This window comes from Aphis gossypii, unplaced genomic scaffold, assembly GCF_020184175.1.
Source record: "Aphis gossypii isolate Hap1 unplaced genomic scaffold, ASM2018417v2 Contig00205, whole genome shotgun sequence".
NCBI classification, from domain to species: Eukaryota; Metazoa; Arthropoda; class Insecta; order Hemiptera; family Aphididae; genus Aphis; species Aphis gossypii.
Window position 1 is genome coordinate 212462 of NW_026083026.1, and position 71063 is coordinate 283524.

Here is a 71063-nt window from a genome sequence, read left to right on the forward strand (position 1 = left end):
AGAAATATAGTTCTTGAATAGTTAGATGATGTTTACAGCAACTAACAGCTTTTTTGTTTTGTACTAATATACCTACATTGTTTCATCCTCATTGTAACATAATATTTTAAGAATTTGGAAGTTTCCAAAACTTTAATAAAGGCGCCTTTATTGTTAAATAAACCAGCAGTAGTTTGTAAACTTGCAAGAAGGATGTAGGTTGATCATTTGGACCAATAGGTTGGCATATTGTACCGTAAGATTGCTACAATTGAAGTATAAACATTAATAATATGAATTTATATTAACTATTCAAAAGTTATTTTACCTCCAAAGAATTTTGGTTCATCTTGTTTTATTGACATATTTAAAACCACACGTTTGCAATAAATAATTTGTTGAATCCATAGCGACACATAACCCATATAACATTGATTTCCCAATCATTGAGCCAAAAAATGGTTTTCTCTAAAACATAATTAACAAGATACCTATAGTGAGATATAACAATGTGATGTTAGGAAGCAACAAGTAAAATTATTGTTTATTAATATAGTTGAACAAACTTATCTTTATTACTGCTTCAGATGCCCTCGCTGGATATATGCGGTATTTGCGATTCATAACATCAGATAATGAAATAAAAATATTTGAGAATTTTTCAGTTTCTTCACTGTTTGAATTCTTCAACGCATTGATGTTTTCTGTAAAATCTATAAAAAGTAATACATTTATTTTAAATAACATTATGTGTAGTAAGTTGATCTTAAGGTTATTATATAAAATATTATTTATTTCTTAACTTCTTCAACAGTTTCATGGGGAAAATGGTAAGCACTGCGTATCCCAGCAATAAAATGTTAACACGCAACATATCAAACACCAACCTCAGTATCACAGTCATTCACAGATATGATAAAATATCTAATTAACATAATTATTTGTTTTGTTACATTTACATAATATTAACAACTGTTAAAATAATTCATTAATAATTATTCACTTTACATAAACTGAAGCTATTTCAGTTAGAACACATAGGTACATAATTTAGGTAATAAAAATAGAGATTAATTATTAATCTTATTTTCAGTGTCTTCCACAGTTAATAATTCATGAATTATTAATAAGAAAAAGTTTTAAGTTATTTGATATGCTTTATAAATATTTGACTTAACAACATTGCACATTCTTCCAGCCATAACTGCCATGTAATTTTCAGACATATTTAATTTTCCTAAACAGAATAACTGTATAGTTATTAAAATATTCATCAAAATATGTGTAACTGTTTAATAAAAAAGACAAAGTTATGGTTAAGTTAAGTATTGCAATTTGCAAGATGTGTCATCAAAATAGCTATCATCAACCAATGACTATCACAATAAGATCCATGGTTTTTACTGCATTCAATATATTTGGAAGATTTTTGTAAGCAGCAGCATTCAGTATTTTCAAATCTGTAATTATAGAAAATTAGAATATTTTAAACATTGTCAATCTGCAGAATTCTGTTCAAGTAATGGTAACCAAAAGCACTGGTATTTAATTTGGATAGTGGCAACAGAAAAACTAAGTGATCAGTGATAGTTTTAAAATAATACATCATGATCTTTATTAATCAATATAAAATAATAATAATATTAATTTATTTATTTCCCAACTATAGTTTAACAATTTATAAGATAAACAAAATTAAATTGCAGTTGTTAGACACTTCTAAGCCATTGGCTGTGTTCATAAAAATATTAAAAGTCTAAACAATATAATAACAACAATAATTAATATATATAATAATGTTGGTTAATACATATTAAAGAATATAAGTAAAAAGATAATGAGCAACAGAGCATGAAAAATAGTTTTTGATTTAAAATAATAGAATAACAATATATTTAATGTTTAATGTAGTTGGATAAACTTATGCTAAGCTAATTATATTAATAATAATAGTTTTTTTAAGATGATGAAAATTATAAAAGCTATGAGGGTTAATTTTAAATTTAATAACACCTAATGGAAATTGGAAGTGTGTTATTTGTAACATGTAAAGTATTATATTATTTACATTGTAAAAATAAGGAAATTATTTACTTTATAAGTATAATGATATACCTATATTAAGCTGTTAATGTACAAAATACAAATAAATAATTATGTTGAAATTGTTTTACAAAAACGTGGTATTTGAGTCTATAATTACGTAAATGTATTACTTCCTAGTCGAAAAACTTATTAATTAGGAGTGCACATGCTATTAAGAAATATTTAATATCTAATAAACAATAATTCATCTAAGAACATATTATTAAGGTAAAAATTAAAAAATATAAGTTTTACTTACGTTAAGATGAACCAAATACCAACTTCCTTATAAAAGCGACAAATGTAAAATGATCGTTAAAGTTACTATAGACGGTTATTTGCTATTTGAAATTTTAACGGACGAATAAATAATGTATCCGGTGCTGGGGACCAGGCTGAGGAATTCTAATACTTGTTGCGTGCCAGTATCAGATTTGAATCCAAATGGTTAATTTGAATGAAAGTTAAACTTAATAACGTAATATGTTTTATTGCATATAAACAAAATACATGTAACAAATAAAATAAGTGGCTGAGTGACGTGAAAGTGCTCAGTTGTTGATAGCTTTGGTACATCTGCCGTTGCTGGTCTTCGGGCTCCCTTATATATTGTGGTGCGTCTCTTGTTTACGTCGTGTTGTCGCCTTCTGGGTAAAACCAGGTGTCCTTGTTGTTGTTGTTGCAAATTCGGACACGAATTTGAGAATGTGCAATAACATCTCAAATGCATCATTAGTGTACTGTAATTATTGGTGCGCTTACTATCCCGACACGTGTCATGGTCATAGTAGCATCCGCATTACCTTTGACACGAGGCATGGTCATACTAACTTAGCCTTGTAATCTCGTAGATATCTTATAGATATCTCGTCGTAGTCCATAACATACTCAAAAATCGTAGTGGAACTGTTTACAATGTCGAATGGTTGGTAATAATTTGAATTTTGTATTTTGAGGTGTCGTATACGCCGATTACTCGGACGTATACCAAAATAAAGTTAAACACAAAATAAAGCATAAGAACTTTATTTAAACACGACGTCCGGTGGTGATCGAGTCACACGATCACCACCACTGACTCCCCTTTGCTGTCTTAGCCATCTCTCTTATATATTACACTTACAATCGAATTACTATCGATTGTTTTACATTTTTCTATTACTACGTTAAATTTACAGTTAATAGACACTATGATTATTATGTAATTGTTATTTTAACCCGATTAATAAATTATTAAACAAATGTATTTTTATTTCTTATTATTATATCTTGCTTACTATGCTAACTGTAATATAAAGTTTACTGACACTGAATTGCACAATTGTTATTTTAACCTATTTGTGTGAATAATTAAGTATTGCTTAACTTATTGAATTTTGCTGTTTTACTTATTATCTATAGTTTTTCTGAACTTATTTCTTACCTACTAACATCTCTTATAAAATAATCATACATATAATACAACAGTCCCCGAAATTACAAAAAATATGACCTCATATTTTACACCTGTGCCCCGTATATGGAAAAGTTTAAATTGAATAGCCGCATTTATGTCTGTTGGTCAGGCTGTTTAATTATTGATGACTACTGACTACTGACTATGGAATTATGTAGTTGTGTTGTCTGAAATATGTTGACGTAGAATATGCTTGTTCTTTGTTTATTGTTTTTGTATTTGCTGATGTGTTTTTGATGGTTTAGTAGCTGTTTTGCGATCTTTCAAATCGCCCGGAAATTATAACTGTGGCGATATAATACGAGTTTTATGGTATGTTGTGTTTGTTTTGTTGTTTTTCTTCTTCTTATTTTTGTTTTTCTTTATTATGTATATTTATTAGTTGGCACTGTACAACTGAGTATTGCCGTGGAGTGGCCGGCTGGTTTTGAGCGACCGCCGTACCATGTGGTTGTTTCTGCCCTGGAGGCGAACAGGAAGAGCAGTGAACATAGTTTTCGAGTAATATGTTTTTGGTAGGTGTACATTTTGATTTCGAGGAACATGCCGGCAATGGTTGTTGGTTGTGTTATTGTGGACAAAAATATTATACAAGTGTAAAAAAATAAGTCTTTTTGGTCAGAGGGGGAATTACAAGTTTTTCTTATATTATAGCTTTAAAATTTAAACAAGGCTGGATACTTTTACACACCTATAAGTTTTGTTTTTCTTTAGGTAAATATATGTTAATCACGATAAAATTTAATTTTAATTTAATTTCTGTTCATATCCCAAAATTTTTTTTTTTTTTAAATAGTAGTAATAATTAAAAAAAAATCAATACATAAATAACTATACTAATAATAAAATAATAATAATAAAAACATAATAAAAAAAAAAGAAGGTATATATTCATATATGACGTATATAATTACTAATCTTGCTGCGCTGTCTGAAACACACACTGTAGAATCTAGACGAAATCGCGTATGATCAACACACACACAAATGCTGGGTTGAAAAATCCGCTTCGTGTATATCGCATACACACAACTGGAGAAATCCAGCAATAATTTGCGTGTAATCCGCACACTCACACATAACTGGAGAAATCCAAAAATAAAATTCGCGTGTACTCAACACACACATACACATTTTTGTTATCTCGAAAAATCGTGTATAACACACACACACACACACACTGTGGTCTCTCGAAAAAATCGTGTATAATCAATACATACACAAATTCTGAGTTGAAAAATCCGCTTCGTGTATATCGCATACACACAACTGGAGAAATCCAGCAATAATTTGCGTGTAATCTGCACACACACACATAACTGGAGAAATCCAAAAATAAAATTCGCGTGTACTCAACACACACATACACATTCTCTGTTCTCTCAAAAAATCGTGTATAACACACACACACACACAAATACACACTTACTGTGGTACCTCGAAAAAATCGTGTATAATCAACACACACACAACTGAAAAAAATTCGCGTGTACTCAACGCACACAACTGTAGAAATCCAAAAAAAATTTCGCGTGTACATAATACTCAACACACACACTGATCTCTCGAAAAATCGTGTATAATCAAAACACACACACACACAAAAGAAAGCCGTAGATTAACGAGCCACGAGTTGGGCTCCACTTTGTCGTATACGCCGATTACTCGGACGTATACCAAAATAAAGTTAAACACAAAATAACGCAAAAGAACTTTATTTAAACACGACGTCCGGTGGTGATCGAGTCACACGATCACCACCACTGACTCCCCTTTGCTGTCTTAGCCATCTCACTTATATATTACACTTACAATCGAATTACTATCGATTGTTCTACATTTTTCTATTACTACGTTAAATTTACAGTTAATAGACACTATGATTATTATGTAATTGTTATTTTAACCCGATTAATAAATTATTAAACAAATGTATTTACATTTCTTATTATTATATCTTGCTTACTATGCTAACTGTAATATAAAGTTTACTGACACTGAATTGCACAATTGTTATTTTAACCTATTTGTGTGAATAATTAAGTATTGCTTAACTTATTGAATTTTACTGTTTTACTTATTATCTATAGTTTTTCTGAACTTATTTCTTACGTACTAACATCTCTTATAAAATATTCATACATATAATACAACAGAGGTTAGTGTTCGAACTCTGAATAATCTAAAATTCCTTATCACTGGGCCGAACTCTTATCACGGGGCCGAACTGTACCCATCCCCAGGGGATAACACCAGTGCTACGACTATATATTACTATGACATTATATTACTCCGAACAAAAATTTTTATTGTCAACCACAACACTGCTCCGATATCAATTACTTCGAATATAAACTATAATGATATTATATTATATTACTCCGACATTTTTGCATTTTACTGATAAAGATAACCGCATGTCTACATGATGATTGATAAGTAAAAACCATGATAAATTGATAAATAATATTAATAATATTATACCTCATTTATATTCAGCCTATTTTCGTGGCAGTGAGCAGGGAAGTGGGCAGCATGAGCGTGTAAACGCGTTACTCACGCAAACCATGCTCCTCGCATTGCCGCTGCTCGACGCTCCCGTCAAGAGCGGTAAATTGAGCAGCAGGTTAATCAGCGTATTTAACCTGCTCATATTAACAATGTTAACACTCACTTCGACACTGCCACTGAAGTACTTTGGAAATTAAATACGGCAGCGCGAGGAGCAGCGGCAATGGCTGATTGTAATTTGTAAATGAGGTAATATAGATAATATCTATGGGATGGGTTATATAATTTATAAGTTATATATTTAATATAAGTGTATAGACATTATTATAACATTGAATAGATTTTATTAAAGTATAATCCACGCTCCACGGTGTAAAGTAGATCTTCTCAGTGTTCAGAACTTCAGAGTTTGTAAATGAAAAACAGAAGCACTTTGCACACTACACGGTGTCACAGCTAGTATAATATTAAAATTTATATTTGATGTCTTTTTTCATAAAAATGTAGAAAACATGTGATTTACTTATAATTAGTGATGTTACGAACCCTGTTTTTTAAGGTCGAACCGAACCCGAACCAAACTCTTCTTTAAATTAACGAACTCGAACAGATCCGAACATACATATTTTTAATCGAACTCGAACCGAATCAAATTTTTCAAATATTTTATCGAACTCGAACCGAACATTAAAAATGTCCAAAGATTAAATGTATTGTTCATTTATTGTTTACTATTTAGTATTTACTATAAACTAATGATTATCTTATAAAATATAAAGTTATTAAATAAACATTAAATAATGAAAAGTATAAACAATGGGAATTACAATTTATTTTTATAAATATTAAATATTCAAGTATACTCATGATTTAGGTTTAGGAAAAAAAAAATAATAAATTATTTATTTATTTTATAAATTAATAATTAACTATTAAGTATTAACTTCTTCTTGCTAGTTGCTACTATTTCTTATTATATTTTATTTACATTTTGTATCAAATTTTAAATTATATAATTACTAGCAGACCCGGCGAACTCCGTTTCGCCACCAGATTCGTTTTATGTAACATTTCGTTTGGTGATTAAAAGATAAAGAAAAAAAATTTTTTTTGTTATATATTTGAAAAGGAAAATATTTATTTCATTTCACAACAGTAATAAATTCATTTCAATTACCTACTAAAATGAAGTGTTATTTAATTGTTTCATTGTAGTGCTCTTTGGTAAACCACATTTTTTGTTTTTTGGTCTGACGTTAACACAAACAAAGCGGATGGTTTCCCAACTCGTGAACACGCAACGTATAACTGTCCATGTGAAAATCAATGATTTTCCAAATTTATCCCGCAAACACTAAGCGATTGGCTTGCGACTTATTAATTGTCATTGCGAACGCAAGGCGAACTGGGAATTGCAATCGTTTGAAGTCAAACGGAAGATCAGTCGGAATCATTGGTATTCGAGGAATACATACATTTTCACCTGCGTACTTTCCGTTAATAATGGTTGCCTCAATTAAATTCGGCATAAGTCTCTTTACCGAAAGTCGAGTACCGTTGCAAAGTCGCGGTGGATTCAAATTACGCAGTATCAAAATAACTGTACCAACTTTCAGTTGCAAGTTATGTGGTGGAAATCCTGGTATCTCCAGAGAGTTCAAAAACTCCGTTGGATAATTTACTACATCATCGGGATTTGTTATTGAATCAACGGATTTGTATGTCACCAAATCGCCAGCAATTTTTGATTGAATGGTGAAATTCAGTGCGTGGACATCATTATTCTTTGCTGCAAGAATTGCTCGTTGACTTAACCAAGCATAATTCTTATAATTCTCACTAATGTTTGGGAAAACATTTTCAATAAGAACTAATTGAGTGTCTACAAATCGGCAAAAGTCGTTGGTAAGAGTAATTAATCCAGATGTCGCATCAACTGGGACTTTTCCATTTCCAAGATCTAACAATTGTTTGGAAAATTGTGCAGCACTTTGATCATTTTGAAGTTGAACTCTCATATTAGTGGTTAGCGATAATGTTTTTACGTTATTCCATAAAGGTGATGCCTTTAGGCAAGCATTCAATTCATCTGCAGGCGTTCCACGGGGAACTACTGGCAACGTCTGCCTGAAATCGCCTGCCAACAATATCATCAAGCCGCCAAAGATGTTGTTATTTCTCCGAAGATCCTTCAGTGTGAAGTTAAGTGCTTCAAGTGATTTCTTATGTGTCATTGTGCACTCATCCCAAACAATGAGCTTGCATTGCATTAACAATTTTCCCATTGCACTGGATCGGGAAATATTGCACGTTGGAGTATCAATTGTGTTTAAATTGAGTGGCAACTTAAGCGCAGAATGTGCAGTACGACCGCCATCTAGAAGAGTCGCCGCAATTCCAGATGATGCTAACGCCAAAGCTATGTCACATCTTGATCGAATAGTGGCCAAAATCAATGAAATGACAAATGTTTTCCCTGTTCCTCCAGGTGCATCCAGGAAGAATAGACCACCAGTATTATTGTCCACCGCTTGCATTAATGTTTTGTATACTTGTTTGTACAAACGATGTGTCTCGTTTACACGATGCATGATATTGCTTCTTCGCTGAACGACAATGTCTCGTGATTTAGTTGGATCGCCAACAATAATTGCAGCAACATCATTAACGGTGGGTGCATTGAATCTTCGCACATGTTCACCTGTTGGAGTACAATCCGCTCTTATGACAAATTTGTGCGTATCCGATGGCATTCGTTCCAATGCTGTTTTGAACATATTAACCACAGCATTATTAGCGTGAAAAAATGCTTGCAACTGTTCAATAATTCGTCTCTTTAACTGTTGTGCTCCCTGTATATTGCACCGCACGTTCAGCTGATCCACCATCGACGAAATGAAATATATTTGCAGAAATTGATGCGGTTCATCTGGTGTTGGCACCATTGAACCATGCAAATGATATATTTGACCTTGTATCTGTAATTGCAAATAATCATTAAAATTTGTTCATGAATACATTGTAAATCGTGTGACTGTGTAGTGTGTGGTGTATATGAAGTTGTTATGTGTTGCAATTATGTGTTGGTTATGTGTGTTGTATCTTTTACCTTGCAAGTCGGCATGAAGCCGCCTTCTCGAATGATATTAGCTCCAAAGGAAGTCATGCGAAAGCAGTTATTGTATTCAAGGATGTGTTGAAGAAAATGGCTGGAATCGGGATCACTTCCATCAAACAATGTTTTCAGTGGCTGTGGTGGTGTAAGTAATGGATCCAGTTTGACTTTTCCACTTGCGCAGCACAATCCAACCGTTTCTCTTTTGAACTTTACCGCATTGCAATATCGGCATATAGTCGTCATTCGTCCAATATCCAAATTTTCATCATCACTGTAGTTCGCAGTGGGATCATATGGAATGCCAAGCGATTGTATGATGCCAATGATCTTCGTGTGCTCACGCGATGTCTCAATCGGTCATTTTCTCTTATTATATTTTGTCTTTCTTCTCTTAAGTTCCTTGAATAGACTTGTTGCTGGCTTGCATGTCTTGTGCGGCGGCCGATGTTCGCACGTCGTTCTCTAGGCATTTTGGACTATGGACAGAGTGTTGAATTTAACTTCAAATGCACGATCCACATAATTTACACTGAGCTTAAATGAAATTAACTGAGCAGAGAATAATGACTATCTGTCACACACTTTATATATACACACATATATTGTGTTGAAGATAGATAGATTATTGTGAACTAAAAAAAAATCACTCAACAAATTTCAAATTTCCAAACTAAAATAACTATAGAAACCATAGATTATATTGATTGTACATCGAGCTGATGTTTAGATGTCTACCATAGAGTAAATAAAGACAATGGTATCGAGTTCAAATCCCAGACATCAATGAATAGATTTTGTACTTTTTCTACTTATTCGGTTGACTTTTTAAAAATTTTCTTTCGTAAAAACCTTCTCCAGACAATAACAAATACTCCTAAAAAATAATTAGCGAAATCGGTTCAGCTGTTCTCAATTGATGAATTTTTATATTTTTGTCTCCATTTTTATGTATAAAAATTTTTAATTCTTTTTTTACTATGACAACGATTTAAGTTTGTATGTCTATTTGCATGCATTTTTAAAAACATTTTAAATAAATGATTTATTTTGTTTAAATGGTTGCCATTGACTACCAAAAATAATTTAGTTGATTATTTGCTGGATAGATGGCGCTTCTTAAAGTATTATAGTACATGCTATGTATAATAGATGGCGCTGTATGTGAAAAACGATTTCCCCACTTTTCTGTTGAATTTTTCCTGAATTTTCCAGAATTTTCTTTGCTATAAACCTCACGGAGCCCAAGACCTTTCCAACGAATGCAAAACCGTGGAAATCGGTTCGTGCGTTCTGGAGTTATAGCGTCAGGGAGGAAAACCGGACTTATTTGTATATAATAGATTATTATTATTTATTGCGTGTTGTGACCAGCGGCGCGCGGCGCGGCATACCCCCATACCGCGCGTTTCACCGAGCCCACCGTGATACAACTTCACTACGCTAGGCGGTGCAGGGGGGTCTGGTAATGAAAAACCCTGGATACAAAAATAGATTGTTTGGTTGTTTTCAATTTTAATATCTGTGGCTTATTATTAATATCTTATCTAATATTAATATATATGATAAATTGTTATGTAATACCTAACTAATATTACTGGCTGCAGGCGCTGCAGCCAATATTTTCAACGGTCTGGTTTTTTTTCTATCTTTATTCTTTAGTCTTTACTGAACAGTGAGCATTTGTATTTTGTACTATCGTCTATCGTACCGTTTATACCGTCCTTAGTTAATACTTCTTATTATAGATTTATTGTAATTTTACTATATACTGATTACTGACTATGGCCAAGAGGATTAATGCATTTGAGCGGTTAATGAGATCCAGTGAATCTAATGATGTTCTAGGTAGTAATGATAATAATTTTCAAATTGATGATCCAGACCCACAGACAACTGAATTTATAAATGAACAACATGAAGAAAGTCTGATGACAACAAAAGAAGTAGAGGAAGACCATACAACGAATCAAAGGTTGATTTATAGTTTAAATTTTTTTAACAAAATAAGCAATAACCAATCTATGTGTAATACTTGTAAAAAAGTATTAAAAAGCCCTTCATCAACAACAACCACTCTAGTAAGGCATCTTAAAATCCACACTAAAAAATATTCTGAATATCAAGCATGTAATGAGAAAAAAAAATGAAAAAAGAAGCATTGAAGAGAAAAATTGAAGACACTACACAGAAACAAAACAAAATTCAAGATTCATTCAACTCAAAATCATATTTATCACAAAACAGTGCAAGAGCTAAATTAATTACCCAAAATATAAGTGAAATGATTGCGTTAGATTACCAACCATACTCGATCGTTGAAGACCGTGGATTTAAGAACTTAATGTACACATTAGAGAGCAAGTATAAATTACCAACAAGACAATATTTAGCTTCTACTGCAATTTCTCATCTGTATTCAAAAAAATTATCTCTACTCAAAGAAGAAATTAACACTGAATTGAATAGTATGCAATCTATATCATTTACTTTTGATATATGGACAAGTGGTGCTCAACAACCATATATATCACTAACAACACATTATTTAACAAAACAATTTGAGCTTCGTAACAAAACACTAGGATGTTCATACTTTCCAGGAGAACATGATGGAAAAAGTATTTTTTTTAAAATTAAATCTATGGTTAGTGAATGGAACATTGATATTTTAAGTTTAAATATACCTATTTATATGGTCACAGACAATGCAAGAAATATAAGTTGTGCATTAAATAATTATAATTCCAATGGTAACTTACATCACTATTTTTGTGCAGCCCACACATTACAATTGGCCATCCAAGATGCTTTAAAAGAAAATAATATGGGAAGTTTATTGAAAAAGTGTCGTTCAATTGTAACTCATTATAACCACAGTAACAAATCTTGGGAACGTTTACAACAAATTCAAATTCGATTAAATCTTCCAAACCATAAGCTTATACAAATGGTTGAAACTCGTTGGAACAGTGTGTTTTTAATGTTGGAGCGCATAATAGAACAAAAAGAAGCAATTGTTTTGGATTTGCAAAATTGGGTAAAAGACATTGATATTACAGTAGGAGAGTGGAAACTTATCAATGGATATGTTGAAATATTAAAGCCTGTTCTTGAAGCAACAAAGGAATTTAGTCAAGAAGATATACCAACATTTTCAATGGTAAATCCAATAATATATACCATAGAAACAAAATTAAACAATTTTATTGTAAAAAATAGCAATACAACAGGATTAGGATTTGCTAGAAGCTTGAAAAAATCTATATCTAATAGATTTCAAGCATGCAAAAATGACCCAGCATACTTACTAGCAACAGCAATTGATCCTAGATTTAAAACTATACTTATGGAATCGTGTGAAGTAGAAAATGTAAAACGTTTGCTTACAACAGAAGTTGAGAGTCTTAAATTGACAAGTGATACAGAACTAGAAACAACTGAACAAAATATACAACCCATAACAGTACCTGTTCCAACAAATACACTATGGGATATTCTTCAAGATTCTTCCACGGTTTTGCATTCGTTGGAAAGGTCTTGGGCTCCGTGAGGTTTATAGCAAAGAAAATTCTGGAAAATTCAGGAAAAATTCAACAGAAAAGTGGGGAAATCGTTTTTCACATACAGCGCCATCTATTATACATAGCATGTACTATAATACTTTAAGAAGCGCCATCTATCCAGCAAATAATCAACTAAATTATTTTTGGTAGTCAATGGCAACCATTTAAACAAAAATAATCATTATTTAAAATGTTTTTAAAAATGCATGCAAATAGACATACAAACTTAAATCGTTGTCATAGTAAAAAAAGAAATTAAAAATTTTTATACATAAAAATGGAGACAAAAATATATAAAAATTCATCAATTGAGAACAGCTGAACCGATTTCGCTAATTATTTTTTAGGAGTATTTGTTATTGTCTGGAGAAGGTTTTTACGAAAGAAAATTTTTAAAAAGTCAACCGAATAAGTAGAAAAAGTACAAAATCTATTCATTGATGTCTGGGATTTGAACTCGATACCATTGTCTTTATTTACTCTATGGTAGACATCTAAACATCAGCTCGATGTACAATCAATATAATCTATGGTTTCTATAGTTATTTTAGTTTGGAAATTTGAAATTTGTTGAGTGATTTTTTTTTTAGTTCACAATAATCTATCTATCTTCAACACAATATATGTGTGTATATATAAAGTGTGTGACAGATAGTCATTATTCTCTGCTCAGTTAATTTCATTTAAGCTCAGTGTAAATTATGTGGATCGTGCATTTGAAGTTAAATTCAACACTCTGTCCATAGTCCAAAATGCTAGAGAACGACGTGCGAACATCGGCCGCCGCACAAGACATGCAAGCCAGCAACAAGTCTATTCAAGGAACTTAAGAGAAGAAAGACAAAATATAATAAGAGAAAATGACCGATTGAGACATCGCGTGAGCACACGAAGATCATTGGCATCATACAATCGCTTGGCATTCCAATATGATCCCACTGCGAACTACAGTGATGATGAAAATTTGGATATTGGACGAATGACGACTATATGCCGATATTGCAATGCGGTAAAGTTCAAAAGAGAAACGGTTGGATTGTGCTGCGCAAGTGGAAAAGTCAAACTGGATCCATTACTTACACCACCACAGCCACTGAAAACATTGTTTGATGGAAGTGATCCCGATTCCAGCCATTTTCTTCAACACATCCTTGAATACAATAACTGCTTTCGCATGACTTCCTTTGGAGCTAATATCATTCGAGAAGGCGGCTTCATGCCGACTTGCAAGGTAAAAGATACAACACACATAACCAACACATAATTGCAACACATAACAACTTCATATACACCACACACTACACCATCACACGATTTACAATGTATTCATGAACAAATTTTAATGATTATTTGCAATTACAGATACAAGGTCAAATATATCATTTGCATGGTTCAATGGTGCCAACACCAGATGAACCGCATCAATTTCTGCAAATATATTTCATTTCGTCGATGGTGGATCAGCTGAACGTGCGGTGCAATATACAGGGAGCACAACAGTTAAAGAGACGAATTATTGAACAGTTGCAAGCATTTTTTCACGCTAATAATGCTGTGGTTAATATGTTCAAAACAGCATTGGAACGAATGCCATCGGATACGCACAAATTTGTCATAAGAGCGGATTGTACTCCAACAGGTGAACATGTGCGAAGATTCAATGCACCCACCGTTAATGATGTTGCTGCAATTATTGTTGGCGATCCAACTAAATCACGAGACATTGTCGTTCAGCGAAGAAGCAATATCATGCATCGTGTAAACGAGACACATCGTTTGTACAAACAAGTATACAAAACATTAATGCAAGCGGTGGACAATAATACTGGTGGTCTATTCTTCCTGGATGCACCTGGAGGAACAGGGAAAACATTTGTCATTTCATTGATTTTGGCCACTATTCGATCAAGATGTGACATAGCTTTGGCGTTAGCATCATCTGGAATTGCGGCGACTCTTCTAGATGGCGGTCGTACTGCACATTCTGCGCTTAAGTTGCCACTCAATTTAAACACAATTGATACTCCAACGTGCAATATTTCCCGATCCAGTGCAATGGGAAAATTGTTAATGCAATGCAAGCTCATTGTTTGGGATGAGTGCACAATGACACATAAGAAATCACTTGAAGCACTTAACTTCACACTGAAGGATCTTCGGAGAAATAACAACATCTTTGGCGGCTTGATGATATTGTTGGCAGGCGATTTCAGGCAGACGTTGCCAGTAGTTCCCCGTGGAACGCCTGCAGATGAATTGAATGCTTGCCTAAAGGCATCACCTTTATGGAATAACGTAAAAACATTATCGCTAACCACTAATATGAGAGTTCAACTTCAAAATGATCAAAGTGCTGCACAATTTTCCAAACAATTGTTAGATCTTGGAAATGGAAAAGTCCCAGTTGATGCGACATCTGGATTAATTACTCTTACCAACGACTTTTGCCGATTTGTAGACACTCAATTAGTTCTTATTGAAAATGTTTTCCCAAACATTAGTGAGAATTATAAGAATTATGCTTGGTTAAGTCAACGAGCAATTCTTGCAGCAAAGAATAATGATGTCCACGCACTGAATTTCACCATTCAATCAAAAATTGCTGGCGATTTGGTGACATACAAATCCGTTGATTCAATAACAAATCCCGATGATGTAGTAAATTATCCAACGGAGTTTTTGAACTCTCTGGAGATACCAGGATTTCCACCACATAACTTGCAACTGAAAGTTGGTACAGTTATTTTGATACTGCGTAATTTGAATCCACCGCGACTTTGCAACGGTACTCGACTTTCGGTAAAGAGACTTATGCCGAATTTAATTGAGGCAACCATTATTAACGGAAAGTACGCAGGTGAAAATGTATGTATTCCTCGAATACCAATGATTCCGACTGATCTTCCGTTTGACTTCAAACGATTGCAATTCCCAGTTCGCCTTGCGTTCGCAATGACAATTAATAAGTCGCAAGGCCAATCGCTTAGTGTTTGCGGGATAAATTTGGAAAATCATTGATTTTCACATGGACAGTTATACGTTGCGTGTTCACGAGTTGGGAAACCATCCGCTTTGTTGTGTTAACGTCAGACCAAAAAACAAAAAATGTGGTTTACCAAAGAGCACTACAATGAAACAATTAAATAACACTTCATTTTAGTAGGTAATTGAAATGAATTTATTACTGTTGTGAAATGAAATAAATATTTTCCTTTTCAAATATATAACAAAAAAAATTTTTTTTCTTTATCTTTTAATCACCAAACGAAATGTTACATAAAACGAATCTGGTGGCGAAACGGAGTTCGCCGGGTCTGCTAGTTATTAATAATAATGTTGGATCGTCCGATCGCCGACTTGTTTTTAAATTCTTTGGATCGATTTTCGAACCGAACTATTAGGTATTTGGTTCGGTTCGAATATTTGCAATATTTAGTTCGATTTTCGAACCGAGCCGAACACCCCGAGTTCGGTTCGGTTCGGTTTGAAAATCGAACAGTTCGTAACATCACTACTTATAATATTATCTTAATTTAGACCATGGATAAATTAGAAATTTGATATTTTAATATGTTAAATATTTGTTATGACTATTAGGCAATCTCAGTGTCATTTTTTTTCCTCAATATGACAAGGTAATAATTATAATATTTTCTTAGATACACTCTTTGTAATCATTTAAAGCTCTTCCATCTTGTATTACTAAAAATAATTTGAAACAAACAATTGCCGCTGGATCCACAAAACTTTTAATTTATATCAGATATTCTTTGATCCCAATCACATCTCATAATTTGAAATTCATTAAGCTATTTGTTATTAATATAATTTGTTGACTCCAGTTTCTATAAAAAAAGTTTTAGTAAATTTGTTTTGTGTAATTGAATTATTCTTTTCACATTAATCTAAGACCACTTTGTCTTTGGTTGAAAAGTTATAAACAATTTTATATCCATTCATTCTATTCAGATGATGATGGAATCCATAACACATACTAATTGTGATTCGAATAAAAGCTATCTACACCTAAATTGGAAAACTGGCATTTTATTTTTTGAAGATATTTTAGATATTACCTCAAAAACAGGATGTACTATGTTTTTAATTCAATTATATCAATGATACATTATAGATGACATTTTCAAGAGATATTGGTTTTGAAATATTAACTTGTTTTTTTATTTTTGTATATAAATTACCATTTTTGCCATATTTTGAAAAATAAAGAGCTTATAAATATAATAGATGATTTATATCTAAATTTAAATTGGTATAAGTAGATATTATATGCATAGGCACAAATTTGTAGCCCCTTCCCCCAAAACCTAGGACATACAATTTTAATATGCTATTTTGCAATGGTCTTCATGTTTTTAATATATTCAGCCCCCCAAGTCAAAAGTTCAAATTGCACCTATGATTATATGAGTAAGCTTATTAACAATTTTCAACAACAAAACAAGAAGTATAAATATTTTGTCTTACAGTCGTTTGAGCCAATCTCTATGATAGGTAGATGAATTAATATTATGTGGTGATCTTATCTCTTGGAATACGTTTTTTGTAACAATTTATTTTAAAACATATTATCTGCTATTGATGGAAGTTTGGTAGAATTTCTCCTGAATAATAATTAATAAGAAAATATAAAAATGATATATTTATGTCAGCTATCTTAGCATTTTAGTATACAATAAATAACTAAACAAATCAAGAAATTATTTAAGTAAATAAACAAAACAAATAAAAATATAATATAATATAAATATATAAAAAAAAGTGTTGTAATATATAAAAAAAAATATATCTATATATATATATATTAATGAATAACAAAAAAATAATGAAATATTTTTTCAATTTAAGAATATTCTCAAGGTACCTTCGACCATATCACCACAGACGTCACATGTGGCAGGAGGTGTTGAGATGCAGCTTGCACAATACCATCCATGGCCACAGTCCGACAGTATGTATTGCGCCTGGTCTGGTACATATTGTACATGACGCATACATCCAAGACACTGACTTCCAGTTAGATCAAGTAAAGAATTGTTTGACATCCATTTACCTTTTAATAAAAATTGTATATTTTAATTATAAAAGAAAAAAAACTTCAATTTACTGTATCATTATTAATATTTACCATCTCCTAGGTTAACATGCACTATATGGATGGGCTGTGTTGTGGGAAATTCTGCTTTGCAAATTCCGCACTTATCTAATTGAGTCGCACACTCATCACAGCACCATCCGTGACCGCAAGGCACCAAAATGTTGGCCGACTTTACTTGGCTCCAACTTTCAAGGCAAACAAAACATCTGTCTACAGGGTCACCTTTAGAATAAAAAGTATAAGTGAGTTTTTATTTTTCAATTCTATTTAAGAGGACGTTACCAGGCCATATTTTGTTGTCTCCATCTTACAAGTGTGTATCATAACAAATTGTAAGCTCGATAGAACACGTTTAGCTTCGTTAGTTTAAAAAATAGATTAAATTTGCCCTCTTCTACTATTTAAAGCTAAGTTTATTGTATGGCATCTTGTAGGCTTTGTATTATATTTTAACTTTAAAGTGAGCTATGAGTATTTTAATATGTGACATAAAATTTACAATTTTAAAATTAAAAATAAATATTAATATTATAAAAAATAAATTTTTATAACTTGCTTTAAAATTAAAATATAATAAAAAGCCTACTCTACAAAATAATCTTACCTTTACATTTTATGAGTTAAATTCACTCTAATTTTTAAACTAGTATAGCTAAACATGATTTTTTGAGAGTAAAATTAGGTATGTTACGCACTTCTAAGACGAAGATAACAAATATCAGTGTAACGTCCTCTTAATGGAAAATTATTATAATAATAATAACTTGCCTTCAAATGTAGGGATATCTAAATCAGCTGCCTGGTGAGCTGGTTGAGTATTTTGTTCTGAAACTAAATGGAAAGTTATTAAGCTAATGTTTCAGTATTATAACATTTAAAATCAATCTACCGTCAACAAAAGCATCATCTATGCCAAGCTCAACTATTTCATAGATCTCTTCCTCCGCTAACGTATCATTGATATGTGGCTGTTCAACTTCAAAACAAATTAAATTGTAGAATAAGTGAATATTTATTCATAAATAGTTTATTTTATTTATTATTTTTAAATTTGTTAGAATAATATATAATCTGTAATACAGTTTCAATAAACTTATGGGCATAGAAGAATAAATTACAAAATGTTAGTACTTGGGTGGAGAACCGCCCAAGGGCGACACTCCAACATTTTATTTATAGAAATACTCTAAGGCATACTTTCGTTTTCTGGCTGATCAATGGGCTCATTTCGGTCTTCATTATTTGCTAATCAAACAAACAAAAAAGTCATATTTTGTAAAGACAATATATTTTTTATCATATTTTATTTCTATATGCTTACCTTGAATCTGGATTGGCACCTCAATATTGTCTGTATTCCCTATAATATTTATATTTAAAGTATAGTAACTAGAGTAAATAATGTATTTTTAATTTAAATGTATAGTTGTATATTACCGAGAAGATGGCGACCTTCAATTAATCTAAGGTTACCACCTGGTTGTTGGCGCACATTTGGATGCCGGACCATTCCATGGTTTTCTGGAACTGCTGCTGCCCGTTGACGACCACGACCCCTCCTACCTCTACCAGCACCACGAATGTGGATGGTGGCAATACAGGTGGCAGAGGCTGAAGTCCAATCATTGGTAGCTGTTCAGGAATATCTTCGAGAAGGATTTCTATAATTCCATTTTATTGTCATTTAGTTAATACACCCAATTGAATTTATATGGTACCTACCATTAGCTAAAGGGCCTGTTTGCATGTCTATATACCCTCTCACCGAATAAGACACTCTTCTTAAATATGCCATTGTGTCATAGCGTCTATAGCGTATGTTCCGTAGATCATCAGCCAAAATGCAGTTATTTGTGTCTCTGCTAGACACAAAAGATCTTCGTACCTTTAAAGTTTGATTTATTAAAATTAAAATTAATTTCAAAAATGTAAGCCATATATAGTTAGTTATCTCACTTGTTGGCCATTGATTGTTTGTAATGTTTCCCTCCGTACTCTACTTTCAACCGATCGTAATCGATCTGCAAAAAATTATAAAAACCAATCAAAATTCTAGCTTTTGCCAACTATATATTTTTATTAAAAATCAATTGCCGTAAAAAGACCAGACTGGGGGATGTATGCCTATGGTGGACTTAAGCATACTGTGAAAACTTTCCACAAAGTTGTTTGTACGGATGTTTACACCATAAACGGAAAACCTAGATGGACGTACTGTTGTCAACCAGTATTGTCTGACATAGTCCACTAACTGAACAATACGGTTCAGTATGCCCATACGTGTTGCCAATCTTGTGATTGCTAGAAAACCCCCAAGAATGTGGAAGTCTTCTGGCAATTCTGGCATCTGTTGTGGTGGCAAGTGTGGTAAAGACATAATCTATATATAAAAAAAATGTTAATATTAATGTAAGAATTTCTCATATCACTAGATCCTAATCCATCCGCCATTAATTGTTATTTCTTATTACCATTTTCAGTATTGTGGCAGCATGATGGTTTTCACGAAATAATGTCACCATGCCATGGGTCTGGACAAAACGTAAAATGCTCTGCAAACAAATAGTGCATTTGAAAATATAATTTCTTTATTGACTAAGGTAAATCACAAATGCTGAAATATATTAAAAATATTGGTGAACTAGAAAACTTTTTTTTATACATATATCTGTTTCATATCTAGATTAAAGAATCCAGAAAAATACTATACAATAATAAAAACATTAATGCACAATTTGTTTATTACCTGGTAAAAATGAAACCAGCACCCGATCAATTGGCATTCTGGAATCACTATTCGTATTGCATTTCGCATGGCTGTTTCAAAGTCTGATACAATACTTACATTTTGCCAGTCAAAAATATCTTCTGGTAAATTATTTCGCACATATTTGCCAATGTTGCGCCGTCAAACTCCTACCGTAAGGCGGTTAATTTGATGACTCGCGACCTGTTAATAAACTATACCCGGAATGTACTTTAACAAAGAAGGCATAAAGCCTTTATTTTACATGCAATAATAATAATAGTTAAAATATGTTATACAGTATATGTAATATATATGAATGAATATGTATTTATCCTACGCGCTACACATGAGTATATGTAATAGTACAACAACAATAATGATATAACAGATTGATAAAAGATAATAAATATTTAATGATAATAAAATATGTAACGACCGTACTAGTATCAACAGTTACGACGGTGGGTGGCGTGGTATCAGCAATGGAGAAGTCGTGATAACGGGAAGAACTGCAGCGCATAAACAAGTCACTAGCATATGACCTTTATGACGACGGATGACGGCGTGGTGTCGCTTACAACGATAGGCGTTGTCGGCGGTTAGTTGCAACAGCGAAAGTTATAGCAGGCTTTCAAAAGAAACATATGCGATATCATCGAAAACACCGACGAATCGACCAGACGGATTCGCAAACGTATTTCGAATCGCGTAATATAACGCGACGGACACAAACGGCAGATGCGTGCAGTTATCGTGCAAGTCCAGGGCATACTGCTTAGACGGTGGCGGGGCGACGTACGTAAAAACGATACCGGCGGCATTGCGCAACAGTTAGATAATAATAATCTGTCATAGCCCGTGCGATTTGTCGTCGAGATCAGAGTCCGCGGGTGTATTATATATTACATTGACGCGCGCTGGAAGGCCGACCTAACGGCAGCGACTTCGTTATTGATAGCGTTTCAACAGTCCTATATAGACGTTTTCTGTTCTACGATTTAATAATGCGTATACCACAGGAACTGACTTAAATTACAAATGTAAATTGAAGAAAATAAAATTTAAATAAACTAAATATGTAAGTAAATTGATTATCTAATGTTAACATATCTCTTACGACATTATCCAAGACAGCGTGGATTGTGATCAACTGCTCGGAATCAGCAGGAACTCGCGGAATAACACCAAATGTACCATCAATTGCCAAGACTCTTGCTTCACGTAGGTATGGAGCAATGTGTCGTATAAATGTCAAATTTAAAAAATCAATCCTCCAAAAATCAATTCTTCATTGACTATGAACTCCAAGTTTCCATGGAAGAATGGTGCATTATCGTCTACTGAATAAAGTAGACGGTTTTGCCATGTTGGTGACACAATAATCTCTCCCATGGCCCTGAGATTATCTGGTGTTGGGGGATTCACACTTCGTGGCACATAGCGCATTGCCCGTAGTGCTTGCTCACGAGACACCTCTATACCTGCATTTGGAAATCTAAAAAATTATTATTCATGTATGAGTACATTTTGACATAATTCTAAATGAAGTATTTAAGTAATTTTGTAAATTTGTTTACCTCCTCGCTTCTTCTTCCAGAATTGTCCGTGCAGGTGTCCCCTCTGTTAAAGCACGCCGTCTCATTGCATCGTAGAATGCCCCAATCTCTATATCATGCCCTACATGATGATTGTGTGGTTGATACATTAGAATCGGACTATTTTCTGGAAATAGTGACATTGATGCAGTAGCAGTACATCCCCGTTCGTAACGCGAACATCGAAGCTGTCTATAAGGTTATTTTTTAAGGTATATTAATCATATTAAAGTCTATCAACCAGTGTACTCAATATTAATGCATTATATTTTTATAAGTATTCAATACTAACCGTCGATTAGTGGATTGATGATTTTGCACATATGTGTATCCAACATCATCAGCATATACCAAGTGACCTCTGAGCCCTGGTACTCTCCTTGATGGAGCTCCTTCATTGCCAAGAAGAATATCGATCACTCTATGAGGTGACCGAGATCTCGACCTGATTCTTCCACCATGTTCATCTGATGAATTGTGTACATACATTTTTATATTGAAAATTATTAAGCAAATACTAGTTTAACATTTGTTTTAAATTTACAAATAATTTTATTTTTTGTCACTAAAATTTTGAATTGATATTGAGTAAATTAACATATTTATTTTTATGTATATTATAATTTATTATGTAAATTTAAATATAGAAATATAATCATTAATGATAAATTATTTTTATTAGCTCTTAATAATTAAACTAAACATTAAAGATATTTGAAAATTAATTTTAATACTATGTTACCACTGATCAAGTTCAAAAATGTTTAAATAATTATTTTGACTTACCTGCCATACTGGTAAATCTTGAAAAAATCAAACCAAAAGACACTTAACTGTTTACTTACAACCGAGTTGACGCTAATTAAGACTGTATGACATACAACTGGTGGCTTTTATAGAAAAGTGTTATCCCCCTCTTATAAATCATCACGTAATAATTTGGAATGACAATGATAAATTCTTAAAAGTTTAAGGGGCTAATGGTTCTATAGGTACTTTAGAATATTTATACAAGCCAAGTTAACTTCTTCGAAAGGCCGAGTATGCGATATGTCAACTATGTGAGGGATGCGCAGCTTTGGTCGGGACTCAGGACACGGGTTACTTCTCTCGTGGGCCGGACGCCGGAGTATAGTACAATATACAAATATTGAATATTTAACTAGTTACGGTTGGGAAAACCGTTGTGGCGTTGTGCCTACATATTATATAAAATAAAATAAACGCCACTGCAGCGTACCCGAATTTGTATCAATAACTAGAAATATAGAATAACAAGAAATAACAAGAATTATAGAAGAAAATGTAGTATATTATGATACGTTATTATAATATATCAATAATCGACAAATAAACATGCCACTGCGCAATGCGCGCACGTATAATTTAATGTTGGTATTATTATTTATATCGTTCTTTGTTTATCGTCATCGTCGCCGCTGTCGTCGTCGTCGCCCCACCGCCGTTTTCAAGGAAAAAATTAAAAATACCTAGTCCAAAATAAAATTCAGTTAAATCATTATCATTGGAATATTCGATCGGTTGTTATCTTGGAGATAAACTGACTGTTGCGTCGACGCTAATAAATTAGTAATTATTAACTATTACTTATTAGCCGTTACTTTAGTTACTTATTACTTCATTAGCCTTGACTTTGTGTTCGTGTCTCCGTTTGGTGAATTATTCTACTATTCTTTGCTGCAGCCGATTTTGTTCTTTGTCATCGCCTTTTGTAAGTGAAAATATTTTGAGTCTATTTTATATTTGTAATCTTCTTCAACAAGTCAGTATAGATTATTTCATATTACTTTTTGTCTTAATAACTTCTATTTAATACCCAGGGTCTATTCTAAGGATTTTTGTCAACAACACATTACATTCCATCTGTCTCTCTATCAAAGGTCACACATTTATAACTCTACTCTTAACTATTCTAAAATATAATTATAATATAACAATAAAACTAATAAACATTGCAAAAATGAATATATTTCGACCAAAACATTTGTCATTTTAAATATAGTTTTTAATAAGTACAGAATTTTATTGTGTAATATAATTATAAAAAATAAATTTTAATACTTTTAATTATAGGTATGTTAAAATTCAATATAATATAATATTAAATAGAAAAGTAAAAAAAATAATAATTTTTTCTTTAATACAATTTAATGTATCAAAACTATTCAAAATTTTAATTTTAACTAAAACTTTTTAATTTTTTTTGTTATATTTTCTTCTTTGTATACTGTAGTTTTCTTATCAGCTTCTTCAAATATGCCTTTAAACCATGTTTGTTCCTTTGCTTTATGTGTATCTTTTACTCGCCGGTCTTTTTTGTTTATCCATAATTGTACTGCTGGTCTAGGATCCCACATTGTTAATGGAGGCATATTATAATATATAAATAAATACTCGTTTTCAGTTTCAACTGTTAAATTTTGTCGATCGTAAGACTTGAGTATATTTCCTATACTTATTAGACGTTCGACATTAGCGCTATGTGGTTTAGCAACTAAGATTCTGGAAAGTACTAAACTTACATTTTTATAAAATTCAGACTGTACTAAAAATGATACCAATGAAGATAAATTCATTTTACGAATATCAGTTATTGTATCTATGTTTAAAATGTCTTCGTATTCAAAAGATAATTCCATGAGATCAGTATCACTAGCTAAAATTTCATGTACTTTTTTAATGTCAGCAGTTGATTGTAGTGAAACAAATGGAGTTGTATACTTTACCATATCTGAATTAACGTCAATACGTTCATTTAAAAAATTTGTTAATGATATTATGATTTCGTTACAAACCGATTCTAAATCCCGAGTATCAGAAACATATTTGTGGTGTTCTTTTCTGCGTTTAATTCGTGGTTTTTGTAACTTCATTCCCATAAATTCTTCTAATGCACCTTTCTCATCATATTTTTTTGTTGCTTCGTTAAAAGCCTGAACCCAACCTCCAATAAGATCATTCGTTTTTAATGTTTTAAGTCGCTCAATCACCAAAGTTGTTTCTTTTGTCATATCGAGAACTGTAGTAGAATCAGATTGTATTTTTTTTTTGATAACGACTAAAAACTGAAAGTAAATCAGCCATAAATGCAAGATATTTAATATTATCTTCATCTAATAAAAATTGTTCAAATCCTTTGGCTTCTTTTTCTTTGCTGTTTTGCATGTATAAAACTAAAGCACGCCATGATGTTAATACTGCATTAACTAGACTAAATGAGAACTCCGTCCATCTCACTGTAAAAAGTTTAGGAAGGCGAAGTAACTGACAATTATTTTTTGAGGCTACATCATCAAGTTCTCGTGAACGAAGAGCAGACGTGTGAAAAAATGTAGACAATCCTATTAATTTATCGAATAAATGTTTTATTTCAGGTACAGAATTAATAGTATCTTTCCACGCAAGATTCGAACGGTGAGCTGCACACCAAATTTTTTGTAAAGGGATATTTGAATTTATGTTTGATGTTGATGCTGTTGTTCTCCATTCATTTTCAATCAAAACCCATAATCCTCCTCTAGTTCCAATATTTACATTTGTTCCATCCGTAACGATGGATGAAATATTTCTTAAAATATATTCCATTGTTGCTTCTCCAACATTATTTCTGCATGCTGATTCTATTGCTTCTAATACGCCTTCAGCTCCCCGTTTACATACTTGACCTGCTCCTAAAAAATATTGTTCTTGTTCCCCTTTCTTTGTAATTATTTTCAATAAAATATAAATTTTATCGATTTGACTACGATCGACTGAACCATCACACCTCAAAGACATTGCTAGAGCATTGGTTTTTATGTTCAAAGCAAATTGTTTTTGGAAACTTTCAACGATGCACTTTAATAATTCTTTATGAGAACTAGGTGTTATATATTGAAAATCAAATAATTTAGTTGATTCATAATTTTGGTTAAAAGTTTCAAATGAAAAATCACATGCTATCTCACTGGTAACTACTCTCATGGGAAACGTTTGAGCACTTAACGTTAATTTTTTAGCATCACCATATACGTGAATAAGTAAAGAACCAATTTTATTTGCAAGATTAGATTGAGATTTCAATATTAAATTATCCATAGAACTTTTACCAGAATCCAATGCTGGCAGCGTAGATAATCGCATAGCCTTTTCGCATTGTAGATGGTATTTTGTTTCTAAATGCTTCTTTACGTATTCATTTCTATAAATTGCGCCACACTCTTGAGCGATATTTGGAATTTGACTTTTCTCGGAAAATGCTTTAACTAAATTAGGAAATTTGTAACATATTTCACACCGAATAAAATGCTTGCCATTTCTATGATAGTGTTTAAATATATCTGATTTTTTGCAAATATTTGAAACACCATCAGTAGCAATAGCTTCTTTCTTACTTAATGATGAAATGGAAGTATTAGACGAAACCTGAGTAGATTTATGATCTTCATTTGATATTTTAGAAAAATTAACTGTTTTTATGTTAACGTCTGATCTTACGTCTTCAACATGGGATGTAGTGTCATTTGAATAATTTTCAAAACCATCAAGTTCTTTATTCAATGGAAGTAGAATATCAGAAGCCGTAGGACATTTAGGTATAAGCCAATTTAAAAGATTTTTATTTTGTTTAGCCATTTCTGAAATTTAATTATTACAAAATTACATAATGTAAAATAAAAATAAATGTGCAATTTATTGTTCGTTTTAATGTGTAAAAAATGTCTACCAAAAGGAGTAAAATAATATATTTTTACATCGTTTTTCTACATATTTTCAATTTGATAAAAATTAAGAATGTACAAATCACAGATGCTGACCGACAGCGCGCCAGAAAAATACATATTATACATAGAAAACAAACATCCCACATGGCATTTGAAAAATGAAAATATTTTCATTTATTAGAATATTAGATAATATGATTATTCTTTATTAATTTTATTCCCAATGGCTTTTTTTGATAATATAAAAATTAATTAGGTAAATACACATTAACTACTTAAGATACTTATGTAAGTATACTTAAAACTAATTACGTAATTATATTTAAATTTATAAATTTTATTAAAAACAAGCCAAATTGTATTTAGGTATATGTTTTGTGGGAACAATAATTAATTATTATTGCAGCTTACTATGAAATATAAAAATATAAAAGTCAAATAAATAATTAAAATCCAATTGGACCATATAACAAAAACCGTACATTTCACATACAAGTATAATACTACTAGGTAGGTACTTACCGAAATGATGTGTCTGACGTCTATATATACTATATTTGAATAATATTATAAACACTAAGCTAATTATTACTTATTAGGTACACACTCAAACTAATATTGCACTTCAAATATGAATACAATATTGAATATACCCGTACAATAAGTAGAAAGCCGGCGATTTGTAAAATAATTATCGGCGGAATTACCGGTATTGAATCGTAAGAAACCAAGGCCTGCAAATACCTATTATAATGTTATATTTATAACCCATATAAATAGTATATTATACAATACACATAGGTAATACTAAATCATACATACTGGTTACATAGACATACAATCATACTAGATTGTATGTCTATGTTCGGCGTAAGCAAGTACCGATAAGGTAATCGATTTCCGAAAAATAATCTTTAAAATAATACATATAACTAGTCAAATAATTTAACATTTAATCAATAATCAAAAATCAATAATTCCCACAAATTTATGACATCCGTAGTTTTTCAAAAATATTATTTTCGAATAAGTTCACCAACTTCCTTAGTTCCTCACCCGTAATTTTATTATTATAACATTATCAACAACATAAAAATGTATTTCCAACAACGCAAAACATTTTCTCAATATCGCAAACAATGCTCAACAGCGCTTTACAATATACCCTGTTAATACCTATACTTAAGTGTTGAATAGTGTCGGTCTGGCCCACTTGGCCACCTGGGGCTCTTGAATATTTTAAATTATTAAGGGCCCATAGCCAAATTAGAAAATGTACTTTATAACCTATAATTATTAATTATATTAAATTATATTAATTATTTAAGTTGTGGAAACATTTCACATTTTTTTGGTTTTTTTTTTAATTCACCACATTATGGTTTTGTGCGTAGCATTTAAATATGTTAGGTATTATACTTCAGTGTAAACGTGAAATTAAGTTTTAAGTAAGTAATTTCTAAAGTTCAAATTTTTAAATCTAAATTTCTATCTTCGATCAGCCAACAATATCTGAATTTCTTAACTTCTGCAGCTTGGTCAAATAGACAATAAACATTTTATATGTTAGAATATTCTAGTGTTAAACTAAAAAACAACTATTTTATTAATGTATAGCTAATTTATTTCATTTGTGTTTATTTGATGTTTATTGGGTTTACCTATGTATACCTTTTTTTTAATTTTTTGTGTACAAATCGAAAAAAGTATGTAAATCTTTTAAACTCCAATATATTTATTTAATTTAAATATCATATAATTTTACAGTTAGTACCTACCTATCTAATAAATATTTTTTAATTAAAAATAAAATGATTTTATTGTAATGTAGGTATGAAATAGTAGTTAAATTTTGTTTAGGTTTGTGGCTGATGGTGCTTGGTCGTGAGTCAGGCTGATACTAGTTTTTAAGTTATATTTTACATTAAAAATTATTTCATTTATTGTTTTTACTATAGCATTTTCTGGAGCACCTGTTGTGTTAAGGTCTAATGCCCAGTATTGTGATTTGAACGTGTAGCTTTTAATACATTTTAAACTGATATTGATGTTTGATTGCTTCACATCATGTAAGTACCTACATTATATAATTTTTATTTTATGAATTTATAGATGTAGTAAGTAATAAGTAATAACAATACCTATAATATAATATATAGTAATACCTACATATAATATGTATGCATGTATGTATCTAATATATATAGGTAAATACTTATTTAGCATATTTACTTATAATTTTATTTTTTTAACAATTGATTACCTAAATGATTAATTTATTTTAATAAGACAAAAATCAGGAGTAATTTTTTGGTTAATATTGTATTGTGAGCTGTGGAATTTTGAGTTTTGTCTTTTGTCATTTAGTAATTTTAAAGAATGTAGAGTCAGTCAGCTGTAACTCTTATTAAATTATCTCTTGCAGGATTTAATAAATGTTAAAATAATATTTTTAACTTATAATTTTCAATATGATTAAAAGTAATCGTACCAAAAGAAGAAAAAGAAAACAAGAATTGGATAATATTCTAAAAATTTATTCCATAAATCATTCTGATATTCCTATCCAATTCAATGAAAATAATGTTACCTGTTCAACTGACTATCTGAACCTTTCTCCTAAAATTGCTTGTCAAACAGACTCAATGCAAGTAGAACAACCAAGCTCACATTTTTCTGAGGCAGTTCCTATGGTTTCTTCTCCTTTAAGTTCACCAGATAAAATATTATCAGACATACATGAAATTACAGAAAGGAAAAGTTTTGTAAATAATAGGTTTAAAGAAGACTTAGGTATTTGGGCTATTGAATGCAATGTACCAAACTTAACTGTTAATAAACTATTAAATGTTATGAAAAAATATGAAACTATTAACACCCAAGATCTACCAAGAGATGCAAGAACACTACTAGCCACACCGCAGAGACCAAGAATTAATATTCGTAATGTCCACCCTGGCCATTATTATCATTTTGGATTGGCAGCTGGTATATTAAGATATGCAATAACTGACTCTTGTGAGATTAAAATTGCCATTGGCATCGATGGTCTTCCATTGTCCAAAAGCAGTAAAGGGCAATTTTGGCCTATATTAGCATTTGTCATGAATAACACCACAAAAAAAGTTTTTCCTATAGGTGTTTACTATGGCACTGCTAAATCTTGTGATAGCAATGATTTTTTAGCAGATTTTATTTCAGAAGCCAAAGAACTTATTGTTAATGGTATTGTTGTCAATGGTGTTTTGAAAAAAGTGTCAATTGATGTGTTTGTATGCGATGCTCCTGCTAAAGCATTTTTATTAAAAATTAAAGGTCATTCGGGATTTTCTTCTTGTACCAGGTGTATACAAGAAGGTGAATATTTTAAAAACCGTGTGTGTTTCCCATACTTAGATCAAAAACCAAATGAAAGGACTCATGATGCATATATAAATATGCTATACGAAGAGCATCATACTGGAGAAATATCAAGACTCATGGAGTTATCAGGATTAGATTTAGTTCATTCATTCTCATTGGACTACATGCATTTAGTCTGTTTGGGTGCTGTTAAGAAATTAATTTTACTTTGGTTGCATAAAGGGCCATTGCTTGTTCGTTTACATAGTCGTAATGTCAAGAAGCTTACATCATCATTGTTGGATTTAAAACCTTATATTCCCTCTGACTTTGTTAGAAAAACGAGAGAAATACAAGAAGTATGCAGGTGGAAAGCTACCGAGTTACGATTGTTTTTACTGTACATAGGACCGTTTGTGCTAAAAAATATTTTGAATGAAGATGCTTACACCAATTTTATGGCCTTACATGTTTCTATGTTAGTACTTCTAAGTCCTGATTACCAGCAATATGTAAATTATTCGAAACAACTTTTAAATTACTTTGTCCAAACGTTTGAAATGACATATGGCTGTCAACACATTTCGCACAATATTCATGGACTAACACACATATCAAATGACTATGAACGCTACGGTCCTCTTGATAATTGTAGTGCGTTTGTTTTTGAAAATTTTATGAAAGAATTGAAATCCAAAGTAAGAAAACATGATAAGCCTCTTGAACAAGTAATAAATCGATATAATGAAGTATATTATAGTAGTAAAATACAAAAGAATGTTTCTCAAAATCCAAAACAATATATTACATCAAAACCACATACGGACGGACCATTAATTAATAATATTGTTGGAATTCAATTTAAAAAATTACAAATAGGCCATATAAAACTAAACATAGCCATTGGAAAAGAAAGTTTTTTTTAACTAACAGCGGAGAGCTCGCTAGATGTTTGAACATTGTACAAAGTCAAAACCACTTAATAATAATCGGAAGAATTTTTGAAAATAAAAATGCATTGTATAAAAATCCTATTGATTCAAAATTATTAAATATTTTTATTGTTGATTCTCCTTCTAAAAATTTAAAATATTGGAATTATTTTGAAATAAATAAAAAAGTTATGTTGTTAACTCACAATAACAAATTAATTGCAATGCCTTTAATTCATACTTAAACTTGTATTTTTATTAATCTATTTAATTCATAATTATTATTTTTAAACTTTTTACTATACTTAATACCTATAATATTTAATGTATAATTATTATTTTTAAACTTTTTACTATACTTAATACCTATAATATCTTATGACTTATTTACCTATTAATTTTTTTTTTATGTTATTATTTTAATACTGATGACGAAACAGCATAATGTGGATTGTTGTTCATTTTCTCAAAGAAAATACAATAGAGTCAGTTCCTAATGTATGGTTCAATAAAAAGGATAAAAAATGTGCATGGCCATTATCAAAAAACTGTGTTAAAAGAATGATCGAAAAACGGATTTATCCAAACAAAGTTGAATTTCAATGGTTTTCAACTAGAATTCTTGGATATCCATATGGTAAGAAACATGACCAATTTTTTTAACTGTACTTCAATATTTTTAAGTTGTTGTTTATTTAGTTAATGTGTGCTATACTTTAGGCAGTTTAGTTGAAGCTCGTTTAAAAGCTAAATAAGCTCAGTTCTTATCAGATTTATGTTCTGAAAATGAAGATTTTAAAAAGATAAAAAAATCCATCAAGAAATATGGAAATTCTTCAAAGTCTTCACTCATTCCAAGTCCTCCATCTTTGGTAACCAGTAAAATACATTTTTAATAAGTTTTTTTTAAAAATAAGTCTATTTTAAAATAGAAATAGGTATACCTATGTATATCATTAATTGTTTAATTTATTTTATAAATAAATATAAAACACTTGTCAAATTTATAATAATGTATACTTAAATATTATAATTAAATTGTATTGATGTAAATAAATTAGTATCCTAGATGGTGATTGTAATGAAATAATCTAATCTGTCCAACATAAAAATTCTTTTTTTAGAGGACACTATAGGTACCCTATATATTAGTTTATTGATTAATGTACATTTATTGCTACATAATTAAAATAATTTGAATTTGTACAGAAAAAAACAACTCTCAGGACAAACTAGTAGATTTTAATAACATTTCAGAATCTGAAATTGAAGACATAGTTGATTCTGATAATGACCCAGAGTACCTTCCCAAACGTTCAGCAAATGGTATGTTTAAATTATTTATAATAATTTCCTAATATATTATATTGAATATCTATGTAGGTTGCTAGATATCTAATTAACTATAATTGTTACAATATTGTATATTTTGTATTCAGTTGATATGAGCCCAATCAAATCACCTGCAGTTAATACATTCAATACACCAGTAAAATCAACCATTGTGTATGATAATGTGCCTGATAAATCCCCAGATAATGTCAACAATTACTACTTGAAATCACCAATCGGAAAAATACTTGTTGAAAAAGATGATATTTTGAGCAGTAATCACCAAAATCATTTTATTGGTACATCATCCCAGCCTGTTATGAATTCTTCTGTTGATGAAACGATGAAAACTTATAAGCGAGCATTATTTATGTCTGAGCCATCAAAAAAAACTATAAAAGGTTTGAAGTAAACTTATTTTTTATTTTATTTTTGTCTGTTATGTATAATTGAAATAATTCATTGTGTATTTTATGACTTATTACAGATACTGTTTTGATTCCTGAAACAAACTCAACCACAAGACCCAGAATTAACACAGACAAAGAAGATCGTTATTTAATGCCACCAGCTGGTATGTGTTAAAATTAAATATTATATTACAAATAATTAATTAAAAAATTATTTTTTAATAATTTGTATTATTATGTCCCTATTATAATGCTCTTAACCATGAAGATTAGAGATAAGGAGACCAAACTCCTATGAGCCGCCCGTTTATAAAGTGGCCCGACAAAAGTCGCACGGTTATTCTGCCACCAGGAGCGCGTCGTTCGATTAGAGGGCTATGTTTTACCACATATTATATGTATTTTACTATAAATGTACGTTATTTTTGTATTTGAATGAAATATAAATTATCATTCATTACTTATTACCTGCTTATATTTAAGTATACTTAAATATACAAGTAAAGTTCAAAAGGTGTTTCCTGTAAAAAAAGTTTAAAATTCAAAATATTATATATAATATATAAATAATAATAATATAAATAATTGATTTTTGTTGTTTGACATCTAAAGCATAACCAGTATTACACCCTGGTACAAAACAGCACTTAACCATTTTTAATGTTTAGGTAAAAAAATAAAAAATACAAAGTACTCTGGTTTTATGTATAATTATTGTATTTAAATAATCAAACAAATACAAAATAGTAATACAAATTATTTGAAACCTTATCATTGTCTATTTAAAAATTTAATATTTTGATTAAGTCAATAATAAATACTCATATGGAAATCATCTATGTTCATGTGTTTAATAGCTATTGAAAAAATTATTGTAATAGCTATTGTAAAATGTAGGTTCGATTAGAGGGCTACATTTTACAACTATAGCATGTAGACATGTAGTATTATTATACTATTTATACTATATATAATAGGAATTATGTATGTTTTTCGAATTAATCACGATTTATTATTCCTTGCAAATAATTTATTACTTTATGATTTAGATCGGATCTAAAACATATTTACAGAATTAGGGGGATATTGGTTTAAATTGATTCAATAATAAAAAACAAATATATTATTATAATTAGCTATTAAACATATGGACATAGATGATTTCCATATGATTATTTATTATTGACTTAATCAAAATATTAAATTTTTAAATAGACAATGATAAGGTTTCAAATAATTTGTATTACTATTTTGTATTTGTTTGATTATTTAAATACAATAATTATACATAAAACCAGAGTACTTATTGTATTTTTTATTTTTTTACCTAAACATTAAAAATGGTTAAGTGCTGTTTTGTACCAGGGTGTAATACTGGTTATGCTTTAGATGTCAAACAACAAAAATCAATTATTTATATTATTATTATTTATATATTATATATAATATTTTGAATTTTAATTTTTTTTTACAGGAAACACCTTTTGAACTTTACTTGTATATTTAAGTATACTTAAATATAAGCAGGTAATAAGTAATGAATGATAATTTATATTTCATTCAAATACAAAAATAACGTACATTTATAGTAAAATACATATAATATGTGGTAAAACATAGCCCTCTAATCGAACGACGCGCTCCTGGTGGCAGAATAACCGTGCGACTTTTGTCGGGCCATATTTTGTATATGGAGTTTGGTCTCCTTATCTCTAATCTTCATGCTCTTAACTATAAAGAATTATTGTTGGTCATGTGTTATTTGAAATACTAACATATCTATAGCTTACATTTATTGCAATTTTAATAACCATTAATCATATTAATCATTTTATGGCTACTATATATAAAAAAAAAAAAAGTATAATCCACAATACATTTATTTGTTTCAAGAAACCTATCTTATTGCTGCAAAATTCAATGAAAATTGTATTATTTTTCTAGTAATAATGCAAATATTTCAACAATAAGGATAAAATTGTTCCTATATACTCCTTTTTAAATATAAATATTAAACACATATTTCAACTTGTAAGACACGGATCTAAATAAATAATTTATTTTGCCTACCATGGGAATTGATTTGTATTCCATATTAGCATAGAATTTGTAAATGCATTATATTAAATAGTCATAAAAATAAATTAGTGTTATTAATAGCTACTTTTATCATAATTATAATATACTGCAATACCCGCCAAAACCTATTTTAGTATAGGTAAGGTTAGTAAGTTTTAGTATTTTTTTTACCTATTGGTATATAATAGTTTGTTCACATTTTATTTTCCATCCAACACATTTTCTTATTAATGTTATTTGTAGTAAAACTTTTAGATTCATGTATATCTGTTATCATGTTTTATAATAATAAAATATTATAAAAGATTACTAAATTAACTAAAAATAATTTCCTTTATTCTAAAGTAACAAAATTGAAAAATTATATTCTTTTTTGTTTTTAGTTAGTAAGAACTATAAAAGTTAAGTACTAAATAATAACTAGACATAGTTTAACCGAAAATGTAAATTATTTTAAAATGCTAATCTTAGGAGTTATATATAAATCAATAATATTTTAATAATAATTTAAATAGTATTTAAAAATTTATGTAAAAATATGCAGTTTCTATTAATAACTTAAGTTAATTGTAATTTTTGTTTATCTACATGATGACTACATTTGTATTATTATTCTGATAATTGAATAAAAATAAAAATTATAAAATTGTGTTCTTAAATTGTATGCTTATTGTTTCAGACTTTCAAAAGTTTGTTATAACTTCATTAACTAAAATTAAATATGATTTAACTGCATTAAGTCACACTGTAAATGCATCAAACATGATTTTGGAGAGTGGAGGCACATTAATTTCTTCAAACCTACCAAACACATTTCAAGAAGCTTTTATTCTTGATGAAATTTTTCCAATAAAGTCAATTAATGAACTTGAGGATTTAGAACAAAAAATTGATTTAGATAAACAATTCAGATTGAATATAGTTATAATATAATTATAGTTTAAAATATAATTGATCCTCTAGTTTACATTTACAATTTAAGTATTGAACAAAGCATTTTTCCTGATAACCTAAAATTGGCAGTTGTTAAACCTTTATTTAAAAGCGGAGATAAAGCGTCTATGACTAACTATAGACCGATATCCATGCTAAGTAACTTTTCCAAAATATTCGAGAAAATTATAAAAATTAGATTATTGATTTTCTAGAAAAAATAGTTTGTTGTCAAAAAATCAATACGGCTTTAGACCGGGATTAAGTACGGATAATGCACTATATCAAGTCACTCAGTACATTTATGGTAATTTAGATAACAAAACAAAACGATGGCAATTTTCTTAGACTTAGCTAAGGCATTTGACACAGTCAACCATGACATTCTATTGAATATACTACCCAGCTTTGGAATAAAATGTTCAAGTTTAAACTGGTTTTAAAGTTATTTGCATAATAGGAAACAATTAGTTAAAATAAATGAAGTTAATGGTAATACATGTGTAATTAAATCTGGTGTACCACAAGGCAGTGTTTTGGGTCCAATACTCTTTATTATATATATAAATGATATATGTGAAGTCAATATTGATGGATCTATAATCACTTATGCTGACGATACATGTCTGCTTTTTTCTCATAAGACCTGGGATGGTGTGTATGAAAAAGCTCACCAAGGTTTCAGACAGATAAGTAACAGATTAAAAGATAGAAATCTTATCTTAAATGTTGAAAAAACTGTTTTCATGCAGTTCTCAATTATAAAAAATGATATTAATTACAATAATATTACAATTCATGACTGTGATATAAACAAAATCTGTGACTCCCTAAATTGTAAATCTATTAAAAAAGTAGAAAAAATTCGATACTTGGGTATTATATTCGATAAGAACTTGAGATGGAATTTACACATCAACAACCTATTAGGTAAACTACGTTTTATAACTTACAAGCTAGTAAAAATTAAATGTATGGTGCCGAAACAAACATTAAGAACAATTTACTATGCACTGTATCAGTCTAATTTTCAATATGGTATATTAGTATGGGGTGGCCTTAAAGATAACATACTAAATGCATTAACAATTAATCAAAATAATATAATCAGAATTTGTCTAAATAAATGTACTGTTACGGGATCTACAAAAGCAAATTACATGGAATTCGGTGTTTTACCGGTAAGGTACCTTTACAAAAAAATAGTAATAATGCATTTATTGAAACATGTTAGACGAGATAATCACTACAATAAATTAGATAAAAAAAGAGAATTTAGAAATTATGACTTTCCTGTTATATACACCAATAAATCTTTGGACAGTCTTTTGTAGACTATCTGGGACCGACAATTTTAATTCTATGCCGTATGAATTTAAAAAAAATGTGATAATGGGTGATACTTTTAATATTAAATATGTGGTATACAAGTTTTTATTTTTGGAATTAGAGAAGAACGCGTTATGTATGTAAAGTATTTTCATTTTTCTTTGTTTATAAAACTTTGAAATGTTATAACTTTATTAAATTTATTTACTAAGTATTATGCTTTTATAATTGTTGAGTGTTATGTTGTATTTTTCTTTTCTTTTGTAGATCATATTATATATTCTCATTATTCTCATTATATTACTTTATTCATAGTCTATTATATTAACATACATATTAGTATACGTTTTGTTATATTATATTATATATTATTAAATTTTATAACTACAATAACTCCCTCTCTTCATCACAAGCCTAGCTTAAAGGAGAGAGGTTAATCGAATCTGTTATATGTTTTTGTAATTTTGTTTGAATGATAAATAAATAAAAAAAAATAAAAATAAAAAAATAGTATGTTGACTTTATAGACGAGTGTCATAAAATATTTTTGTTAATTTTGTATTATTTGACTTTTTTTAATGAACTCAATTGTACTTTGTAGATCTCAAAATTAACATTGTTAGTTGGAACAAAAAGTGTTGGTGACAGTGTCAGAAGGCTGATGGCGAAAATGTTTGAAGACAAAGTCATACTTGAATTCTCTTTACAAGGGTTTAAGAAAAAAAAATCTTTTATTGATTGGTAAGTTTATATATTTTTATTATGTTTAAATCTGTTTATAATAATAAAATGTAACCCATTTTTATAGATGCAATTAGAGTTCATCCAAAATTTCAAAATCTAATTGATAGAGAATTTGATGTACCACTAGCAACATGGTTGGTTCATGCTAAGTATAGGATGATCAACAAAAATAATTATAATACTGCTACGATGGAGTGACATTTTTTAAAAACTAATTATGAATAAATTATGATTAATAGTGTTTGAAAGTACTAAATATTTTGTTTATTTTAACAATAAAAATAATACTGTTTTCATTTTTTTTTTTTTGTTCTTATTCATAGTGATAAAAAATGTGTATAAAAATTGAAAATATAATAATAATTTTTAAACATCATTTGTAATATTAGACATGCCTGTAGTGCACAGAAGACATACACATTGATTTGTTTTGTTTTTCACATGGAATTATTATTACTTTTGTTCATTATTATAATGACAGTAGTTGTACTAATATTCTATTTGGAAGAAATTTTATTGCTTGAACAATAATTATTTGTTTGACAATTTGTTATGTTTGACACAGTTGTATAAGTTGTCAAGTTTTTACTACCATAGTACATTTATAGTGTATATATATATATATATTTAATTATTCATTTTTTTTTTATAATTTCATTTATTTATACATATATATATTTATACATTTCTTAGCTCAATCTGTAGCTAGGGAGATTAATGCGTTAGGAATGTTAGAGAGGAGTACCAAGAATAAATCTTGGTTATTATGCTGATTCAATCATTGTACGGTTGAACATTATGTATAATAGCTAGCTGCATTGCTATCCAAATTGTATGCAATTTTTTTCTCTGGCTGATTAAGAATCACGTAATTTTTTTTTCTATTATCTATCTAGTATTTTCTAGTTTCTTATTTGTTTTCTTCAATTTTTTGCTTTTTACCCTTTTTATGTTTTAATTGAAATATTATTGAAACTTTTACACACACATTTTAAGAACATTTTAAAGATTATAATCATGTTGAAATAACATTATACTAATAATTAAGGAACATTTTCCCAACTTAAAATAAATATTTTGAAAATATTATTTTATTAATAATTGAGCAATATTATATTCAAAATATTTTATAAACGCGAAATAAAGTGGCCAAATAATGATGATGAAACATTCGAAGAACATTAAAATTACATTACTATAAATAATTTGAACTATTAGCGGAACATTGTTTTTTAATTTCTAACATTTTTAAAATGTTCTGTGAAACTAATTTTGCTATCTGGGAAGGTACTCAAAATTAAAATTTTCATGTAAATCTTGATATAAATGTTTTAAACATATTATATTTGCAATCCATCCTGTGATGCACGGAGGTTGGTTATTCATTGCATTTTTTATTTCCAAATCATTAAAAAATTGTAATGCTTCATTTAATAATTTCCAATGGATTGTATTTTCAGATAGAGGTCTGCGAAATACTTTGCATTCATCAAATGAGACATTGTTAAACACATCAAATAAATTATCTAACAGCTTGATAAATTTTGCAGTATAGACTGCTTTGGAACAAAGTTGATTATTTGATACAAGTGTTAAGATTGCAGAGCTTACAGTGTGACTAAAAGTCTGTGCTGCCAAACATACACACATTGGAGAAAATGGAGGCAACTTGATATGTATTTCTTTAAGCTTTGGGGCTAGTCTTGGCACTTTATCTTTATCAAGATTATAAAAAGTTATAATATCTGTCCATGAGTATATTTCGTTTTGATGCTTGAAGTCATACTTTTTAAAATTATTTCTAACCGATTTTAAAAGGTGAGGTGAATCGTACATAAAAAATATTTTATTATCTTCATAAATTATCCATGGTTCATTTTTTGTCACTCCGAGTAGTTTTCTTAATTGTTGATTATTTGTTCCTTGGTCGCAAATAATGACTTTTGGAATAAGATTTATTGAATGTATTTTGTAAATTGTACTTGATATAATAGTTTTAAGTTTTACTCCTAGTATAGGTCCATTTGAAATAAAGTAACCAATTACTTGTTTCCATGAATGTTTTATACCTTTTAACATTATAACTAAGGCTTGATTACACTGTAAAATACTTTTTGAATCAATCAAATTTGCCAAATTGCCAAAATCTTCTTAACCCGAAAACATATCGTTTTGGGAATTGTAGGATATAAATTGTTTTATTGACATTTCATCAAAAACTATTGACACAGCTCTATCTGATAGTGGTGAAGATGATAATTTAAATTTAAGCACTTCTAAAATGTTTTCGTTTATGCCACAAGCTACATTTAAATTTTGGAGCCATCGCCTAAGTGATCTTACTGTAGGTAAACATAAAAACTTTCTCATGAATGTGTAGCCTTTAGGAGAGTTATAATATAAACTCAAAGCAAACTTTTTTTCATCCTCTTTAAAACGCCATGATTTTTTTTTTAAACTCATTAGTCTCATCTGTGTTTTTAACAAAAAATTATTATTTGTCTTTTCTACCATAATTTTAGTTTTGTCACAATTTTTTGTTTTTAAATTGTGTATTTGTTTATTTTTAGTGTGAATCATTTTTTGGTAAACTCGTATCTTTGTTTTTAATTTGGTTATTTTTTTTTGAAGTTCTGAATTATTTTGAGTATCTGATAACAAGTTACCTGTAAACAAACAATGAAGTTTATTTGATTCAACTATCTTATAAAATATATTGATCCATTGTTTATTTTTTTAAATCAAATCAAAATTGTTATGTGATTATTTATTTGACCACTGTAGATAACCAAATAAGTTAATGATGATTTTTTTTTTTTTTGTTATTTATATAAATTAATTAATTAAAATTATTTATTTAAAAATATTTTTTGAATTGATACTAAATTCTCAAACAGAACATTTCTAAAGTAAAAAAAAGTAATTAAGAGGAAACTTACATTCAAGTAAATCTTCTGGTTTCATAGAATTTTTGTCAAAATTTAAAGAGCGTGGCATAAATGTTCATTTATTACATTTTTTATTTATTGAAATTTTAAAAGTTCTCTACCTGTAAAGTAAAATATTGTACAAGCTATTATAATAGTTAAAATTATTAGTATTGAAGTTAAATTAATAAATTTTACTACCATTATCATTAGGATTTGGGTTTCGAGGGCTCCACCCAGATTCTTTCCTCTCAAATTGATTTTGAGTGTGGTCAATTTTTGCATTTGAGAGACTTTCAAGGTCTATTTGTTTTTCACTGTGATCTAATGTAAATTAATATTGTATTGAATTGTTGAAAATTAAATTAAGTAAAAAAGTAATAAATCACATATGTATATTTATTTTTTAAACATTTGAATTTCTTTACCAACTAATGATTTTTCAGGTGATGCTGCAGTAGTATCAGTAGTTGATTTATTCATATCTGGCGGTTGCCACGATGTTAACACAGGCATAGCCCATTTGTTTAAAATTTTCCTAATTTTAATCAAATAAGTAAGACATTTTTTAAACATTTTTTTTAAATCAAATCAATATTACCGAACTCCACTTGTATAATTACAATAATCTTCCTTTTGAAAATGTTCTGAACAAATGGTATAATTTTGTATTTTTGTTTTCCATAATTATAATATTCATTTATTATTTTTTGGTTTTTACACTGATCAAGCCATAGTATGCAACTAAAGTAATAATATTTCAAAATAAATTTTTAACTAACTTAACCTAATGTCCTAATTAACCTAACTTGGTTTTCTGTTAACTAAATCATGTAATTATGCCATGTAGCCATTAGAGGTATTTAAAAAATTCAATGTGTTTTTAAAATGTATTTTTTTACAATTCAATTAGGTATCTGATACACTCATTATTTATTGTTTTAATAAATTATTTATTCTAATTATTCATATTACTGGTTACAGAATAAATAATATTTTTGACCAATTATTTCTATGAAAGTATGACATGTATAAAATTATAAAAATCTTAATGAACTACCACAGGTTATATAATTGTATTTGTATAGGTACAATCTGTGATACCTCCTTGAAATGGCCAAAAAATCTCCTTATAGATATTTGACTATAATAGTCAGTGGCGTAACTGAGGGTCCGGAGACCACGCGTTGTGGGGGGCTCACAGTAATTTGGAGCCTTTGGTTTAAGTGTTATATTTGATACAACAATATATTAGGGTGCCCATTTTTTTATTTTTGCGGGGGGGGGGGGGCAAAATTTTTTGTTACGCCACTGACTATAGTACTATAGTACCTAAATAATTAGAATAACTATACACTTACTAATTATCATCAGATGGAAATTTATGAAAACTTAAACCTCGATTTCGTCCGCTGTTATTTGTGCAACTCCAAAACGAACAACTTTTGTGTGAAGGCATTTTATTTTTTATTTTAAATTATTAATTAAATTCATGAAGGCCCATTACATAGAAAAGAGATATAATATGCCTTATATCACATAATTATTATAAACATTTATGTTTGTAAAAATAAATGTTTATTTTGATTATCGAATACTATTTATAGATATTTATATTTAAATTATATTTATAGATTCCTTAAAATAAAACAGAGAGCGGGTGTTTTTAGATTCTGAACTAAGTGATGAATGTATTGATTTTACAATGATGTTTTTTTTTTGTGTATGTATGTAAAGCTTAACTTGTCGAAATAATATTTTAATTTCAAACATCAGAGGTGGTTTCCTATATCAAAGTGAATATCCTTGGTGCATTATAAAGGTCAAAAGTAAAAATTTTCCAGTAGTTTTAAAAAAAAAAATCGGGAAAACGGAAATTTTTATGCTAAACCAGTTTTCGACAAAATTGACTTTTTATATAGATATAACTCAAAAACTAATCATTGTAAATACTTGAAATTTTCATCAAATATTTATACTAGTGTTATCTATACACAGTTAAATTTTCAAAATATTTTGAATTTTTTTGAGCTATTATAGATAACTGAAATTTTCGATTTTTCTGAGAATTTTTTTTTTTGGAAGTGTCAATAATAAAACTTTGAATGACCAAAAAAACTTAAAAATTTAATACAAGATTCCTTATGAGTTGTTCTTATTGTATAGTAAAAAAAATCAAAAATAGTTTGTCTCAATTTCTTTTTATAAGTGCTTATAGTTCTAATTTTTGAAATATGTCGAAACTGCAAGTAATTTTGTAGTTGAAAAATCATAAAAAATTTTGTGTTTATATTTAAGATTAAAAAATTCAACACTAAGTTTTCCGTATGTTTCCCTTCAAGTAACTATAGAGAAAACTCGAAGAATTAATATAGGAAAATTTTAAGTGCATTTGAGTTTCAAATTTTTATGAATTTGCGTAACAATAACGATTTTCAATATTTGTTATTACCTATTCATAATGTATAAGTCGTAAATACATGAAAATTTTACAAGTTCTTTAAATTGGCATTATCTTAACACAATTTAATTTTCTAAATATTTCTCTCATTTTAAGGATTTTAATTGGCATTTGAAATATTAGATTTTGTTTATAAATATCGATAAAAATTTTTTGGCTAAGTCAAAATATTTGAACATTTAATACAAAGTTCCTCATAAGTTAGCCTCGTAATTTTCAAACGAGACACATTCCTACTTCCGTTTAAGTTTTTATATTAAGGCTTTCTTAAGAACGTAGGCACTAGGTAGGATCACTAGTATATTTTTTTTTTTTTATAATATAAATCTATGGTTTATTATTATTGTATTAATTGAATATGGTCTATTAAACTGTGATCTGTATTCTGTGTTTAAGAACCAACAGTAATACATTTAACTAAGTATTGTAGTAACCAGTGATGGTTGCTGCACGCTTCTTTTACGACGAATGCACGTTCCGTCGTAGGTTGGAGAGATGAGGTATATAAGTTAACAATAGATTAATAAGATAATTGATACGTTTATTAACTTGTTAAAACAATAAATGAAAAGGCTTTCGTTAGCGTAAGCACAAGTACTTAACTACCGGAGAGCAAGTGACAACACTGACTAAGTCTAACTGACTCTTAACTAACTCTAATTAAATCTATGATGAGGACTCATAATTATATGGAACATGCCGTGATGGAGAATAGGATGATCTACGTCTATGAAGTGGCGTGATGTGTTTAATCCAATCAGGAAACGGCATCAGTGGTCCGACTCGGTGGCGTGATATTGTTCTAGGCCACTGGACTTTAGAACTACGTTTTTATACTAAAAACGTCGGTTTACTACAGTATTGACAATCATAATTCACTTTTTCGTGATATTGATAAAATAATAATAACTAATCATGTTCGTGTTTGTGCTTTCATTATTCATAATTATATAAATTATTACCTATTATGTATTAACTTTAACTATAATGATTACATTTTCTACAACAATTCGAAAGGTTTTTTCGAAAATAAAACAATTTTAATTATAATGGAAAATGAAAAAATCAGAAAAACTGTTCCACCTCCACATAAGGTAAGAATAAATTGTTTTATTAATTTTTACCAAATATAGTTTTCATATTATGTTTATATAGTTATTATGCATTATGATTACGATAAATGGTTTATTATTCGTTCGTGCATAAACATATATTGTGCCATTGTGGTACGTGGTTGTGAAGGTATAAGTACATAAACGCAAGAAGTATTAAATATTTAATTTTACACAATAGATACTTTAATATTAATAATAATTATCGAAAACTAATTTTTCTTTCAATAATGTTATATTATTATAATATTATGGAGCATAGTGTTGAGTTACACACTTAAAGATTTAATAGTTTTAACCCGCACGTTTTACTGAATTCTCTGCCGCTGGCTGTTGGAAGCCTGGCAGCCGCGAGCGATTTCGGGATCACGTGATTATTTTGTCCGTTTGTGATTTACAGACTTAGGCCCAGTTTCACCATGTACGAGTTAAAGTGCGAATTAGTTAATCCTGAGTTACCGTCTAACTTTGAGTTAGCATTGTTTCAGTTTCACCATAGGTTTTTTGGTAGGAGTTAGTTAATCCGAATTAACCTCGTTCCAACAGTATTTCTTCCAGGTTTTTGGAGATAACGTTGATAACAATTCCGCATTTTCGCGTATCTATTATCTTATATCTACTATTTTTTCGCGTGATCATAAATTCATAACTTTACTGCGGTATTTTGTTGTATTCTGTTTTCTGTACTTTTTATGCTTACGTTTACTGTTTGTGTTTCTACTGTTTTTAACTATGGATAGGTAAAAGAAACGTTGTAAAAGAAACGTTAACTTCAGTGCTACGGAGGAAGAACTACTTGTGGAGTTGGTAAAAAAGTACCAAAACATAGTAGAAAATAAAAAAACAGATATGGTGATGTGGAAGGAAAAAGAGGAATGTTGGAGGAAGATTTCAGAAGAGTTTAATAGTCAAGGAGTGTTGGTGGCACGAAGTTGTGCACAGCTGCAGTTAAAATACAAAAATTTAAAAAAAGTTGTTAGGAAAAAAAGTGCATCAATAAGGTTAGTGTGATCTTGATTTCATTTTGACGATTCCAATGTCTTATTGATATTATTGATATTTTCTTTCCTTATATTTAAGATTTGAACATCTAAAAACAGGTGGTGGAAAAGACCTTCCCAAGCCCTTAATCTTAGGGAAGAGAAGCTGAAAAGCATAATTCAATTGTCTGTAGATGGTCTCCAATCCGAATTCGACGATGATACTGAAGCCATCAGTACTGACAATTTAGTTAACGGTAAGCTCAAATTATTTATACTACAAAATAGTTGCTGGACAGCTTATTAAAATGTTGTATATTTCTTATACTTTTTGTCTTATGTTCCTATACTGACAATACCTATTCAACATTCAGACAATGAATTAATGGACAATGATGGGTACTATGAAGACAAGGACAACGAAACATACTATGTGACTGGTAAGACCATATTACATTTAATTAGTCTTTTAAAAAAATTCTTTAAGATTCTGACAGTGTTATGTTTTAAAGAATTTTAGCTAAATAGTTTTAATTAAAAACATCTTATTTACTGCAGAATAAATTATATTAACATTGATGCATATAAAATACATATTACATAATATATACATTATACATATATTTATAATTTAAATAATTTAACATTTTAACATATTCAGTGATGCCTGATTTAACTGAGGACTCCATACGATCAACTTTAACCAATAAACAAAGTAAGTTTCCAAACGTTGCATATTGTGTGTAGGTATTGCCTGGTACCTTTTCAAGCTTTTTTCTCATATTATATTTTGATTATTACCGACCAACCTCATTCATGATGATAATATCAAATTGTATATTTAATTAACACAACAAAACAAACATTATATTTAAAACAATATTTTATTAATACAAATAATACGTATAACATACATAATAGTTTATTTGATTTTTAAATAGGTACAATAATTATATTAAACATAATTTCAATATTTACAATATCTATTATTATTATAATCTTATTCTTAATTACGATTTTAATTTAAATAGCAATTTAATTATTCATGAATATGCTTTTGTTTTTCAAGAACCATTCAGGAAAGAAAACATAGATATAGATATACCTAGTAACTATGAAACTTCTAATAAGGCAGAAAGAAGCTTTACTGACCTTGGTATGTTAAAGTTAACTTGCCTACAACAAAATAATATATTTATGTTAATAATAGCCTTTTTTTTTAATTTTATATTTTACAATAATACAAATAAATATATTAGGTACAAGAATCTTTTTAATTATATATCATTTTCTCAGGTGCAAGTGTCAGCCAATGGGACGTGGTAACTCCTCAACATATAAAACATGCTAAAAGTACTCCCCTCAGAAAAAATAGTGAGTTTTGCATGTTTGAATTTATTCTATTCAGCATTTGTATAATATATACTTATTATATTTTAGAAAAACATTTCAAAAGCCGATCCGCCGAGGCAACAAACCTCTTGCAGCAAAAGGACAAATTAGTAGGCTTACAAATAAAAGCGTTGGAGCAGGAGATTGGAATAAATGATGTTCGAAAAAGGAATGCTATCTTAAAAGAAGAGAAAATTAAATTAGAAATAGAACTTCTTAAAACAAAATTAAATAGTACAAAACATTAAGTTTTTTTTTTTAGCTAGAACTTAAAAGTGTGTTGCTACATAAATTATGTATATATTATATATATATATAAACCATATAAATTTATTCATATGTTATTACTTCTCAAAAGGTAAAAGTTATTATTTTTTTTTTTTCGTTATTTGTTGCTACATAAATTACCTTAAGCATTTTATTAATATTGTTATTACTTCTGTTAATATTATTATTTGTTTTTGTTACTGTTATTTTCAAATCATTATAAATAATTAAAATGAAGTTCCTAAATCATAACTTTAATTTCTATTTACTTACCATATAACTGTTCAACCTCACTGTAAATTGGCAAAGTGGTCCCTGATCAACCGATCTCTTTCTTGCCTACCTCTTGTATTTCCTGGCAAATCGAAAAAGTCTGACATGTCCTCTGACATTTTCATCATAGTTGTCTTCACACAAATCATTTGGAACTTCATCATGCATATCAATACAGATATTATGCAAAACAGCACATGCCACTATTATTGCTTGGGTGTTACTCAAATTAACTGTAATTCCTTTGCTGAGTACTGGAAATCTTCGTTTTAAAACTCCAAAACATCTATAATATTGTAATAAATAACATTAATTTCTTACCCATGATAAAAAAAAACATTGGTTAGATACAACAGGTACATATGATAATCACAAATTACATTTAAATCTATCCCACCATCTTCAACCAAGTAATATTTACCTTTCAATAACATTTCTAGTCCTGATGTGACTTTCATTGTACAACTGCTCATTTTGTGTCCTAGGGGTCAGCAGAGGAGTCATAAGGTAGGGCTTCACTTCATACCCACCGTCACCTAAGAGATAACCTTTTATGAGTCCTGTTTCAAATTTATTTTTTATTAAAGAATTGTCAAAAATGGTTTGATCATGGCATGACCCTGGCCATCGAGCAACTATGTTTATAATTTTCAGCCATGGATTACAAATGCATTGGACATTAATAGAAAAAAAACCTTTCCTATTTCTGAAGGTTTCCCCATTATCTCCACCTATAAAAGTTACATTGAATCATAGTTGCATAAAAAGGAATATAGTTGGTGGCAGTAGTATTATATTTTATTTATACCTGGTGACTGAATTTTTATATGGGTACAGTCTATAGCTCCTATTACTCTGGGAAATCTACTTCTGCTGTAAAACCCAGTAACTACTCTTTTTGTATCAACATCATTCATTGGGAACGACATGAATTTTTGTTTTTGCTTTGCTATGGCTCTACATGTTTGGTGAATGTAACGACAGGCTGATGATTCACTAACTCCAACAAAGTCAGAAATAGCTAACAAAAAAGAACCTGTAGCAAGATACCTGAGTACCATGTACAGCTTACAAGGTGCCAATATTGCTCTGTTCTGAAACAAAATATAGTAATACCGTAGGTAGAAGAAAAAATCACAGCAAAAACAACTTTTACATAGAGTTGAAGGATTTTCATATTGTTGGTTATTCGACGACAACAACAATATCTTTAATAAATAAGATAAAAACTTTAAAATAATTAGTTATTATTACATATTATATTGATCTCATTGACGACTGATTAAGCTGACCTTACAAGATAGTTGGTATACAAGTTAGGACATCCTGTCATCATAGCAGTATTATAAATTGTCAGTTAATCCCCGTCCATCCGACCCATAGTTAAAAAAAAAAGTTACACACCTTGATACTCCTATGCACATCCACACTTTAATGTAATATAACAATAGATGTTGTTGTCTCCAACAGTATCACTGTTTTTCATGCAACAACTGTTTCAAATTGTATTAAAAGCTACTTACCTTTGAGAAGGAGGTGATATTTCATTTTCTATCAATCTCAAGACCATACTAAACGTAGCTTTTGAAATACGAAATCGATTTATAAAATCATGATCGTCATACAGTTCACAATAGTTGACTCTTTCATAAAATATCCGAGGTCGACGTTGCATATCAATAATCTCTTCATCATCGTCATCGTTATCGTATAGTATTCGACGATACATTCTATTTATTTGAACTCTTGTTTTAAAAATGCCCTATGTAGAAACTATGAAAACGTTGAAGTAAAAAATCCGAAGAAAAAAAACGCGCCAAACTTATAAAATTCTACATGTTATCTACATGATTACAATATTATTATCATAATATAAACAATCCCTCCCACGACAACGCGGCTGATATCGTGGTCGTAACTTGGAGTTAGGTCATTATTACCTAGAATAATCGAGGGTTAAAATCTGGGAGTAAAGATTTTCATTAACTTGAAGTTATCACTTAACTCTAGATGGTGAAATTACATTTTTGCGCTAACTCCGAGTTATCGATAACTCGCTTTTTAACTCTTAGTGGTGAAACCGGGCCTTACAGTTGTCTTTCTTTATCTAACCGTTAAACCGCGTCTCCGTGTCAGCCGCGTCCAGCGACAATGTGACTAGCGAGTTGCGACTAAATAAATGTTGCCTGCCCCTGCGTACTTTTTGTTTTCTGCGTGCTATACGACGGTACAGACATACGTTGATTGTCGATAACTCGTGTCTCGTACTCTCGTATTGTATTGATTTACGTCTCGCCATTTTTATTTTACATCGTATACTATATAACTACGTGTACTTTTGTATCTTTTTTTTTGATTTTTTTGATGGTCTTTTGTGATATTGATTAGGTATCGCCACTGACGCCATTCGCCGATATTGAAGACAAGTACGTTTTACTTTTATCATTATGTGTTCCGTCACCATTGCCGTGACTTAGTATTTTGATTTATTTTTAGGTGGAAACATTGTCTTTATTAGCTATTGCTAATTGCACGAATACAAGACAAGTAGTACCTACGTCTATAACAGGTGATATACAACTTTATTTTTGTTATTATAGGTAATGTATTACTACATACTGTAAGAACATATTCCGGGGTAGGTCATACTTATCATATAATAGATATTTAAAGATATTATTATTTATATGATATTGTAGGTATCTAGTTTGTATTTTTTCCTTTTAAGCATATTCTAAATATAAAAATGAGTGAAAGTGAGAGAACAAAAAGAAGAAAAATCAGGGAAGAAACAAATGTCCTTAACAGTGTATATTTTCATTCCGGTTCCAATTTCAAACATGATGTATGTATAAGTAATAAAGTTAGTGCTATGAATCAAATAAAACCACAGTTAGAGACAAATTTTACTCCTTGTAGCAGTGTAGTTAAAATGTGTGAACCTAGTGCTTTATTTTCATCAAATGTTTCGACTCATCTAGAACAATTAGCTTCTTTAAGTTCTCCTATAAATTCAATACTAGTTACTCCATCTCATGCTTCTAACAATACTCCAGATTTTTCTATTAAACATTTTTTGGCAACATGATCAGTGCAATATAATATACTTCACAATGCTGTTAATGGTTTATTGAAAGGACTTAAGAAACATAATTGTTTTAACAATCTACCTGCTGACTAGGAATTTATTACAAACACCTTCTAGTGCTTCTAAACACATTCGCAAAGTTGAACCAGGACTCTATCATCATTTTTGATTAGCTAATGGCATTAAATTGAATTTACCTGTAAATGTTTTTGAAGTTAAAATTGCAGTAGGTATAGACGGATAACCAATTTCAAAAAGCAGTAGCAATCAGTTTTGGACGATTTTAGCTTACATTGAAATTGAGTCTCCATTGCCAAAAAATGTATTTTTAGTAGGTCTTTATTATGGCACAGAAAAACCACATTGTAGCAATGATTTTCTGTTAGATTTTGTTTTAGAAGCTACTGAACTTTCAACTAATGGCATAATGGTAAATTCTGTTAAAATTAATGTTTTTTGTTGCGATTCCCCTGCTAAAAGTTTTATCATAAAAGTCAAAGGGCATAGTGGGTTTTCTTCTTGTACTCACTGTAAAATTGAAGAAGAATACTTAGACCATAGAGTTTGTTTCCCTTATACACGAGTTAACTCTTCTGGTAGAGATCATATTTCTTATGTTAATACTTCGGATGAAAATTTTCATTTGAATAATACAATTTCAGATTTAGCAAAGTTGCCCAATTTTGATGCTGTTATTTCATTTAGCCTTGATTATTTACACCTTGTTAATATCGGTGTAATGAAGAAATTGTTAATGCTTCGGGTTAATAAGGGTCCACTAAGTACACGTATTGGGCTAAACAAATAAATGAATTATCTAAATCCATTTTAAAACTAAATTCCTGCATAACATCTGATTTTGTTAGGAAAGGAAGAAGTTTACAAGAACTTTCTAGGTGGAAGGCCATGGAGCATCGGTTTTTTTTTGTTATACACTGGACCAATTGTTTTAAAAAATATCATTACTGAAGCATGTTATACAAATTTTATGACACTTAATATTGCCATGCTTATTCTTCTGAGCCCAAATTTAAGTTTTCTTGTTGATTTTGCAAAGCAGTTACTAGATTTCTTTGTTATGAATTTTCAAAACATTTATGGTCCTCAATTTGTATCGCATAACGTTCATGGGCTACTCCATATTTGTGATGATTATTTAAGGTATGGTCTCTTAGATAACTGTTCTACATTTCCTTTTGAAAACTTCATGAAAGAGCTCAAGTCGTTTTTGAGAAAACATGATAAACCCTTACAGCAGGTTATTAATAGGTATAATGAAAAATATTTTATCAATTTGAACAATGCTAACGAAGATAAAATTACACAACTGGTAGTAGAAAAACCTGTACTAAAAAATCAACATACTAATGGCCCATTACCAGAACCTTTAAATGGTCTTCAATTTTATACTCTTTTATACAAAACTATAAAAATTAAAACTCAAGAAGAAAAAAATAGTTATATTTTAACCAAAAACAAAGATATTGTTCGATGTTCAAATTTTTGTTTAAGAGATGATGGTATTGTATTAATAATTGGCCAACAGTTTAAAATAAAATTAGCATTTTATGAAAGCCCTATCAACTTAACACTATTAGATATTTTTGTTGTACAAAAACTGTCTAAAAAAATTAAATGTTGGACTGAACATGACATAAAAAAAAAAATTATGTTGTTTGTTTATGATAACAAATACATACCCATGCCAGTAATACATACTGACATATAATTTAAAACTAATTTTTTTATTTGTTTATATTTATTATTTAAATTTAAGGTTCTGTTACGCTGACATTTGCTTTCTCTTTTTATCTTGTGTATTATTTAAGATTAAGGCTCTGGTTTCGTTTGGAAATTTGGTGCAAGGGACCTTTTCTGGGTAATGGTCGAATAATTTTTTTAATTTTATAACTTTTTATCAAGTTAAGCATATTTTAATTTAACTTAATATCTTGAATAACTATTAGTAAATTTGTCCCAAACTAAGCCAGAGCCTTGCAATTTTGTAAGTATGGAATATGTTTGTCTATCTCTCTATTACAAACAAAACAGGCTTATACTGCCTTTATTTGTTTACTACAAATGTTAGCCAATTTTAGTGGGATACACATTACATATTAATTATAATATTAAAGCATTGTTAAATTGTAGAAATAAGTTTATAAATATTGTTAAATAATAATTCAGTTTTTTATTATTATAATATATTATAATTGATAATGTTTGGCTGGAATATTGTAAATTTCACTGAAGATAACACGGTCTCGGTTGTACCTGATACATGGCTAAAAAAAAATATTTGTGCTTGGCCAAAAAATCAAAAAAATTCTCAAAAGATAATTGAGTCGAATAAAGCCAAATATAAATGATTTTTATTTTTATAATGTTCAAAAAATGTCTGGAAAAACATATAGTGAGTGATACATAATATAAGGCCTTTTTTATATTCAAAAAAAATCTGTATTACTAAGTAATAACTAATTACATTATATATTTAATATTTATTCTATAGCTTCTTTAGATAAAGCTAAATCAAAATTACCTAAAGCGATGATAAAATCAGATGTATCATCTACTGATGATGACTATTTTAATGGTACACCTAAATATAATTTAAAACGCAGTGCATCTCCTAAAAATAGTCAACCTAAAATCATGAAATTAAATTCCGAACATCAGCATGAAATTTCAAGTTGCCCACCTCAGTATAACCCCATAAAAGGTACTGCAACGTGCTCTGATGTCTCATATATTAAATATAATATACATATGCATCGAAACGTAGATAATAAATGACCAAATCCAAAATAGGGAATATTTCTTACAACTCACTAACGAGTTCGTTAAAATAAATATGATCAGTAATTTTAGGCGTAGAAGTGAAAGGCGAAAACTAATCAGAAAACTTAAAAACAGCGGAGTAACTTTTCTTAGAAACGCTGGCCGCATCGATAATATTATACAGCGGTATCGCTCATGAGCACATACAGCATCATTGCACGTACGCGTATAATTTGACAGGAAATCATCGACATATGATTAACACACTGCGTCGCTCAGATAACGCAAAGCGTGGGAAGAAGCAGATGCAGGTGACGCTGACCAGCAGGGATCTGCCGGTATCACGGGGGTCTATGGACGATATATAATGGGGTCCAGATTAGGCACATTTCAGACGTGATCCACCAGAGTTAGAGCAAGCACCTTCACGTCACCCAGATCAATAGTTTTGTCATTTGGACTTAGAATAGTTTTCACTAGTTTAATTTATTTAATTTATTGGACTTAGAATAATTTTCAATAAAAAAAAACACTGAGAAAATATTTCAACAGTCTTCATTTTTTACAACAACCCATCCGATACTACATCATTCTACTGTTTGTACGTGGCACGTTACAGTACTTAAGGAAGCATACTTAATACTTTTATTTGTTATATTATTATTAGTATTCAAGTAATAATTTTTATTATTTTAGATGGTACTGTTGATCAAGACGTACTTTTTCTCAATCTATTAATCATATTTCCAAAGATTCAGATAGTGACATTCAAACATTGGTAGTTTTGATGATTCCGATCAAGATCCAACATGGACAAAAAAACAACAAAAAAATTTAGAACAGGATTTTGGTAATACTTATCATGTCAATAACATCAACAAAAATACCTACATTCTATATACTGTATTTTTTACAATACATAAAATACTTTTTATCTTGAATTGTATTATATTTAAAACTGAAAACTTAAAAAATAGTTTATATTTGTACCTTTATTTAGTAAAGTTTTAATGAATTTTTGATTATACATCTCCATTGAAAATGATTCCAATTAAATCTATTCCAAGTCCTGATTTTATTATGACGTCACCCAGTGGACCGTGGAGAGTAAGCTCTCAGAATAACAAAAAAAGTCACAAAAACAATACTTCTGATAAATCAAAAACTACTAACGAATTACATTTAACAGAATTTAATAATAAGAATTCAACAGTTAATGACAATTCTGTCAAACGCCAACTACAATATCCAGTTGAAAACCAAAACATGATATCGGGTAACTTAATAGTTTTTGTTATTTACTAGCCATTAATAACAATGTGCATATAATAATATGTTTTTAATATAAATTTATAATAAGTCCCCTTACAGTATAATAGTGGTGTCAAAGTTTGAATGTCATTAAGTAGATTACTGTAATGAGTGTATTATATTATAATTCAATGATATTATACATATAGGATTAAAAATGATTCTGAGCGAATATTTATTATGGTTATGGCGATAACAGTGTGGTGTTGAAGCTCGTTTTTGTTTTTTTTGTTAACCAATTGTGTTGCCATCTTTACTCGCCTGATTCGTGCTCAACTGGATTGTCTTTTGTTTATTTTCTCGTGTTCGTGTTTGCGGATCCGTTCGTGTTTCAACTTCGCTTCTGGAACTCATTCTTACACGGCAACTTTCTGGTCTCACGTAAGCTTATCATCTATTACTTCATCTGCTTGTAGCTATCGATCAGCTGTTTCGGCATTCGTTGATCACTACGTAGTTATAAGGTACGCCTTGCCACATCTGACGTCACAACTTCATTCCTTAAGCCTATCTCCTTAATATAATATTTCACCTTTCGCTTTGCTGTAGTTTTGATTGTATCTCTCTATTATAAAGAGTGCTGGTAAGTGTACGGCTGCATTCCAACAATGAGCGCATCTAAACAAAATATCATTTCTCCAGCTGCACCTATTATTAATCGTACTCTTAGGAGTAAAGCTAATTCAAAAAGCTCAGAAAATTCTATTTCTACTAATGACCTTATGTCAACACTCCAATCTTTCCGGACTGAATTCTTAGAATCTACCAAATCACAATCCAAAGTGCAGATATCACAGTTCAATGAACTTAAAAGTGATATTCAGAAGCTTTCTTCTCTCATCACCGAGCTCAAGGCTGAAAACACTCAACTTAAGGATGAGATTAACATCCTCAAAAATAAAGTTGAGATCCTTGAAAGCCCTGAGTCGGTGGTTCATTCTAATTCATCGCTTTCTCAAATGCTTCAAGAAGTCTCTGAGAAAGAACTTTGTGCTCACAATGTTTTGGTATACGGCTTATCGGAATCATCTTCTACGTCTGCTCCTCAACGAATTAGTGACGATAAAATAGCATTGGATAATACTCTTGAACAGTATAACAGTATCATTCCTAAATCCACCTTGAAGCTTGTCCGTCTTGGAAAAGTGCGTCAAGATCATACTCGCCCTTTGAAAATTATCTTTCAATCCAAAGATGAACCAATCAACTTCATACGCGACTTCACTGATGCTAAACTTGGTGGAGCTATGTTTCCAACTAATTTCCGGATTGTCAGGGATAAAACTGTCTATGAACGTGGTTTACTCGGTCTTGTCATTCCGAACTTGATCGCAGGGCTAAATCTGGTGAGGTTGGTCTGCGGATACGATATGTCAATGGTGTGCCAAAAATTATACAAGATAATTAAAAAAACCGGGTCCCTGGAAGCGGATCCAATCATCAACCTCAACCCTAAGTCAAGTATCTTCTTATTGCATGTTTAATCATAATTTTCTTAATGTTAAATGTATTTTTTGCCGTAATGCTAAATCAACTTTTAATTCGGTTCTATCCGATCTTAATAATTTAAAATATAGGGTTACCTCAGGGCAACACCTTGTTAACCGTGAACCTGTGTCGCAATTATCAAATAATATTTTGTCTATTCATTACCAGAATGTACGTGGCCTACGCACGAAATTGTCTAACCTTCATACTAACTTTGTTCTATCCACACACGATGTATATATATTAACCGAAACATGGCTTTCCAAAGAAATATCCGATGCTGAGCTGGGGCTTGATGGGTATGTAACTTTTAGATGCGATAGGAATATTAATGCTAGTTCTAGTTTACGTGGTGGTGGTACATTAATTGCTGTACATGCTAAGTTCAGACCTACTATAGTTTCTTCTCCGGCTCTTAATGTTGAACAAGTATTTGTACGCATTTCCCTCCCTGGCGGTGCTTCTGTACTCTTAGCAGGCATTTATTTGCCTCCTTGTTCTGATGTGTCTAGATATGAGAACCATAGCAATGCAATGGATCATGTATGGGAATCCTATCAATTTGATTTTGGTATTGTATGTGGTGATTTTAATTTACCTAATATTAGATGGTCTAATAGGGCCTCTGGCCTTGAATATGATGGTTCTGTTACTGATAAAGTTCGTCAGATCGGTGATCAATACGGAGCCTTTCACTTTGAACAAAAAAATAATGTCCCTAATATATCTAACTCTTTCCTTGACTTAGTTTTTACAAATAACAAATTTGTCAAAGTTGAGGAATCATCTGAGCCTCTCTTACCTTGTGATATGTATCATCCAGCGCTTACTATATCCTGCACATGTCCCTTAGATATCCCTGTCCTTAATAATAGTCATTCTTTTCACGATTTCAAACATAGTAACTACGTTAAGGCAAACGATGATTTACGCAATATTAACTGGGCTCATCATTTATCGTCGTTAACGACAGAGCAGTCAGCTAAGTTCTTACAGAACTCACTTCTGCATGTCATTGATCACTGTGTACCTTTGCTCACTTTTCGTAACTCATCCTTTCCACCCTGGGGAACTAAGAGCCTCAAGGATCTTTTGGTCAAAAAGAAACAGGCCCATAAAATTTTTAAAACATTTGGTGGATTTAATAATTACCGTTGTTTCTCTCTTTTACGTGCTCAATGTAAATTTGTTTCAAAAAAGTTGTACAGATCCTATACGTGTAAAATGCAAGAGCAGTTGTGTAACAATCCACGCTCGTTTTGGGACTATGCCCGTAAGGCTCAAGGTAGTCAGAATATTCCGGAGAAAGTTCATCTCGATAGCATAAGTGCCTCCGGTGATCAAGTTTCTGATCTGCTCGCTTCTTATTTTTCCTCGGTTTATGTTAAACCTAGGGTGATATCTGATGCTCAGTTGAACTTGATAACTACAGAGCAATTTTCGTTTCTCCTATCCTCAATAACAATTACCCCTGACGAGGTGTCTGCTGCTTTTGAATCACTTGCTACTACTCGGGGTTCCGGACCTGATGGTATTTTAGCCATCTTTTTGTATCGTTGTAGAAACCATCTCATTTTGCCGATCTGTGTGATATTTAACAAATCCCTAGCAGAAGGAATCTTCCCCTCCGTTTGGAAATGTAGCCGTGTTACACCTATTCTAAAATCGGGGGACCCTACTGATGTCTGAAATATCGGCCTATTTCTGGTCTACCATTCTTAGGCAAAATGTTTGAATCGATTGTTCTGAAGCGTATCCAACGTCCACTCTTGTCAACCATCTCGGTTGACCAACACGGATTTTTTCCTGGTCGGTCAACATCTACCAGTGCAATTGATTTTGTATCTCTTGTACATGTTGCTTTTTCAGCTAGGCGGCAAGTTGACGTTGTTTGCACAGACTTCTCAAAAGCTTTCGACTCGATTGATCATAATGCACTGATATATGTCTTGGATCGGTTGACTAATATCTTCTTGAACCGATAAAAATGTATTGGAAGACATACATGGGATATCCAGTGTTGCATATAATTCTGATAATTGACTATAGCCAATACCAATAGCAATAGTGCCGCTTACTGCTGATTGATTGATTGGCATATAAGTATCGGGTTTTTGTTTTTCCGATTCAATGTATGATGTAGTGTTACACATTTTACAAATAAATTTAAATACTGTTCTAAATCCAAACTGTGTTTCATTTATTAAAGTCATATCTAAAAACGAACAACCCATATAATTTACGTGGACGGTATTCTGGATCTGATTGAAAATATGATACACGTCTACTACTCGTCGTCCTTTAAACAAGTTTTCAGAAGTTGTACTAATAAATTATAAAAAATAATTACTTAAATATACTAACCTGATCAATTATTTAAATTATATTTACCTATTATTAGTATGACTAGTATAACTGTCTACGTTTATAGTTGACGGTCCTTCAGTTATTGAAGATATTATTGTAGGTTCTATAGTGGATGGTACATTATCTCCACAACTAAATATACAAATCATTTTTAATATACAACACAGTAATTTATTTACCTATTTACGTGGTAAAATCTAGTTTTGAATTGTCAATCCTTAGCTATGAAAGTTAAACATTTTATAATTTTTTAAGTACAAAATCATTTTAGATTGAGCAATTTACGGACATTTTCAGTTTCCAATTTTTTAGATTCTGAACGAAATGATGAATGTATTGATTTTACAATGAGGTTTTTTTATTTTTTTTATTTTTGTGTCTGTCACCACGTTTTGGAGCAGTAAAAGTGCTTCGATTTTAAAAAGTGACACCTGTTTCTGGTAGGAAAGTGAATCTAGTTGGTACTTTGGGGGGTCAAAAGTAAAAAATTTCCAATAGTTTTCAAAAGCGTCAAAAACCCTAAAAAAGTAACAGAAAAACGGGAATTTTTTCGCAAAACCAGTTTTCGACCAAATCGATTTTTTTATATAGTTGTAAATCAAAAACTAATTACTGTAAAAACTTGAAATTTTCACCAAAGTTTTATATTAGTGTTACCTATATACAGTTAAATTTTCAAAAAAAAATTGGCTTTTTTGAGTTATTTATAGACAACTGAAATTTTCAAATTTTCTGAAAAATTTTTTTGAAGTGTCGATAAAATTTTTTTGGCGCAATCAAAATACTTGAAAATTTAATACAAAGTTCCTCATAAGTTCTTATAGTGATTAAAAAATTATAAGAATACACAGACACAAATAAAAATAAAAATAAAAACTTACGGATTTCTATAATCATTCTTACTACAAGTAATAAGCTCGTGACTTTCCACATTCGATATTTCCAAATCACTAAAAGTTGTATAAGTCCTGTTGGATGGTGTACTACTAATAATGAATGATATGTCACATTGTACACTAGACGAACGTAATGGTTCATTATCAACATTTCTATGTACAAAATAATTAATTAATTTTTATATTGATTATTATCTATTATATTTATATAATTATAAATTTAAAATTAATAGGTATAACCATACTTTAGCACAATATTAAAAATCTTATCTGGTACCTTATATCTGGTACTTCAAATGATATATTCGGGGATACATTAGCTTCCAAAGCAGACGACTCAATTACATCATCTTCATGTAAAACATGCTCTAAATGTTGGAATGGGGCAGCAGAACTGTTAAACGATTAATAAATAGATAATATAATATATACTTTAAGGTAGAACATAATTATGTAGTATAAAATAATTAGTTTATTACCAATCTGGTGTAAAAACAGATGTTGAAGTACTAGGAAGGGAATAATCAGCTCCTAAATGTGGGTAAAAATTGATGTTTCTAAAAAAAATAGTACCTATACTAGTAGGTATACGTCATAATATTATATAATTTAAAAAAATAGTTGTAATTACCTAATTGGTCTAATATTAGGTTGATTGTTCACTATTTCTCCATTAATCGAATTTTTAAATATTTTAAAACGATCTTTCATTATATTTCTTATTGATCTTTTTCTAGAAACAAACTGTGTTTTTTGGATTTCTATTTTCGGTGGGTCAGTAACGTCCAAGTTTGAAGCATAGTTGACCAAAATAGCATTATATTGATATTTTCCAGTTAACTTAAAGATACTTTTGTATAGATTTTCCGATGCGAAGTATTCAACTTGCACAATTGGTTTTTTAACACTAGGTAATAAATTCGTGCCTATCGCTTGCCACTCGATGCCATCTGACATTAATTTTGTTTGATTGTATTCTATAAAAATATACCACTAACCTGGCTGTGGCTCAAGTTTTGAACATTCAACAGCGCCCGATACTTTGTTCGGATTTTTAAGCATTTTTATTGCTTCTAGTAAATTAACTTTTAGACGATTAGTCAAAACATACAAATTGTGTGGTTGATTATTTGTTTTAAACATGTTTGTAACTTTGTAAGTATATAAATGTTTAAACAATAAATATTACAGATCAAAGTTAATAATATATTCACTGTAGCACATTTAAAATGTCACAAATTACTGATATCTACTTACATCATGCGTCCCGTATCAACTAAATAGACAAATTAAACTAGTACAAGACATTCGACGGACGTTTCCAGATATTGATAAATAAATCACATCAAATGTTAAAACAATTATTGTCATTGTAAGACATAGATAGGGTGTTGGACGACGCTGCGACCGTGGGATACACTGAATAAGTGTTTTTTTTGTATAAGACACAATACCTATAACGAAAATTATAGAGGACATTTTTTTTAACAATCGAAAGAAGCCCGATTTTCGATATTTTTATTAATTAGTTAAATAATTAACCGATATAAAGTAAAAAAAAATGTTAATTTACTATACGATATTAGACGGTTGGAATACGATATCAAAAATCGGATTTCTTACGATTGTTAAAAAAATTCTCCTCTACAATTTTTATAACAGGTAGTTTTGTTGTAAACCGCTTCAATAAGCCGTATTACTTGAAGAACAAAAGTATAGTTTTTATAAGTATAAAATTTGGATACGAATATAAAATATAAAACCGAACCAAATTAAATAATATTTGTCACAAAATAATATTATATAATAATCGTTTTCTTATTTGGGTATTTATAAACTATGTACCGGCACACGGCTGCGATAGAAAACCTGTTTTGACCTATGGTGCGGTACTGTCGTTACTGTCGTAAGTGTCGTTAATCGCAGCACATGACGAGCGTAATTAATTGACGAGCATATTTTTTTAACCGAAAAACATGGTTTCGTAATTCAAGTAATATGGCGTTGTGATGCGTTTTACAGTATAAATACCTATTACAAAAATTGTAGAGGAGAATTTTTTCTAGAATCGTAAGAAGCCAGATTTTTGATACCTTGTTCCAATCTTCCAATATCGCATGGTAAATTAACACGTTTTTTTTTTACTTTTTATCGATTAATTATTCAACTAATTAATAAAAATTTCGAAAATCGGGCTTCGAACGATTGTTAAAAAAGTTCTCCTCTACAATTTTTATAATAGGTATTTCTACTGTAAACCGCTTCAATAAACCGTATTACTTGAATTACGAAACCATGTTTTTATGCCATATTTCGTCTACTAGTGCTCCCTCTTAATTGTAAGTTATTTTGGTCTCTTCCTATCTACGTCGTCGTCGTTATTGTGTCTTGTGTTGCCTACCCCGTCAGTCTCAGGAGTCGAACATTTGGTTGCCTATGTCAAACATACCAGGCGTCATCGCCACATCGTAGCAAGCCCATAGGGCAACATTTATTTTTTTGTTTTTTTTTTTTGTTTTAGAATATTTCATATTTGGATAATATTGAAAGTTTGCTAAAAAATGAAAAAATTGAAACTGATATCATAAATACTATTACGGTAAAACAAGATGATAATTTGATAAATGTGAAATCTCCAACTGACGAAAAAAGTTCAGATTACTGGACCATCAGACACTGTAAGATCAAAAATATTAAGAATGTTGATAGCAAGAACAGGTAATATAACATATTATATTATTTATATACGGAGAGACCAGGGCTATTTTCGGATAAACGCTTTTATAACGAATGTAAACTAGTGAATGATATTAAATCATTATCCCTATAAAGACGATACACATTGCTGACAACTTATATGCTCTTTATTATTTAATCACCAATATTCAAAAATGTATTAACATTATTCACTTTGTCCAGCTATCCACTTTACCCAGATCCTAATATAATATACTTGTAATACATTTTTTAATAATCATATTACAGTAAGATTCAAAAAAAAAAAAATTTTTATATATATATATATATATATATTTTATAGATGGAAAAAAGCTGAATGTAGCCTTAAAGTAACGATAACCGATCAAGTAAAAGATCTAGAACTTAAGAATAATTTATCAGAGATTGTACAAAAAATATTCACACGCTTTATGACTGATCAAAAGAGGAAGATAATAAAATCTACATTATCAAAGACAGACTAATGTATTTATTAATGTCAGTAGAAAACAATTTGAATATATAATAGATACTATGTAAAATAAAAATTTTTTCAGTTTAAATATACTTGTGTTATGAAACTTATTTATACATCACTCACATTGTATACCAATTAAATATTATATTATATAATATTTTATTTATGTATGTAAAACAAAAACTAACCGTACATTTATTTTAGAATGTAGTAAAAAGTAGTAATAATAAATAATAAATAATAATAATAATATAAATTACTGGTTAACAGCTGATTGAAAAAAAATTAGACTACTTATGCCGGGTTGCATGAAACTGAACTTTAAATTTATTTAATGAATAGTTTTATTGAACCGTTAAATATTTTTACATGGGCGTTTGAGTTGCACAAACCGTACAATAAAAATATATTGGTATTAAACATGATACCAAAGTTTGTGTAGAATTGTAAGTTTATCACAGAAAAAGTGATAACATCTTTAGAGATCATGTCCAACAGCTGTTAATTTGTACAGGTACAATAACAATACTGTAAATTGTTACACTTAGTTCATAGTTGTTCTGAATCTGACTTCTGACGTACTGATGACTGAGTTCAACTGACCGTTCTATCTTATTCTCTTTTTAAGGTTTATTCTGTTTCAGTTAATTTTTAGTGTTGTTTCAGTACACCTTTTTTAATATTTTAAAGATGTCTAAAAACCAATCAAAAATTAAGCGACAGAGGGGTAAGAACTTCAGTGATCGGGAAAAAGATTTGTTAATTGATTTAATACTTCCCTTTAAATCAATTATTGAAAATATTAAAGTAAGTAAAGCGTTCTTTATAATATTTCTTTTAATCTATGATTTTTAAGCTTGAGCTAATCATTATGGAAATTCTCCGAAATATTTTATTGTTCTATTTTAACCAAGGTATAATTATTTGAACATTATCCATATTTATGTTTTTAATGAATATAATAAGTTCATTATATTTTAGTTACCTATTTATTCTATATTAGACTGATGTGGTTTGGAATACCAAAAAGGCTGAGGCATGATCTGAAATAACCAGCCTCTATAACTTTCAACAAACATCTGGTATTCGAATAGATGCACAATTAAAAAATCTCTATGACACTCTTAAAAGAGATGCTAGAAAAGAAAAAAGTAACGATAAGGTAAAAAAAAATTTATATTATTATTATTTTGCTCATTATATTACCCAATTTTTGTTTATAATACCAATCCTAAACATTAAATCAAATTTAATAATACTACATTACTACCAATATAATTATATATTTAATAACATTTTATAATGTTTATTAAAAACTAAACAAATCAAATTATCAAATTCAGTAGTACATAATTAAGTTTGATCCTCAAGTAGGTAATCTAACTTATATTTCATTATATAAGTACCTATTGATTATCTATAAGTTTGAAATTAACTATGTAAATTTAAATAAATTGTTTAATATTACAGAAAATAAATTAATTAGAAAACTGTTAGAATAATGCATTAATATAATTTATAATAACTTTAAATAAGTGTAAAAAACGATACATAATATCTTGAGTGTTAAATAAAAAAAAAAAATTAGAATATATTGTAAAATGTTATTATTAAATATTAAATATAATTAGTTTTTCTGGTTTCTTAAGTATCACTCCCACTTTGTGAAGGCTTTTAATAAGATTAATTTTAACTTATCAAGATATTTTGTTTATCTATTCAACCTATTAAATTGTATTAAAATTAACCTCATACAATGTTTATCAGTATAGTTGTATATTTACAATGTTTAGGTTCAAATGTATAAAACAGGCGGTGGACCAAATAATAGCCTTGTATCAAAGAACACTGAAAAAATTATTGGGTTACTAGGTGACCAAATGGATCCATTATTTAATTCTATTGACTCTGATGCTAATTACAATGATGGTAAATACTAAATACCTACAGTATTAATAGTTTTTAATGAAACAATGTATCAAAGTTAAAATGGTTTATTCAAATATAGATTTAATTTAATTATTTTTTTTTTATATTTAGCAAGATTTGAAGTTGTTGATATATTTTCTGAGGACATTAGCAACCTTCAAGATTCTAGTATGTATTTATCAACTATTTTTTTTAATTATTATTATTTTTTTTTTTTTTAGCTTTCATGAACCATTTAGGCTATAAAATGGAAACCTCTTATGTAAACTAAATCCAAGTTTCCATTCCAGTTCTCTTTTAACTCCTTTACATCTTTTCTAATTACATCTAGCCATCTTTACCTTGGGCTTCCTCTTGGTCTACTTTGATATATTTGATTCACCTTAACCATCTTTATAAGAGATCTATCAGCTCTCCACGTATTCCCAGCCCAGGCAAGTCTCAAACTCCTAACAAACTGCACTATGTCCTCTTAAAATAGGTCTATAAATTTTTCTTAAAGTTTTCCTCTCAAATACAAAGAGTTTATTATAATTCCTTACTGTTGTGGCCCATGTAAAATACAGTCAAGTCTAGATAACTCGAATCTCAAAGAGAACAAAAATAAATTTGAGTTATGTATTTTTCGAGTAGTGTACCTTAAAAACAATTCAAGTGGCAAAAAAAGTTATAAAGGTTTTTGACTTATTGAGGTTTGATTTATTGAGATTTGACTGTATATAGTTCATAGCCAATAATCATCTTACATAAATTACCTTGTACAGTGGCGGTATAAACAAAGTTACATATACACAGTTGTATAAATGAAAGTAGAAGGTGGATACTGGTTGGGTAGGAATTGGCACTTGTCAAGTCAATGTATGTTATAATGGATTGACTTTAAAATTATAATATCTAACTAAATGTATGGTTTTCTATTAATGGGTAAATAGGTGGATTGTCAATATTCATATAAATTAAATTGCGTATATCATGCCGCCACTGACCTTGTATAATGTATTATAATCAATGCTAATAACTATATAATTGGCTATTGATGTAGCTAATATGTTTCAAAATTCAGACATCCTATGTGAACCTGTTATTCCTGAATCCATATCTTTAAACAAAACATTATCATCTTTGAGTCAACCATACTTGTCTAATACTTCCACTCCTTCAATATCCACTGCATCTACTTCCAATCCATCCAACAAAAGCATATATAATTCCTCTATGAAATCTAGTAACAGCAATAATTTTGAAACTGAGTCCAAACAAATTTCATCAAAAAGAGTATATGACGGCTTAACAACATTAAATAATAAAAGATTAACAAAAACTGACAATAGCACTAAATTTGAAGAAGAAATATATAGTAATAAAATTAAAAAAAATAAAATTGATATTGAAATAAGTGAACTTGAGCGATCATTGTTAATACAAAAAATGAATTATGAAAAGGAAAAATTTGAATCTGAAATCCGTCAAAATAAAATTCGTGAAGAAATATTATTAACCGAATTGATGCACAAGAAAAAAATGTTTGGGATTGAATAAGTTATTTATTAATATTTATTTAGAACCAACTTATATTTTATTGTTATTTATATACATATATATTACATTACTAAGCTACTAGGTATATTCTTATATAATATATACTACTTTATTCTCATATATTATATGACTATATTCTAAATTCTTATATTATTTAAATATATTACTATATTATTAGAATATTTTATATTATATTGTTAATTTAATAATAACCATTTTTTTTTCAATTTTATTTTATTCTAATGAATTATGATAATTTTTAAACTTAAAATGTATTATAATATTTATATTATGTGTTGGTATAAAGTATAATACATTTTTTATTATTATTAAGAATTAATTTATAATTTTTATCAAAAATAAATTTTTATTTTTTATGTAAAAACAGAATTAATTAATTGTGTCCTAACTAAGTTACCCGTCTGTCTAGCAGGGTTAACATAAACTGCATTTAATAATTCATTATTTATTATATTGTCATGATCGTCTGGCATTTCATCATTTTGCTGTTTCAACATATTATATAAAACAGCAGTAGCAACAATTGTCATCATAGTTGTGTTCAGCTGTGTACGTATTCCTACTGCTAACACAGGAAATCTCCGTTTCCACACACCAAACATCCTTTCCACAACGTTTCTTGTGCCAATGTGGGCTCTCTATTATGTAAAATTAAATCATGTATATGGATCTAAAGACTTGTATCTAAATTATACCTGATATCGTTTCTCTGCCTCAGTATTAGGATTAAAGAGAGGAATCATAAGGTAGTGTAGTAACCAGTGATAGTTACTGCACGCTTCTTTTACGACGAATGCACGTTCCGTCGTAGGTTGGAGAGATGAGGTATATTAGTTAACAATAGATTAATAAGATAATTGATACGTTTATTAACTTGTTAAAACAATAAATGAAAAGGCTTTCGTTAGCGTAAGCACAAGTACTTATCTACCGGAGAGCAAGTGACAACACTGACTAAGTCTAACTGACTCTTAACTAACTCTAATTAAATCTATGATGAGGACTCATATTTATATGGAACATGCCGTGATGGATAATAGGATGATCTACGTCTATGAAGTGGCGTGATGTGTTTAATCCAATCAGGAAACGGCATCAGTGATCCGACTCGGTGGCGTGATATAGTTATAGGCCACTGGACTTTAGAACGACGTTTTTATACTAAAAACGTCGGTTTACTACAGTAGTCACGACAAGGATACCCACCATCTCCTAATAAAAAGCAATTTCCAAATTCATAATTTTCAAATTGAGCTCTTATCATGCTATTATTGATGTTTTTTTTTTACCTAGCGACAATATTAATTATATTCAAATTGCTGTCACATATGGTTTGAACATTAAATTGCGTGATATTGATCTAGGCCACTGGACTTTAGAACTACGTTTTTATAATAAAAACGTCGGTTTACTACATTCCTCCCCTATAAGACGATACTCCGTATCACATCGGGTAGGAGTACACGGAATACCTTGTCTTGATCTGAGGTGCGGATGGTAATGGAATAATGTCGTCCTTGATCTGGTCCTGTGTTCGATTAGTTGCTGGAACGTCTTCGTTTGGTTCTGACTGGTATGGTTCTTCGACTTGTACTGGAGTATGAAAATGCCATAATTCTACTTCTGGATCTGTTGCGATATTTCGTCTGGATCTCCTGGTACCGTTTATTGTGCACCATGGTTGTTTTTCTGTGCATCTTATTATAGTTAGAACAGTACAGATAATTGTTATTGTACTAATTACATATAATAAATAGTCGTGTCTGCGTTTACTATTTCGTATATGTTCTGTTTTGGCATCTTTGATCACCATTTCTTTAATTTCTGATGTTGACTTTGAGACTATATTTAAATCGAACATCTGGTTGGTTCGAATATGCTTATTTTCCAAAATATTAGTCGTTAACCTAGCATATCTATCTTCAGGTTCTTTAATTTGAGAATTTGGTACAAAATCAATTAGTTCAATATCTGTTTCGAATTTATGTGGAATCAATAGGTCGCGTGACGCATAGGCTTTACACGTTTCGTTTAAAGATAGTATACCTACTCCTTCTAGGAAATGATTTGTACTTCTCTTGTCTTGGACGTGTTGTATTATATGTATGAATATTAGATAATAAGAGATGTTAGTACGTAAGAAATAAGTTAAGAAAAACTATAGATAATAAGTAAAACAGTAAAATTCAATAAGTTAAGAAATAGTTAATTATTCACAGAAATAGGTTAAAATAACAATTGTGCAATTCGGTGCCAGTAAACTTTATATTACAGTTAGCATAGTAAGCAAGATATAATAATAAGAAATGTAAATAAATTTGTTTAATAATTTACTAATCGGGTTAAAATAACAATTACACAATAATCATAGTATCTATAATTGTAAATTTAACGTAGTAATAGAAAAATGTAGAACAATCGATAGTAATTCGATTGTAAGTGTAATATATAAGTGAGATGGCTAAGACAGCAAAGGTAGTCAGTGGTGGTGATCGTGTGACTCGAGCACCACCGGACGTCGTGTTTAAATAAAGTTCTTCATTTGCGTTATTTTGTGTTTAACTTTATTTTGGTATACGTTCGAGTAATCGACGTATACGACAGACGCATGTAATGAATATGGTTTCTCCTGATGTAGCATAGATCCATTCGTTTTTGAACTTCAATTTGTGAAATAGATTTGCTCCCAACTGCGCTTGCATGATTTCGCAACTGTCTGGAACCTCTTTTGGCTCTTGTAGTAAAAGCACCTCGCATATAGGACGTCCGCTTCTAGGATGTAAAGGATACATTTTAGGACATAAAAGGAAATCGCCGGCATGTTTACAAAGGCTTTGATCAATTTCATCATAGACTGAATACATTTCTTTAGATTTACTTACAGCTAAATACTTATAATTAGGTTTTATATAAACACAATTATTATTATTACAATCTGGTAAAGGCATTAGCTGAAAAAGTGTCAATTCGTATTGATATACTAAAGGTATATTTAAAATAAAAACAATTTTGTCATTTGAATAATATATCGTTATGTCTGAGAGGGGTATCATTTCCCAGATAGCAAGAAAACATTTTTTTGACAATGTATAATTCTTACTGGTGTAATGTACATCATTATATTAACATTTTTTTTGACCATGAAATTAGTTACAAAAATGTTTTAATATTGTTAATAAAATAATGGTTGGCCACTGAAGTTACATTATTTTATTAATAATTATGTATTATTTATAAGTTATTAATGGTACAATAATATAACAACATTCATATGTAATAGTATTATAATATTATTTACCGAATACTTCATTAAAAATGCGTTAAAATTATTATAATAATAATTTATTTTAGTTAATATATAAATAACATTATAAAATATAATGCTTTAATATTTGTTACCAAATATTTTTTTAACCTGGATGATAATATTATATTGTCAACATAAAATAATATGATTTTCATAAATAAATGCATCATATTATAATAATATGATACATAATTATATTACCTTTTTTCAAAAATAATAATTTGTAAACATTGCTTATTAAGGAATAATATTAGATTCAAATAAGTATAACAATCAACAAATAATTTATTACTTTTAGTGAATATCCTTTTATTAATACAGAATTTTGTAAGTTCCTTTCTTACAAAAAAAAAAAAAATGTTTTCTAAATTTACATATTTATGTGTATGTCATTACTGAGAGTAATTATTATTATATTAAATCATACAATATTATTAGAATTATCTGCAGATAGATCTTCTTGACATGGCTTAATATAGTTTCCTCGAAATTTTGCTCCAGCAATGAAAATTTTTATTGGTTGCTCTACATCAATTTTATCATATTTCTGGTGTCTCTTCATTTTTTTTACAGAATCTAAATACACAAATATCATAATTAATATTAAATTCATTGCTAATATACATTAAGTAATGTTAATATTTTGAGTTACCAAATATAATGGAACATGATTTTAATGTTGAAAATATTTTCTTCTTTTTTTGTCCTTTATAGCTGTACTCTTGTAATAAATTATCGTCGAAAAGATAACGCATTTTTGATCGAATGGTACTTGGGAGTGTATTACGGACATATCGACTTAGTTCATTAACCTAAAAATAATTATGTATTTATTTGTCTTAGTTTGAAAAGTTTTAAGGAATAATAAAACTGTTGAAAACATTTATTTTTATTTTTTTATTAGAATACATTTTTACCATTTGAGTTGTAAAGTTTGGGTCAAAAATAAGTTTATCTTCAAATTTTTGAAGAGAGTCTTCATCTTTTAAAGGAAAATCATTGTTTATAATATATTGAAATGAATCTTTGTCATGAATAGTGGCACCTTCATTATTGTATTCAGTTGTGTTGGCAGATCTTATATAATATATTTATTATAAGATCTTCCAGCTTATCAATTTTGTCATGCAACGATTTTACTTCATATTTTATGTTTAAAATGTTTCGGTTTAGTTTGTCAAGTATTTCCTAAACGAAAAAAATCAATACAAATAATATATTGATGAAACAGAAAACCAATATTTGATTAAAAATATTAGACACTATATTTATTATTATAATACATTATATATAATAGCTACTATATACAACCCACTAACATATACTAATATTATAAACATACCAATATTATCATTTGATGTTGGCAACTTATTAGAATTAAATTGTAGTGGAGTACTTGTGATAGTAGCATTATTATTGATGGTTGAAACTTTAAATGGAGAGGATAATGTTTTTATAATTGTAATTTGGTCATCAGGTGTTTGGTCGTTTTGATCTGAAATTAAAAACCACAATTTAGTAAACTATTATATTTATATATATATTTTTTTTTAATATTCAGTTATAAAATTGAACATTAAATATAGATATATACCTAATAAATAAAAAAATAAAAAATAATTTACTTACTGGCATTTTTAAAACATTTGTCAAAGTCTAGCTTCTTTCTGGGCTGTTGCAGAGGCCATGTTAAGGATATATCTTGATATTTCGTTGGCTTTATTTGAGGAG

At 29.6% G+C, this 71063-nt stretch overlaps 1 protein-coding gene, 1 long non-coding RNA gene and 3 pseudogenes across 5 annotated transcripts; 3 read left to right on the forward strand and 2 right to left on the reverse strand.

The window, feature by feature from the left end:
* Positions 1 to 17305: 17305 nt before the first annotated feature.
* LOC126553335 (uncharacterized) lies at positions 17306 to 20820 on the reverse strand (annotated as a pseudogene).
* A 717-nt stretch (positions 20821 to 21537) lies between these two features.
* Positions 21538 to 22844, forward strand: LOC126553326 (uncharacterized). Of its 4 annotated transcripts, none has more exons than XR_007606487.1 (4): positions 21538 to 21617; positions 21712 to 22091; positions 22175 to 22384; positions 22451 to 22844. It is a non-coding gene; the product is annotated as an uncharacterized LOC126553326 (long non-coding RNA). The 4 variants fall into 4 exon arrangements; XR_007606486.1 differs by having other exon boundaries at positions 21544 to 21655; XR_007606488.1 differs by having other exon boundaries at positions 21571 to 21655; positions 21742 to 22091.
* Positions 22845 to 32256: 9412 nt separating this feature from the next.
* On the forward strand, positions 32257 to 38195 carry LOC126553336 (uncharacterized). Its single transcript, XM_050208514.1, has 6 exons — positions 32257 to 32496; positions 32610 to 32903; positions 32990 to 33076; positions 35671 to 35772; positions 35955 to 36083; positions 38062 to 38195. The coding sequence occupies exons 2-6, from the start codon at positions 32615 to 32617 to the stop codon at positions 38193 to 38195; spliced, it is 741 nt and encodes a 246-aa protein (XP_050064471.1). The 5' UTR covers positions 32257 to 32496; positions 32610 to 32614.
* Positions 38196 to 47426: 9231 nt separating this feature from the next.
* LOC126553342 (putative nuclease HARBI1) lies at positions 47427 to 49138 on the reverse strand (annotated as a pseudogene).
* Positions 49139 to 63208: 14070 nt separating this feature from the next.
* Positions 63209 to 65092, forward strand: LOC126553340 (uncharacterized; annotated as a pseudogene).
* The last annotated feature ends 5971 nt before the right edge of the window (positions 65093 to 71063 follow it).

Excerpts from the sequence above, each read along its gene's own strand:
- LOC126553336 (XM_050208514.1), top strand. The coding sequence starts at position 32,615 with ATGAGCCCAATCAAATCACCTGCAGTTAATACATTCAATACACCAGTA. Across the intron at positions 32,904-32,989 it reads ATCAAAAAAAACTATAAAAG|ATACTGTTTTGATTCCTGAA; the intron begins GTTTGAAGTAAA and ends GACTTATTACAG. Across the intron at positions 33,077-35,670 it reads TTATTTAATGCCACCAGCTG|ACTTTCAAAAGTTTGTTATA; the intron begins GTATGTGTTAAA and ends TTATTGTTTCAG.